Source organism: Rosa chinensis, chromosome 1 (genome assembly GCF_002994745.2).
Source record: "Rosa chinensis cultivar Old Blush chromosome 1, RchiOBHm-V2, whole genome shotgun sequence".
NCBI classification, from domain to species: Eukaryota; Viridiplantae; Streptophyta; class Magnoliopsida; order Rosales; family Rosaceae; genus Rosa; species Rosa chinensis.
In genome coordinates this window covers 52,622,811-52,683,758 of record NC_037088.1, presented here as the reverse complement: position 1 = coordinate 52,683,758, position 60,948 = coordinate 52,622,811, and the positions used below count along the sequence as shown (strand labels likewise).

General features: G+C 37.8%; 3 protein-coding genes across 3 annotated transcripts; 1 reads left to right on the top strand and 2 right to left on the bottom strand.

Annotated features, from left to right (window-relative positions):
* Window positions 1–13,296: 13,296 nt before the first annotated feature.
* On the bottom strand, window positions 13,297–17,620 carry LOC112182112 (rho GTPase-activating protein 5). Its single transcript, XM_024320553.2, has 5 exons — window positions 16,763–17,620; window positions 15,429–15,549; window positions 15,208–15,327; window positions 14,649–14,879; window positions 13,297–14,077 (listed from the first exon to the last, which is right to left on the bottom strand). Exons 1-5 carry the CDS (start codon window positions 17,239–17,241, stop codon window positions 13,577–13,579), a joined length of 1,452 nt encoding a protein of 483 aa, XP_024176321.1. The 5' UTR covers window positions 17,242–17,620; the 3' UTR covers window positions 13,297–13,576.
* Window positions 17,621–27,547: 9,927 nt separating this feature from the next.
* Window positions 27,548–33,083, top strand: LOC112182111 (CDPK-related kinase 3). Its single transcript, XM_024320552.2, has 11 exons — window positions 27,548–28,375; window positions 29,452–29,582; window positions 29,812–29,853; window positions 29,936–30,044; window positions 30,144–30,222; window positions 30,888–31,184; window positions 31,587–31,696; window positions 31,844–31,951; window positions 32,099–32,161; window positions 32,368–32,535; window positions 32,645–33,083. Exons 1-11 carry the CDS (start codon window positions 27,788–27,790, stop codon window positions 32,780–32,782), a joined length of 1,833 nt encoding a protein of 610 aa, XP_024176320.1. The 5' UTR covers window positions 27,548–27,787; the 3' UTR covers window positions 32,783–33,083.
* Window positions 33,084–46,897: 13,814 nt separating this feature from the next.
* On the bottom strand, window positions 46,898–47,829 carry LOC112194766 (auxin-responsive protein SAUR32). Its single transcript, XM_024334995.2, has one exon. It carries the CDS (start codon window positions 47,492–47,494, stop codon window positions 47,150–47,152), a length of 345 nt encoding a protein of 114 aa, XP_024190763.1. The 5' UTR covers window positions 47,495–47,829; the 3' UTR covers window positions 46,898–47,149.
* Window positions 47,830–60,948: the final 13,119 nt, after the last annotated feature.

The window sequence follows — 60,948 nt, the reverse complement described above, 5'->3', positions numbered from 1 at the left end:
TTCCTTTTCCGGAAAACCATTTCATTTCCTCTCTCTTCTCTCTCGGCCGCTACCTTCAGTATCGAAATAATCCGACTGACCCGACCCGGACCCGGTCGATCCGACCCGACTTTTCCGGCGAACTGCGGCGGTCTCCGACGACGAAACTTTCCATATAGGATCGTCTCCTCCGTCTGGTCTGTGATGCCCCGGAAATTCGTAATTATTTTCCGAGGAATTTCCGGAATCTAATTTATGGTTGTTGGACGGTTTCATGGCTCGTGGACGGAGCGGAAGTGTTTCGGACGAATTAATTATTTGAAAAGTATGACTTTAGGGGGGGTTCAAGGTTGACTTTTTATTCATTGGGATTCTCCGAAAACTTCCTTCACTAAAGTTGTAGAGCGCGTCGATACGAGTTCGTGGATATGTGGAACGCGAGAATCGGAGTTCGTATGAGAAAGTTATGGCCATTGGAAGGAATTTCCATTTTGGTATAAATAGAAGTTTCCCGAAGGAGAAACTTACTATTTTCATAAGTTTCCTTTTCTGGAAAACTATTTCCTTTCTCTCTCTTCTCTCTCGTTCGCACCTTCAGTATCGAAATTATCAGGCTGACCCGACCTGAACCCGGACGATCCGACCCGACTTTTTCCGGCGAACTGCGGCAGTCTCCGGCGACGAAACTTTCCAGATCAGTTCGTCTCCTCCGTCTAGTCGTCCCTGTGGTGTCCTTTAGCACCGATTCTCGGTGGTGGCGGCGGTAGAAGGCGGTGCAGGTTGGCGTTTTCGGACCCGGTCGGAAATCCTTGTTCCGACGTCGGCGAGGCTTCAAGTCTTCTTGATTGAGCTCAGAGCAGCCTCGTTGATCGATCCTTGGTGGTTGTTTGGATCGATTCACATGAAACTTCGATCAACTCGGATTGGATTACTGTTCACGGCTTGTGAGGTAGTTTTCGATCCCTTAAGCTTGTTTTATGACTTCGAGCTAGTTATGAGAATTCACAAGCATGCTTAGATGAAGAACTTTGATGTTGGGAGTTTTGTGAAATATTGAGTTTTGGCCGGCGGCGGTGCGCCACCGTCTATGGCGGCGTTCCAGCAGTGTTCCGGCCACTTAAGGAACTGTTTTTGGTATTATATATGTTCTACTCGTTGATACGAGCGTTTCGATATATAATATGCAAATTTTGGAGTTCGTATGGAATTGTTATGATATTTGCAGTTTCATACCGATCGATTATTCTGTCCGTGAGGATTTGAGCGTCCGATCGACTTGTGGTTTGGTCACATCGATCGTAGATGTATTCCGGAGACTTTGGGAGGTCTCGGATGTGGTTTTGCCTCGATTGGCGCCACTTTGGGGATTTTAGTTCAAAATAAGGGTTTCGAACTTTAATCAAATGTGAATCGTTACTGATTTGAGATCATTGGTGATTAGGTGCTTCTAAAGGTGGATTGGATGAGTTGTTGGTGATAGTGTTAGTTCGGTTCTGTATAGAAGACGCAGCGAGAATCTGAGGTGAGTAATCTCACGAAGTTCATTCACGAACGGGCTTACCTTTATCTTTTGAGAGTTATTTAGTTAACTGCAAACTATAGTTAGTATTAGTAGGCATTCCTGAGCGGATGACTACGTATATATATATTTACGTGAAATATATGTGTTTTGGTGGCTTGTGGATTTTGAAACAATATGCATGAAATGTTGCTTTTTATTGTTTTGGGTTGTGGCTTTTGGAAACAAATGATTGTGGAAATGTTATTTCGATTTGTTTGAAAAGCGTTGAGATTTGTGTATTTGAGGAACATTTTAGTTCGCGGGTGGTTTATTTAAATATGGGTTTTTACCGGGAGTAATTGATAGGGATCAATTACGGGGAATCTTTCATTTTAGATTCGTGTAACATTTTGGGTCCACTGTGACTCCTTTAATGTTTTGGTATTTATACCGCGGGTCCAAAGACTTACGAGTTGAGGATCGTGGATGGGAAAATCGGGACTTCACGCCTTTGGCCGGGTTAGTGAATACGATCAGTTAGAGCTCTAGTCTGTCCGCCGTGCTTGTTTATTCATTTAAACGTGTGAGTTTATCTCGTGATTTGAGTGAGTTTATCTCGTGCTTTGTTTCTTGATTGAAACGCGTTTGTTTATTCATTTAAACGTGTGAGTTTATCTCGTGATTTGAGTGAGTTTATCTCGTGCTTTGTTTATTGATTTAAAAGTGATTTGAGTGAGTTTATCTCGTGCTTTGTTTATTGATTTAAACGTGATTCGTGTGAGTTATTCTCGTGATTGGTGTGAGTTGTGTGTGGTTTGAGTTACTCATACGGGATTGCAAAAGCTTACCGGGTTTGTTGTGTGGCAACCCGATACACCATTCAAACGGTGTAGGGGTTAATCCTGCAGGTCAGGATAATCGGGGCTGAAGTTGGGGTTGCATACTTGCAGCTAAATGGTAGGAAGCAAATTTTGTGACTTTACCGTTATTTGGACTTCCGTTGTAGTGAGCTCTGAGGAGCATTTACGTTTTATCTTGTTGTTGACAATTTAATTCGTAAGCTTGTGTAATATATAACTCTATGGAGCGAGTGTATATTAACTTTGAAGGTTCAGGGCATCAATATGTGTGTAAGTTAATGGGAAAAAGATTTCAGGTATTTTGTATTGATGACTGAACGTTCACGCATGTATAATTATGGGATTATATATATATCGATTTTCATGTGTGTAAAATCAGGGGCGTGACATGGTCGTCCCTCTGGTGTCCTCTAGCGCCGATTCTCCTCCACGGCGGCGCTGCAAGGCAGTTCAGTTTGTGGATTTCGAACCCTGTCGGAATTCCTTGTTCCGACGTCAGCAAGGCTTCAAGTCTTCTTGGTTGAACTCAGAGCGGCCTCGTCGATCAATCCTTGGTGGTTGTTTGGATCGATTCACGTGAAACTTCGATCAACTCGGATTGGATTACTGTTCACGACTTGTGAGGTAGTTTTCGACCCCTTATGCTTGTTTTCTGACTTCGAGCTAGTTATGAGAATTCACAAGCATGCTTAGATGAAGAACTTTGATGTTGGGAGTTTTGTGAAATAATGTGTTTTTGGCCGGCGGCGGTGCACCACCGTCTGTGGTGGCATTCCGGCGGTGTTCCGGCCACTTAAGGAACTATTTTTGGTATTATATATGTTCTACTCATTGATACGAGAGTTTCGATATATAATATGCAAATTTTGGAGTTCGTATGGAATTGTTATGATTTTTGCAGTTTCATACCGATCGATTTATTCAATCCTTGAGGATTTGAGCGTCCGATTGACATGTGGTTTGGTCACATCGATCGTGGACGTATTCCGGGGACTTTGGGAGGTCTCGGATGTGGTTTCGCCTCATTTGGTGCCACTTTGGGGATTTTAGTTCAAAACAGGGGTTTCGAACTTAAATCAAATGTGAATCATTACTAAGTTGGAACCGTATGTGATTAGGTACTTGACGAAGTATTTGGACGAGTTGTTGGTGATAGTTTTGGTTCGGTTCTGTATTGAAGACGCAGTAGGAGTTCGAGGTGAGTAATCTCACGAAGTTCATTCACGAACGGGAATACCCTTATCGTTTTGAGAGTTAATTAGTTAACTGCAAACTATAGATGGTATTAGTGGCATTTCTGAGTAGATGACTATGTGTGTGTATATATATATTATGGGATGTATATATATACATACGTATTCATGTATTAGTAGATATATATTTACATGAAATATATATGTTTTGGTGGTTTGTGGATTTGTGAAACAATATGCATGAAATGATGCTTTTTATTGTTTTGGGTTGTGGCTTTTGGAAAACAATTGGTGGGAAATGGTATTTCTATTGTTTTGAAAAGTGTTTGAGGATTTGAGAGTCACAGGTTGTGATTTCTCCTTTTGATTCGATTTAACGTTTTGACCTGACGACCGGTGGTCTGAGGATTTGAGAGTCACAGGTTGTGATTTCTCCTTTTGATTCGATTTAACGTTTTGATCTAACGACCGGTGGTCTGAGGATTTGAGAGTCACAGGTTGTGATTTCTCCTTTTGATTCGATTTAACAATTTGATCTGACGACCGGTGGTCTGAGGATTTGAGAGTCACAGGTTGTGATTTCTCCTTTTGATTCGATTTAACGTTTTGATCTGACGACCGGTGGTCTGAGGATTTGAGAGTCACAGGTTGTGATTTCTCCTTTTGATTCGATTTAACGTTTTGATCTGACTACCGGTGGTCTGAGGATTTGAGAGTCACAGGTTATGATTTCTCCTTTTGATTCGATTTAACGTTTTGATCTGAGGGTCAGGTTGGCCTAAGGATCCGGGGTTGCAGGTTGCATCCTCATGGCAATATTATATCGTAAGATTGAACCTTGGCCGGGTGACAGGTTACGATTCAGTTAGAGCTCTAGTCTGTCTGCCATCGTACTTCAGGGATCTAAGTAGGTTACTTAAGACTCCTGGGTACATATTTTGTCCAGGTTGGACCTATTTGCTGTTTTGTCCAGGTTGGACCTAATTATTGCTTTATCCAGGTTGGATCGATTTATCATATTCTACTTATTAGGTTAACAATAGGTATGATTTATTTGTGTTGATGCTTTGTCCAGGTTGGACCTATTTGTCGTTTTGTCCAGGTTGGACCTAATTATTGTTTTATCCAGGTTGGATCGATTTATAATATTTGAATTGTTAGGTTAACGATTTATATGATTTTGTCACGGTGTGACTTTCGTTGTTTCTTTTGGGAAAAGAGTATTGTTTTTGGAAGCATGGTATGTTTTCTTTATTCGCGAGTTGAAAGGTTTTCCTCGTTTCTGGCGTGAGTTGTGCATGCGTGTTTTGAGTTACTCATACGGGCTTGCAAAAGCTTACCGGGTTTGTTGTGTGGCAACCCGGTGCACAATTCCAACGGTGTAGGGGTTAATCCTGTAGGTTAGGATAATCGAGGTTGAGGCAGCGAGTTAGCAACTTTACGGTAGGAAGCCATCTTTGTGACTTTACCTTTGATAAGGACTTCCGTTGTATAGTTACTCTGAGCAGCCTTTACGTTTTATTTTGTTGTTGACAATTTAATTCGTAAGCTTGTGTAATATATAACTCTATAGAGCGAGTGTATATTAACTTTGAGGGTTCAGGGCATCAATATCTGTGTAAGTTAAAGGAAAAAAAAATATTTCAGGTATTTTGTATTGATGACTGAACGTTCACGCATATATAATTATGGGATTATATATATCGATTTTCATGTGTGTAAAATCAGGGGCGTGACAGGGGTGGGGTTAAAAAAAATTATAAATTTTTTTCCCTCTTTTGTGTCCTTATTGGTAATTTGACATGAGTTGACAAAGTCAACTATAACTTTTTTCCGTCCAAATTCTAATTTTGGAAGTATGAATAGAAGCTCCATTTTTTTTATTCCCCCTTATCCATAAATACTCTAATAAGGTCTTCCTTAATACCCAATTAAGTTTTTTTTTTTTTTTTTAAGACTATTTTACACTCACCCCTTTGTTACATAGAAAGATAGAGAAGCAATAGGAGACTTCGCCCGAGTCCCATCACCTGCAGCCGAACTCGGGTCACCAGCAGCCTAATTCCGGCTAACGATTGTCGGATTTCGGTCACCGGCCGTCGCCCACCGGACTTCTCTAAAACCTCATCGGAGGTCCCTAAAGAGGTCGTTGAATATCTCATAGGTCGCCGGAAAGATTTATTGCCCCCAAATAGATCTTTATTGCCTCTCAATAAACTTCTAGTGTCCCCCAATAGAGGGGCAATAAATCTCTATTGCACCCCGATAGACCTTTATTAGAGGGCAATAAAAGTTTGTGAAACCTCGCCGGAAGTCCCTAAAAAGGTTGTCGGAGATCTCATAAGGGACGAAAGAGGTTTATTCCCCTCCCAATAAATCTTTGTTGCCCCCCAATAGACATTTCGGTAGCCTGAATGAGAACTAATCTCCCTAAAATAAGACAAATAAAACTTTGATTAAGAAAAAAAAATGAGGAAATTACATCAATTCAAAACATTTATTGTCTCCCAATAGACGTCTATTACCCCCAATAAACCTTTAATAGACCTCTATTGCCCCCTGATAAAACCTTTTTTTTTCTTTTTTCTTTCCTTCCTTCTGCCCCCATTTTACAGGAAAAAAAACAAAACAAAACAAAACAAAAAACAAAAGAAATTGATGTTCCTTCTTCTTGAGGGAACCTCAATGGAGCAGGCGATAGACTACTCCGTAATTCAAGCTTTGTGTTTGCTGTGGATGACAAAGGCGCCAAAGATAAAGATCCAATCATCAATCCAGTTTTCTCCTGATTCACGTGCAATCGAGGCTGCAAATGGAGATGTAAGGTCCTCATCAATCCTAGCAAAAAACTATCAGATCGGCTTTCTCCTCCCTGGTTGAGCAGTCGAGGTCGTAATCGGACTTGAAGGCCGAGTTGTTGAGGTCGACGGTGACGGGAACTGAGCAGTCGAGGTCGGAATCCGAATCGAAGATGCAATTAATGGTGATGGCAGTTGAGGTCGACAGCGGTAAGAGAGAGAGTTGGTGACGACACCGTGGTGGGCGGCCTAACTCTAGTAGTAGGCGGAGTTGGCGCTAGGGATTTGCAAGCCCGAGAGAGAGAGAGAGAGAGAGAGAGAGAGAGAGAGAGAGAGAGAGAGAGAGAGAGAGAGAGAGAGAGAGAGAGAGAGAGAGAGAGAGAGAGAGAGAGAGGCATGATAATAGTTATTTAATTAGGTTGAGGGCAGAATAGTCATTTCTCTTTAAATTAGGGTAGTGGGAATAAAAATCTGATGCTGAGGTAAAAGTGGGATAATTTTGACTCATTTTGGTGCTTTGAGTCAAGCACCCATTATATTTTCCTTTGTGATTCCTAATAGCAAAACCAAAACAAAACTTGATGTTTCAACTGCACCGTCAAAACTTGCTCAACAATTTTACTGTTCGTTGCATTCCACACAATCATGTTGCTCCTAAACTTTAGCTTCCTAGAACCGGTTTTGCTCACATAAACAGATTATTAGGATTGACGGCTAGGGTTTTTTGTCTCTCACAAGGGATATTATACCAGACATATAGCTAAGGGAGTAGGCACATTAGGGCCAGAAGGGTCAAATGACCCTTCTCAGTTTTTGGAATTAGTCGCTGATTGGTTGAAATTTTAGATGTTTCTATGTAAAATATTATATTTTAACTAACAGCTAAAAAAATTTACTTTAATAGTTTTGGCCTATCACCAAGTAGTACCCACGTGCAAGTTGGACTTGCAAGACTTCAACATTCTTTTAAATTTTCTACTATATTTTATTAATTGATCAATTATTCAATGATTACCTCATATTTATTTAGTTTTTTTTTTTTTTTAATTTCCTTTCGCCTAGTCATATTTCTATGCTGTTAACTACATTTCCCAAAGAATTCATCTTTTGTCTTTCTCAATTTTCTCTCCTACGAACGGCAAGACTTGAAATCAACTAGAGAGTAAGATTTGTTACCTTGTTAATAAATCACTTCAATTAAAGAAATTTCTTTAATTCATTACAAAGTTTAAATTTTTTTAGAGATTAGTTAATTTAATTTATGCTACCATGAAGATCATAAATAGTGATTTCCGAAACCAAATGGAAGATATGTGGATGAGTGGCAATATCATTACATACATTGGGAAAGATATATTTGCTTGTATTGATGATGAAACCACCATGTATAGAGTTCAAAATAATTAAGAGCAATCATCACAACAATTATAATTGGTTTGAAGATATATGTTATGTTTGGGTATATTAGTTTATGATTTTCTTTTATCAAAATAATAATATATAAACTAGTATATTTAAATTATTTTTTTAACAATAAACATATGCGATTTTATGTTATTTGATAAAATTATATTTTTGTTTAATATAATCATTATGATTTGAAAAATGACCCTCCTAATTCATATTTCTGGCTACGCCACTGCATATAGCACTACTGTCACTCTCTAATTCTCTTTCTCTCCTTATCGATGAAAGCACCGTTTACCGAAGAAACTCTTATGAAAACACACTACTACTAAATGCTGCTCTTGATCGTTCCAATTATTGAGGATCAATCGATCATCAAAATACTGGCTGTAGCTATTCAATGCGTTATAAGTATAATGCTTAATTAGATGGAAGTTAAGTGCCTGGTAAAGGAGACCCCATGTGTGCGAAACTTTACATACCACGTACTAGAAGAAACAAGAAAAACGTCATCCCTTTCAATATCAATGTCCTACAGCTCTGATGACCTGTGTTTTTATTCAGAAACCTGCCATACATTAATTATAGTTTGTCCCAACCGAAGGGAAAAAGAAATTTGTTGCTCACGCTGGAGCGGATTTAGGATTCGAAAATAGAGTGGGCTACATATTAAATTATTTTTTTTAGGCGAAGCCCAAATTTTTTTTTTCATTTCAACTATGTACAAATAATGTCAGAAGTATCATGTTGTATAGTTGTCAATGGAGGCCGGGAGGAAAGAGTATTTGGCAGAAAACAAGCTCACCCCATGCTATATACGGATCCGCCAATTGTTAGGTACATAATGATATAGACTTATCGTCCATCGCCTGCATCCTTACTATGTTAATGCTAACGATCGGGAGCAAATTGGTGTTTTAATTATGTGCACATTTCATATATTGGATCCATTGAATCTGTTCGTAAGTTTTGAATCTATGACTTACCTCGCATGGAAATAATTTGGAAGGAAGTATGAGATGAGTGTGTGTGTGTGTGTGTGTGTGTGTGTGTCTTGTGTAGGCTACTATGGGCTGAAATGTAACCAAAACTTATACTTGAGGGTTTTTTCTCTTGACCAGCCCATTGACCGCATACGCCCCCTACCATGCATGTTTCCGTAAATTTAGCATCTTTGGAGGGATTCAAATTTGCTCACCACTTTTATTTTGTGGTGATATCACTACCCTATTAAAACTTGTCACATCATATAAAATTAATTGAATATTTAAAATATAATTTTTTAATAAAACATCATGATTAACTATAATTGTGTTTTATAACACATGACAGTTTTGTATTGAGTGGTGGTATCACCACCAATATACTTTGCTGAGCAAATTTGAATCCATCTAGAGTTCAACCCCGTCTTTGCCGGCTGATTTGGGTGGTCAAGCGATCTGATTTGACGGGGCTTTCTCCACGGCAGCAAGTACTTATTTCGGAAGAAGGAGATGTGGTTTTGCTATATAGAATACTCATATTGTTAATGCTTTGGATGGTGCCTTAGAGACCCTCAAATCTCGGTTAATTGATATGGCAGCATTTGTGATCTTTTGACATGAAACCTACGGTTTTCTTAATGCGCGTGTTTTGTTCTATTTCTATATTAGGGATTACAAAAGGATATATGCAAACCATTTTAAATGAGACATTTGAAATCAAACTAACACGCAGAGCCGGCCCCACCTCAGACAGTCTCTACCAATTTTTTTATCAAATTTTACATATATACATTATATATGTATATATTTTTGTTTCGCCCCCATTGTTCAAAGTGGTTGTGCTTAGTAGGCTAGATCTGAATCTGGCATGAGATAGCGGCTATGAGAATAGAGGGACAAAAACTAGGGTCTTGGAAACGCACAGAAGCGGTTGTTGCCTGTCCGGCGGCACCCCAGCATCGACCATAGGTCCAGGCCTCATCGATGAGTGGCGGGTGTTGCGGGACGGGATTGTGGGGGCTTGGGGTTCCAGTTTTTGGTATCCGGTTCGACCTTCTTGGTCGTGTATGATTCTTCATCCCTCTCAGGCGGCGGTGTAGGCGAACAGGATGGATGGACGAAACCGGGAGACAAGGCAAGGCGAGTTTCTCACTGATTCTCGGTATGGGCTCATCGAGATCTGGCTTTATGCCTGGATCTGGCCTACAAAAGTTGAGGTTGGTGTGGCTTGCTGGGTGGATGGAGTTTTTCCTGCGGTGCAAGTTCAACGGGACTGATTTGTGGGGGTGGTCTGCAAGCGAGTCATCTGAAGAGGAGGAAGATGATTGCGGCGGCTGGTCTATGTCTTTGTTTAAAGTAATTTTCTTGGTTAGGATTTCGATTAGGGCTTTGGTTAGGTTTTTCTGGTTTTTAGCATGTCCCTACTCTGTTGAGCTAGGGTCGGGTCAAATTGAGGTGCCATGGATGTGGTGTTTTTCCTAGGGACGAATTGATTTAATGTTGGTTTTGTCTTATGGTCAATATGCTGACGAGTGATCCTTGCACGTGGTCTGGCATCTTTGGGACACGGTGTGGAAGAGGGCGTTGGTTGTTTTAGCGGTTGTCTATGAGATGGTATCGATATTCTCGGGATTCTCGGTAGCCCGAGTCGTTGGGCGGTATTGGTGGTTAGGGGTTGGGCCCTTTCGGCTCATGGAAGTCATTTATGGTGACGGACCCGTAACTGGTTTAGGTTTTAGGGAGGAGAGTGGGGAATTCTTGACCACCACCGGTCATTCCCGTATTATATAATTTCGTTTCTTTTAATAAAGGATCTTATTCTCAAAAAAAAAAGTGGTTGTGCTTGTGTAGCGAAAACCTGGTTTTGCTACTGTTTGCAGCACCAAGGTTTGAAAGACAGTGACCTCTTTCTTTTCTTTTTTTTGTCTTTTTTCCTTAATTAGTTTCTTTGTAATTAAACATTTTTTGTTCCTTTTTCTTTTTTTCAACTTCTATGGAAAGAGATTTTTGGAATTGAATACTAATGTATATGCCCTTTGTTTTTCATTGGTTTCTTTTGTAATTAAACATCTTTTTTTCTTTTTTATTTAAAATAGATCCCTTCACAAGAAAAGGAAGAATATGATTATATGACTTTTGTATGTGAGACCACATTTTAATTATTCACCTCAGGCCTTCAAAACGTCAGGACCGGCCCTGCTAACACGATTACAAGAGTGGATTCAGGTCCATGTTATACTCAAATCAACTTGAAGTGGTGAGGTCGTAAATTTTGATTAATTTTAATATGGTGCCCTCAGGTTCTATTAGTTAATACTCAAGTTCTGTTACTAAAATTATCTATACATTACGATGATTAGGACCTCATAATTAATTAAGTTAACACACGAGTTTTTTACCATAATCATGCCTTCGATTTTCCAATATTAAAATTGATTTAAAATGGTTTGTGTGACTAGTGACTTAGTGAGGACGGTAGGGACATCTTCGTACCCAATTGGTAACCTATGAAAATTATTATATATAAGGTGGCAAACACGTGTACGATGCTAGTAATAACAATTAGTTACAAAAGCCATTATCAGATTGACTGATTCTAAGAGGGACAAGGATGTTGTTATAAAACTGTAAAATAAACTAATTAGCAGTGTCTTAAGGCAAAGATTTTGGTTAAAGATCCAAAGTCAAAACTTTGTTTATTGTGGAAAAGCTTTGCCAATTAGTCATTACTTACGTCATTTCCTATAGTCCCCTGTGTGAGAGAGCCTATGGTAAGGGCATCTCCAACCATTGAGCTATCAATCAAAATGGTTTTGGCTTTTTGGGTGAGCCATCTCCAACCATGCTCAATGTCGAGCCATTTTGACTCATGAGCCAAAAGTCGAGTCAAAATGACTTAACTTTGTAGAATGAAAGCCATTTCTGTGAGAGGAGAGAAATGGTGGGCCCCAGCTGCATGTGCTGCAATTGCAGCTGAAGAAGTTGACGCGCTAGAGGGAGAAGACAGAAGGGACTCGCAGATAAAGACAAAATAACGGCACACCGGTGGTTGACGCGCGAGACACGCGCTGGAGATGCAACTGACACATGGGGCCCGCCTGTGCCGAACGGGCGGAAGTCTTCCAACGGTAAGAAATCGAACGGCCCATATTCAAGTTCATTAATTCTATTTAAAATGAAAGGCCCAGATTAATTCTTTCTAAACATAAAAAAGTAAATATACATATACTGAATTTCTAATCTAACGGTGTAAAAAATGTCATGGATTAAAATCAACCGTAAATAATAAAGTAATTGTGTTTTAATTCATATTGTAGTTAAATAATTGTCTAAAATGATTAAATTATTAAATGAGTTTGGCTTTTGACTAAAGATGGTTGGAGATGCAATAAGAATGAATAGTGATGACTTTAGGGAAGTCAAATTTTGTAAATGGCTTTGGCTTTTGACTCCATTGTTGGAGATCCCTAATTAAGCTGTTAAACTATATATAGGAAGTCAACCCATGTTTGAGAAAGTTAAATGAAGTTTAATACGTACGGTTCGGTTCAGTATCATCTGATTTTCATAAGAATGAAGTGTAAATCAACCCCACAAACACACTTTCGTGGCATGTTTACTTACTTGGAATGACAATTGAAATAAGTAAATGATTTCCGGTGTATAAGTTTTCTTATTGTTTACTAACTTATATAGGTGTTGGAATGAGTGTGGGACATTATCAGGAATCAATTCCTGGATAACCCGGAGTTTGATACCCAGGGGGGATATAGGTTTAGGAATCAAAGTCTACGGAATGTATTTTTTTTTTTTTTTATCCAAAATAGCCCTATGTATTTTCAATAACCCAAAATTACCTATAACCCTAGAAATATATACTCTCTCATGAACATTTATTTTTATATCCCTATTTTAATAACCGAATTAGTTTTAATTCCGAATCATGAACATTAGTAAACAACATCAATTGTAAAAGGTTGTATTCCTATTCTGATTCCATATGGTAGCATAACATCTTAATGGAAATGAAATATTCTCATACTGATTCATTCCTTCTCTCATTCCAGTTGTTTCCAATTCATAGCAATTTTTTTCTTCTTCCATTTCAATTCAATCTTAGTTAGGATTCCGTTAGTTTGATGCAAGTAAGGGCAGTTTGTTGGTTAATTGGTGTCAAAAGCCACCCATGTTCCCACACCGTACGTTATTACTAAATTGTGAACATACAAATGATAATGTAGTTACGTTTGTACACTACTCCAGAGTTTTTAAGAAAAAATTATTGAATTCATATAAGAAAAAAAAAAAGTAAACAAATAAATTTTCTTTTTTCAGTGCAGATTTCGATTAACAACTCCTCATTGAACGTTTAAGAAAGAAATATAGGCCTTGATGCAAGTACAAAAAGTGTAGAAGCCTAGCAGGCGTTGGCTTAGAGAGCTGTGAGCCTAGCAGGCATCAGGTTTCAGATATTTTGGGCTCCAACTTTGAATAAGGCTGATTGTAAGGCTTGGGCCAATTGGCCCATTAGTACAACTAATTGTCTAATTCATTTGCTATTATTTGCAAAAGGAAAAAAGAAAATACCCTTTTGCATCACAATCTGCAAGAGCACCAACCTTTCACTTCAATCAAAATCTCCATCACTGTTATTAAACCACACAGAGTTATGAATTAAATGGTGCAAGGCTGTCCTTGAAAGAGTCCCACTATTTAACTAGACCCCTCTAGTTAGTTCCTTCCAAACATTTTATCTGACTAGAGAATCAACCAAAACCCTGATATCTATACTAACATGTTTTACACAAACCACAAACATATGAACAAATGCAAATACTTCCCAGCTTTCTCATTTCTATGCCCAAGCTTCTCCATCTCCTCCCCTAGTATTTACAATCCCAACATTTGCAGTCTTCTTAGCCGGCTTACTCAACTGAAAGACCGGGTGGCTGCACAGCTTCCGCACTCCTTTCCTCAAACTTAACCAGTCTCCAGCTTCATATCCACCTGATCTACAAACAGTTTCCGAACACTCAAGTTCATGCTTGCTAGATGGGCTACTATTGGAATCGGATTCGATTTCCTCTTCCTCATCACTCATTACAGGAGAGCACCAAAGTTTCTCGTCAATGCAGGCTTCAGGGATGTCCATAGTGGTTGTCCTCAATAAGTTCTCCTGAACATGTCCCGTAATGGAATAAGGAAGATCATAGTTGTGGTTGGGAGATTTTGATGAGCTCTGCGAAGCCTCAGCAGCAGCTGATTCCTCTCTTTCGCGCAGGATCTTTAAGATTAGTGTCTTGAGGAAATTCATAACTTGCACTGCATGCAGCAGTGCTGTTAAAGGATCTGCCATCTGCATCAATAACTCTTTTTTAGCACTTAATAAGAAAAAAACTTGCTTGTTACCACCTGTTGTAAAACTGTATTACAGTGCATTCTGGCTAGTAAACTTCCCAACTTAATAGCAACGGATAATTGTATTATACAAGCATAGCAAAGCCTTTTTACCCATATTAGCTACCAAGAAAAAACCATTTTTGAAGATGTGGAACCTCTACTCATCCTTTAATGGGTGGTCCAAGTGAACCCCAAGACTCCAAGGCCTACACTTGACCTAGGCATCAGGTTAGTGACAAGGTATTATTATGGAGTTCAACCAGGGAGTTCGATCTAAATTGTGTTATCTCGAGTACCGACTCCTGACCAACTTGACCCACCTCAGAGGCGCAAGGAACAACCGAACAACATTAACTGTATTTATCTAAGAACTCTAGGACAGTATATATGGTCAGCAACAGATCTATTTTTGGCGCATGCCTATACCATCAGATTGACCAATTCTCAGCATGCATGAAGTTTCAAAGAAGATATTGCCACAAGTAAAACAGCTACAAAAGACCACGCCTAAACCAAAAGCAACAAACCTCTGTCATGTTTGGAGCAAAAACCATGGCAATGTTGCGAGCATTCATCTTATTGTGTTGTTCATTCTGCGCAACATCTGCCATCAAATTGAGGGCCCAATCTAGCAGTGATGCTTCCGTTGCAGGAAGTGACTTTACAAGTCCTGTGCAGTCATCTTCTGTGTTGCAGCGCATCACCTGTTCTGGTGTAAGAGAATCAAGTATCCGTGTCGGAAGCTCTCTAAACCATGCCTGCAGGTGTAAAAAGGAAAGAGGGGAGAGCAGCCATTAAGGATAGAAAAGAAAAATATCGAGAACAAAACAAAGAAATGAAAGGAGAATGAACCCAAAAGGATATGGAAGAAGAGTTTTGATGCAAAAAAAATGATGGGTTTAATTCAAAAAAGTTTGTAGAGGATATTGACATTTCAGAATTTTTAAATGCTTTAGGAGATAACTTAAGTCCACAACAATTTATCAAAACCAAACACCCTAAAGGAGGAACCAATGCCCACATGCTTCAAAAGGTATACAAAAACATGACGGAGGGGTTTCTCTTCTCAATGTCAAATATGTTTACCTTTATTAAACCTGCTAAGCAATGAACATCAATTCCATGTGGCACTACACCACTATTCAACTGGTTCCGAACACGCTCTTCTTGGCTATTTTCAGCATTTATTCTGAATATTCCTTCTGCCTTTAGGGGTGACAAGAATGAAAGAGAACTTCATATTTCATTAGGAGGGCCAAGAAGCATACAAGTAAAAAATAGGTAGTAAATCAGAACGAGCAACTCACTTTAAGGCCTCCTCCTGAGTACAATCGCTTTTGCATCATAAGAAGTATTGTTGGCACACTGTTTCCTCTATCATCATAAGAACACTGCATCGACTTAGCAGAGACCCCAAACACACTAGCACTAGATAACAAAAAAACCGGTGGCACACTATCAGTTGTTAGTCGGGGGGGGGGGACACAAGTGCTGATATTAGGTTTGAAAAGAATGAAGTAAGACATATTCAAATGGATAAATCGGAAAGTTCCATCTAGAAAAATCCATGTAAATCATCAACCAAATCTACATTAAGATATTAGTTAAGAAATTTTGCAGGAAAATTTGCTGAACTAAGAAACAGTTATTCACATGGATCAGTAGATCTGGTGTTTGTGCTACCCTATGCAAATCCATTTGCACAATAAGATAGATTTAAAGTTGAACAATATTTGCCACTGCAAAATGAACAAGGCAAATGTTTTGCATCGATGATTAGAATTTAGAACCACCACAACTGAAATCCTTCATTGTAAAAAGGTTTTTTTTTTTTTTTTTCTAGGAAAGAAGAACAGCCACTCTATTTTACTATCCCTCTTCTACCCAGTAAAAATAGATTTGAAGCAGAATAAAGCAAAAGCTACAGTAAGCAGCAAAGCTTATTAGGACTATATACATAGAAGTCTATGCTAGAATTGCATCATCTCTCTGCTTCCCATAGACCTCAATTCATTATATTTCATCCTCTAAATTTCCTCCCCAATTGTGAACTGCAAAAATAACAGCAATCTATACTATACAGCCAATTTTCATGGAGTAAATAAGAACTCTGTTCTTGGAGATAAGGGTTACTTATACTTGAAGGAATTTGTCCCCAAAAACCTAAAAGTGTTCTGATGGTTCTTATTAGCATAAACAAGAGAATTGACAACCTTGTTCACCCCATTTCTCTGGTTAACAAAAAGAGCCCTTTAAACCCAATAACTTTTTCTTTGTTTTTTCTGGACCATCAAATACCAACCCTACCTTGTGTACCCAGAATCAAAAAGACAAATTTTTACAAGCCAGGAAAGCCCCCGTACTTAAAAATCACAAATTTCAGCAACACAAGCCAAAGGAACACAGAAATTGATGGCCTAGAACTGTACAGAAGAAAACATAGGATACCATCCGCCAATGAAAAAGTACACAAATCATCATTCAAAGTCAAAAAACATGCACACAGTAACTCCAATTTTGTACTTCAATTTTGCAAACTTCCAAAAGGCCCAATATTTTCCCACCCACCAAAAACCCAACCTCAAATTCAGAAACAAACAAAAAAAAAAAAACCAAAATTGCAGAGAGAGAACCAACTCACCTAGCACTAGGTGCCTTCCTGGGAACCTCAGGCTCAAGCTCAGTAGGCAAACCCAGAAACCCATTAAACCTATCAAAGGTCACATGCGAAACATGCCTCACCTCGGTAGGTGAACTTATATCAAAGGAGGACGCCACGTCGTCCGTCTCCACACTGCAAGTAATCAGAGACTTCCTCAGAGCAGCCACCAGAATATCCATGATCGCAAACTGGTTGTTCTGCCGCACACTACTGTTAAAGTCTCGACCTTTACGAGCCCCATTGGCTCTGCTCATCGGACTGAGAAATGGGGTCGACACCTCACACGATTCTTCTTCTTCTTCGTCTTCTTCGTCAAATTCAGACCCTTTTTCGTCTTCCTCGTCTTCTTCTCTCTCTGTTTCGTCTTCATGGTTATGGCAGAACTGGGTCGGAGGAGCGACGGTGAACTCGGTGAGTCCGACGAGTCCGCAAGATTTGGATCGGAAGAGACGAGCCATTTTTGCTAATGGGGAATGCCAACAAAAAAAATGAGGGAGACGGAATATAAAAATGGGAAAAGGAGGGTTGCTATTTAGAGAGAAGGTGAGGTGGGTTTGGTAAAGAGGGTTGCTTTAGAGAGACGGTGTAAATGATTATAAGGTTGAGCGTGGTGAAGATGAAGGGGATGAAGAAGCTTCACTTTTTTCATTTGTTTTCTCAGAGAGATGACAAGTAGACAGGCAGGGATGAGAGTTAGTGAGTGTGTATGTCTTGGAAGTTACTCAAGTGAGAAGTTAAAATCAGATTAAGAATGATGGAGATGATTGAAAAAAGAAAAATCCAAGAGGGCCCTGGCTCTAGGTGAAGGCTCTCCCCCTTTGAAGAATCCCCACTGCTTTTTGGTGAATACAAACAATGGAGAATGCTAGGTCTTTTCAATGATTCAATTCTCATTATCTCTCACATTTGTTGGGTCTATGTAATCCGACCAAATCAGGCACATAGAGTACTCTCTCGAAAATTAAAAACTTGTGTTTTGGAGTTATGGTCATTATCACTATAATCTTTTCTATTCATTGAGACTCTTTTAATTTATTTCGTATTTATCTCATGCTTTTTTTTTCTTTTTTCATTTAGACATTTAGTTAAGACATGGTATTGATAGGCTAGCTATGAGGATGAGAATGGAGCTATATATTGAATGAAATTGCAGTTTTAATGGGTGGTATTTCAGCTGTGCAAATTCAGCATGCACCACGAACTTGTAATACAGTAGCACACATGCTAGCTGCTTAGCTTTCGAAGCAAATTAGCTTGAGGTTTGTTTTCATGATCAACCTCCCGAATGTATACATGATGTAATACATGCAATATGATTGCAATCATACTATTTAACTATCAATGAAATTCAATATCTCTTTATTCAGAAAATAAATAGGGTAACTATGAGGTGTAAACTAGGGAAATACATGCTAATCACCATGACAAAATCTCTTCTCTGTCACCAGGAGATTTTGAGTTCGAGTCAAATACTTACAATATTCTCCAAAAATACAATGAAACACGTGTATCTCCATAAAATGAAAGAAAAATACCTGATACCGACCAAAAAAAAAAAATCAAACTAAAGAAAGAGATTAGAAGACAGTGACCCAGTCACTACATGTTGTATAAATAGAGTTCAATGACACACATGATAAAAATTTCTGCCTATGTATTTCCATAAAATAAAATTAAAAATAAAATAAAAACTTAATATAGACAAAATTGTTTTCTATTTTATCTATTATTTTAGACTAAAGAAAGAGATTAACAATCACTGTCTTATTTTGTATAAATAGACTTCAATACAACAGTATTCTACCAAAGAAAACAGTATATAATAGTATAGTATCAATTCCATGTGCAAGGAATTCTTTTAACTTGGATTTGAGTGAGTTCAACTCTAAGGGTCAAATTGGGATTACATTTTAAAAAGTGCTTTTAAATTAATAAAAAAATTTAAGAAAGTGTTTTCAGTGAGTTTTTTTATTGGAGATTCCATATATACAAGATGGATGTCTCAGGTGAGTTTTTTTTTTTTTTTTTGACAAAGAGTAAGCAACTAACATTAAATTGAAGAAAGGTTATGAACCTAGAAACTAGGTTGGAACAACAAACAAACAGGAACAAGAAAGAACAAAGCAACATAAAGCAAACTCAGACTACAACATAAACACAGAAACAGAGACAAAAATAACAAGAACTCAAACCAGGCGAGCCCAATCCATCCTCAAGTGAGTTTTAAAACACTTAAAATTAACTTTGAGAAGAGTAAATACTTTTAAGTGCTTCCCCTTACAAAATAATCTTACCAAATATAAAAAGCACTTCAAACAGGAATTGTTATTTGGAAATTTGATTTATTTGGGTAAAAATCATAAATAGTACCTGAACTATACCTCAATCTTATTTATGGTACCTGAATTTTATTTTTTGTCACAACCAGTACCTAAACTATTCGGGTTCTTTTGTAATGGTACCTAGAGCCACCTTCGGGCACTATTCCAACTAAAAATGGCATGTGAAACGATCATAGTGATGATCTTTGGTGATTTCAAGGGTTGCGATCATAGTGATCATCTTTTTGGTACTAGACTTGCCTTAAACTTTTTTTTTTTGCAAGAATAGTGACCGAAGTGGCTTTAGGTACTATTTAAAATGAAATCGAAAAGTTTGGGTACTGGTTGTGATCAAAATTGAAGTTTAGGTACTATCGATAAAATATAGGATAAATTCAGGTACCATTTATAATAATAACCCTTTTTTTTTTTTTAACAATTATTTGGAAATTTGATACAGTTCCTTTCACGGGGTATGTTTGAGATTAGGAATTCGTATACTTTTGGAACCTTTTGGTAACAGTGAGGACAAGGAAGAAAGAAAAAGCTTAGAAAACGAAGCAGAGTGTGGATTTATGCAGCATCTGAAATGGGACATAGTCGATCTGGCTGTTTTTGTTTTTTGCATGCCATCTCCCACGGACCGCACAATCGAGTCACATGGCCACATGCCCGCATATGTCATGTCCCTTCCTTGTTCCACTTTCGTCATTTAATTTGACCGTTTCATACCCACCTCCACCTCCACCTCCTCCTCCACCACACCACCACCCTATGCCAGATGCAGCAATATGTCCTTAGATCCAACGGTGGCCTCTTATTCTATGGTCCCCCGAACTTGTGTTATAAGCTTCACATGTGTTGCCCTTTACGACTCGTCACAACCCGACCTTAACAGGCAAATCAGAAGACACGAGGGAAGAACACCTTCTCTAAATTGAACACTTGGTACTTCACAAGTCACAATGGAACAACATTATGTTCATGTATAGAAAAGGTTAATCTTTCTACTTAATTACCTTATATTATATCCATTTCAAGGTAAATAGAGTTCGATTATTTCTAGATATATATATATATATATATATATATGGAGTTTATGTATATTTTGCATTTTTTGAGATTTTTACGTCGTCTTCAGTGATTAATTTAGTTGTTAGTTGAGATTTATTTATTTATTATTATATGTATAATAAAAGGATAATATAGTGTCTAAAATGATGTGATTTAGATAGATCAGGATTCTATTTTCCAGGTTTCATATAACTGGAACATGCATGTTGTAGAATGTTAACAACTATATTATCTTCTATATACAGTAGGAGTTTCTAATCATAGGGATATTGATAAAAAAAAAATTATAATATAATTCCAATATATACATGTATAAATCTTTGACATTCTGGTGTCATTGTGTTTACTTATTGGCGCCGATGTATGTAGTTGCTTCAACAAGTAATTAAAAGGGTGTCGTCACATCAGTGTTTAGTTTTGAAACTCTCGATCAACACTCGTTTCCCACTTTCGCTGGTAGAGTAGTAGTAGTAGTCATTGTTAATTTGTTATTAGCCCATGAATCACAACATATGTAAGTTGAAACTATATTGACTATATAAGTAGAAACCCTAGGAAACTATAGGTCTAATTTTTTGCCCTAATTATCCCCTAGTTTGCCCTAACTAATTATACCCTCCCTCCATGCAGATAGACTCTTTTAGCCAGGTTCAATTCCTTAGAACAGTACTGCCCAGTCTGGCCTTTAAATTAAATGATCTTGTGCTATTTCTAGGTAGCTAGTCATTTACTACATAGATGATAATTACAGCTCCAGCACCCTACTGGTCCGAACATGCATGTCATATATATACATATCAAAGTGCATATACCTGTGATTGAATAATAATCACGATCGATAAATACTAGCTAGCTAACTGCCCCAACAACTCGTTATACAAAAGAACGAATCATATGCTTCCATGCTTCCGGTCTATTAGGTCATGCATGCGCGCACTGCCACGTTTAATTTTATGGAAAAAGGGAAACTTCAATTCTAGAAAAGGAGGCGAACCATATTCTATTTTTTTATCTGAGTTTCCTTTGAAGCCACTCCAGGAATCTGAAGGATGAAGCATCATACTCTTACAGTCCTTTTGTAATAGAAAGGTGTGGTCGATGAAGCACGATATTAGGTAAAAGCCTTATGTAATGGCTCAACTGAACCACCACCACCCTCCTTAACTAATCGCTCAGCTTCAACCTCAAGATATTGCAGATTTCGAACCAAGTCAACTTAGTTAATTATGGATTATGGGTTTGTTAATTACGTTTCTGCTATGGTAATATACAACTAATGGAGATCGAAAGGAACCAAAATAATTAGGTTGCTGCTGCTTTGTCATAATCGATCTTGCATGGATAGAGATTGGAGACATCTGTCATGTTTTTCTTATATCATGATAGAATAATTTTTTATCTACGGTGTGTGTATCGATATATCGATTAAATTACCTTTATACAAATGTAGACTAACTCTATACAATAATTGGCCATCAATTGATTTCAAGTTAATCTACGAATATATGAAACTAATCTCCTATTAGAGAGAACTTATCTATTACTGATGTATCGATATGTTAACGTATTGTAAATTTTTTTCAATAAACTATGATTAATAATTCTATTATATATCAGTCATGCATTTTTAATAAAGGCCCGAGCACTGCAAGAGGATAGGAATTAGATAATTGATAGAAGCCCAACAAGTCCGGTTCAAGATTTGGAATCTAGACCAATATCGATCATGCATGTCAGGCCCGACAAGTGTTTCTAAATTTTCGACCTAGCTAAAATACCACACGAAGTGTGTATATCAAGGGGTAGGTGTGTAAAATTAATGATCTATTGCCAAACATCTCGGATGATTGAATCAATCATTGTTGCTATAGAAAAAATGAACTTGATCCATAATTCAAAGTGACTGTTTACTAATATGTAGGTGGCAAATTAAAGAACATTTGTAGATCTTCAAAATCCTAAATATCCTACTTAGGGCTCCTTAGCTAATCGATCTCCAACTTAAACCTCACTACTCTCGCTAAAAGCAAGGATCATGCCTCCTCTCATTGTTTATGCAGAAGTCCACACCAGCTTGACAGCTTCCAATCTATAACACGAAAAGAAAAACATGATCGAGTATAGGTAAAGGGGTACATATTATATTTTTGGATTTAACCGCACAACTTAAAAATTAATTGACAGTGGACAGAGAAATCCAACTTTTATAAGTATTCATACGTGCAAAACTATATATTTCTAATGTAGGACAACACTCCACATTTCCACTTCTAGACAAAGGCTCATTCGAATTGGTTTAGGATTCGTTAGTGGAGGCATGGTTCCTTCTTTCTTGTTGTGCCGTCTTGAACAGCATTTAGCGATTTGGTATGGTCATAAGCTTGATAAAGAGATGCAAGCGTCAATTGCCCTTGAGATGTATGTTGCATCAAATTCTGCATCTAGTTCTTATATTATAATCAGGAGAGACTCGTCTCCCTCCTGCTATCTTTATTGTGTGAGCAAAATTTATTACCATTTGTATTCCTATTTGTGATATATCTCTGCACTATCGATTTACATGAGCAAAACTTAATTTACTAGAAAAAAATAATAAGAGGATCAAAACTTAATTTGAAAACACTATATATACAGGTTCCGATGAAACGGTCTAATGGTCTACACAAAGTGTTTAGGCTTAATCGGCATCAATTATGTCCAAAAATAGATCAAATATCAATTTGATCGACTTTGAACTTCGACCATGCATCTTTCAGAACACTGTTTGCATTTACTAGCCGGGAATCGATCAAAAGCCAGCTTGCTAATTTACGTCACAACTAACGAAGTGGTGTTAGCTCAGTGGTTAGAGCACCCACTGCCTAAGATTCATGTCATGGTTTCGAGTCACTATGGGGATATGAGTGAAATCATTTAATCCTCTTTTATAAAAAAAAATAAAAAATGAAAAAAATATTAAAAAAAGTCACAACCAAGTATCATGATCTTTTCAATCATTATATGTCTTTGCAAATAAAATAACCATCAGTGCAGAGAATAATTTTCATTATCATGGTCCATATTTCATCGATTCGCATGCATGGTAACAACTCTCACCTTCTCTCATTTATTGTTATAAATACACTAGTCTCTCTGTTGAGATGTTTTAAAGTTGGGAGTCGATGAGGTTGACAGGATTGGCAAGGCCCGAGTTTGAGTGCAATCCACACCCAAGTTCAAGCTCTAACAATCTCAAAAGTCTTTATTGATAGGTAATCGATCGGGTTAACACTTGTGCAACAACTATTGGAAACACAGTGGAGCCATGGGTCTACTAGTACGCTGACAAGTGACAAGCATGAGGAAACAATATCGGTCCAGAGTAGGGCCATCGGCGGATATGTATATATATGCGGGTTTTTAAAGGTAGTAAATGTTAAGACAACTGAAGTCAACTTCATTCTTATTAATCTGCCTACGGTCAGTATTGCTATTGGAAATTGGGCTCTTACATCACGAGCCTTGGTAGTGGTTCAACGGGGTGTTCGTTGGGGAATAGACTCTCCTTCCCTAACCGAAACTTTCTTTGACAAAAAAAAAAAGTGGGGAAGAACCATCGTGGTTGAGAGTTTACGGCTTTACGAGAATCTCTTTGTTTATATCCATTAAAATAACCAGCGACTAAACAATCTCCATTTCGTTAATTTTTTTGTATAGGCAATTTTTACAAAGTAATTTAGAAATAAACGATTTTGACCATAGTGCCGCTCTAGGTAATAAAAAGAATTTGGACTAGCGAATCCAAAACCATTTGCAACAATTGTATTATCCTTAGCAACTACTATTACGTAAGGCCATAACTTGACAACAACTAACAGAGCAAACTTTCACTATGGCAAATAATACAACCAAATAACCAACAAAGAAAGAAATATAAAAGAAGTAATTAAAGAACATGGACAACAACCACTCTACTAGTAAACCAAGAACAAAGATAATATCATAGAACATCAATGGTCGTCGCTGGGGAATCATCAAGAATGTACCCCAACTTTTTGTCTCTTTGCTACCTTGTTAGCAAGGATCACATCAGGGTGATCTTCCGAATTAGCAATAATTTATTCCCCAAATGCGTTCAAAGTAACTTGAGAAATTAGGGTGATCTTCTGGCAAGTTTTATTCACCTCCTTACTTAAAAATAGCTAGTATTGTTAAAGATACTCTAACTCAATAATTACGTATAAAACTACCACATTTGATCAAATTCGGAATGGAGAAAGAGTGTGAAAAAGAGTAACTAATCAACTGCCTAATTAACTGCTTAATTATCTCCTTTTACTGCATAGATTATCTGTGCACCAAGTTTCCACTCAGTTACAAGTACTACTTAAAGCGAAGTGAATCAACTCAACTGCACAGTACACACATTATCGACAATCACATATTCAAATTAAACAGCAATAAGCGTGGCCAGTTGTCTAACATTATATCGATATTAGCTCAACTTAACTACCCGTTTGTATTCAGTTTTAACTCAAAAGGCCTTGGTATAATTGGGTGTGAGTCACCCACTTATATTATCTTTTATTATTCTTCTAATGTGAGATATTTCCTACCTAACAATAACAAGAATTTGAACGATTGTATCCAAACCCATTTGCAACAATTCTATTGTCCTTAACAACAAAGGCCATAACTTGACAACAACTAACAGAGCAAACTTTCCTTATGGCAAAATGCAAATAATACAACCAAATAACCAACAAAGCTGCAATATAAAAGAAGTAATTAAAGGACATGGACAACAACTACTCTACTAATAAACCAAGAACAAAGATGATATCATAGAACATCAACGGTCGTCGTTCAGGAATCATCAAGAATGTAGCCCATCTTTTTGGCTCTTTGCTTCCTTGTTAAGCAAGGATCACATTTTGGTGATCTTCCGATTTAGCAATGATTTATTCCCCAAATGCATCCAAAGTAAAGTGCTGCCATTCTGATCTCAGGATGGCCGGAATTGTAGCAAATGCAAAGGGAAGTCTTAAAAGTTGCCTTATGCCTGTACATTTGCCGATGAAAAACGGCTTCACAATAATACACTAGTTGACTTCAATATTTAACTTGAGACGTCATTTTAGTAACTTTTACTAAAATCAACTTAATTGAGTATTTTGATACTTTTTTGACTTCGTTTGGTTACACCACATTTCCAATTATGGAAACCATAATATAGTAAACAAAAACAAATCAAGAATATAATTCTTTGTCTATCTTTAAAAATATCGATGTAATTAGAGCATCTTTAGCAATGCTAGCTATTTTTTAGTTAAATTTTAACTAAAGTAGCTAAAAGTCATTTTGACTAGCCATTTTAAAAATATGTCTGCATCAGTGCTCTCTATTCTAGCTAGTTTTGAATTTATATTATTTTTTAAATGAAGATTAAATAGTTTAAATATATTTATATGTTATATAAAATAACTCATTATGAATGTTTTAAATTAGGATTATTATCACAAATAGTACCTGAACTATACCTCAATCTTATCGATGGTACCTGAACTTCAATTTTGATCACAACCAGTACCCAAACTTTTCGATTTCATTTTAAATGGTACCTAGAGCCACCTCCGGTCAATATTCCGACTAAAAACGGCATGTGAGGCGATCATAGTGATGATTTTTGATGATTTCAAGGGTTGCGATCATATATAGTGATGATTTTTTGGTAATAGACTTGCCTTGAATTTGATTTTTTTTTTTTTTTTTAGATTTGGCTTTTTTGGCCGAAATAGTGACTGAATGTGGCCTTAGGTACCATTTAAAATGAAGTCGAAAAGTTCGGGTACTGGTTGTGATCAAAATTGAAGTTCAGGTACCATCGATAAAATAGAGGATAAATTCAGGTACTATTTGTGATAATAACCCTTTAAATTATAGAGAGCCTTATCTCGCTCTCTATATTTAGGAGCGATATAGCTAAAAGTTATAATAGAAAGTCATTTAGGAGTCTGGTGCAGCAACTAAAATATATAAAAAGCTAAACACAGGGACGGACTTATAGTCAGGTTTGCGAGGGTCCAGACCCCCTTGGTTTCCTAAACAATCTAACTAAGCTTCCTTGTTTACCTTAATTATAGCTTATTCCTTGCTCAAATTCATTAATCGACCCCCCATAGGTTAACAAAAACGCATTTGTTTCCAAATCTAATAAAGAATTATCTATCAATTCTTTCCTTTTGTGTTACATTATGTTAATTATATCAAATTTGAAATGTTTATTTCCTTTCTTTTTCCTATTTGTATTCCTTAATAAGCATAATAGAATTGATATTTCGTTTTTCATATACCATGCATATTTTGTATTCTCTCTTAAAAGAAAAAACAAGTTTATTGTCGAACAAAAAAAATTTAATTTGGACCCCCCCCCCCCCCCCCCAATCTTAGAATGCGGTTCCTCCCCTAGCTAAACATGCTCTCCAAAATAGCTAAGGAGCAAAAATAGAGAGTATGCTAAAGATGCTCTAAAGCGTTTTTATATTAGCAAACAAAATAAGACTGCCGACCTGCCGTTTTGGAGCATAGATTCCCACTCATGAAAGCCTCCATATTTAGTCAATAATTTCGTATAAAGCTACCACATCTGATCAAAATTCCAAGCGGGGAAAAAGTGTGTAAATGAGTAACTCATTAACTGCCTAATTAGTTGCGTAATTATCTCCTTTTACTGCTTAAAGTTTCTGTCGCACTGTAGTTCCCACACAGTAAATATTACCCGACTACTTAAATTGAAGTAAATCAACTCAACTACACAGTATCGACGGTCAGAAATTCACCATTACAGCATCTACATCTCTACCGCGCTCCATCGGATCCAATCCAAACCTATTTCCAAAGGTTCGGACCAAGCTGTTCATGTTCGTCAGCTCTGACTCACTCAAATTCCCTCTCTCTCTCTCTCACTTCCTATCCCATCATTCGCACTCAACCAAAACCTTAACCTCCCAACCCCTCCACACCCGCCACGTGTCCCATCAGGGGTAATTTAGTCCACCTACTCCTCACTGTCACCGTTGACCAGTCAAACTCCAGCACGTCCCTCGCACACCATACCCATAAAATAATACTTCATTCTTTCCCGAAATAACCTTTTCCCCAATTTAAAATTACAAAAAAGGCAACAAAAGTAGCAAAAGACAAAACCAAAAGTACCAGTGACAACACTCACCTGCTTTCGCCCACGCCCAACGCGCCAACTTAGTCCTGATCCCGACCGTAAATTTCGGGAGCGGTGAAATCTGACGGTGGAGAATACGTCAATGTTTTAAGGAGCGGAGCAGGGGATTGCGGCTCCTGTCACATAGAAGCAGAGAGCTGGGTTTTTACTCTTAATTCTCTGTGAGTCTCAGTCTCTCTCTTTCTTCTCCTCCTGACTCAAATTCTCTTGGTTTATCGTTTTCTCGCCGTAGATCTCAAAATTGGTTTTCTCTCATTTTTGTCTTGTTCTCGCCGGTAAGAGTGTCGGGATTCGCTACGGGCCGTCAGATGTGCGGACTTTGACCCCGGGGGGGCCGCGCGTGATCCGATACCACACTGCCGCCGTTCTTCTTCTTCTTCTTCGACGCCGATGGGGCAGTGCTACGGCAAGACTATTCCGACGACGGCGGATAAGGACCCGACGGAGACCGGGACGACTGTCACCACCGGCGCGACGACCGTCACGACAATCACGACCTCCGTCCAGCACCCGACGCCGTCGCAGGAGGAGGAGCAGCAGAACGGCGCCGGGAGCGTGAAGAGCACGCCGGCGCGGACGTCGATCCCTCAGCCGAGCCCCTGGCCGAGTCCCTACCCGCACGGCGTGTCTGCCAGCCCGCTGCCGGGGGGAGTGTCGCCTTCGCCGGCGAGGTCGTCGACGCCGGGGAGGTTTTTTCGGAGGAGGTTCGCGCCGCCGTCGCCGGCGAAGCACATAAAGGCGTCGCTGGCGAAGCGGTTCGGGCAGAAGCCGAAGGAGAGCCCGATTCCGGAGGAGCAGGGAGTTGAGCAGGAGCAGTCGCTGGATAAGAGCTTTGGGTATGGTAAGAATTTTGGAGCCAAGTATGAGCTTGGGAAAGAGGTCGGGCGGGGGCATTTTGGTCATACTTGCTCCGGTAGAGGCAAGAAAGGCGATCTCAAGGACAAGCCTTTGGCCGTTAAGATCATCTCCAAAGCCAAGGTACAATTCAATTCAATTATATGCCATTTAATTGTTTTCTATTTTTGAACGTTTTGATTCTGGAATGTATTTATGTTTCGGTAGAAAATGTGGTACAGTGAACATTGAAGGGAACAATTCTATAGACTGTATGCAATTATTGTCATATCGGAGCTATAGTGCGAAATGTGAAGCGTTTCTGAATAAAGGATGCCTGTCCGGGGTTTAAGTTCTGCTGGTGTCGAGTGTAATTTCATAGGAAACAGAAAAGATGGCAATGCCTGTGGATATGCAGTGTAACAAACAGTTGCACAGTGTTATGTCTAGTCATTGCTTTCTTTTGTTGTTAAAAAAGAAAACACATCGATGGAAATTGTTCTAATGTGACGAAATTTGTGAACTGGATACTTGATAGTCATAATTAATTAAGAGAAAAGGATTTGGTCTAGTTGGCGGTTACTCACAATGATGTCAGATATGAAGCGAAAGTGCTTAGAATCTAATGTTGCAGTCCAACTGCGGCCATGTTGCTATATGTCTGTCAATCTTAGCTGTACGCGTCCGTTTCTCGTGATTGCATTAATGCATAGTGATCACCAGTATGTTATGATTTGCGTTATCATTGTGGGGATACGTGGCAATTTTGTAGAAGATTGCTCATCTCCATGAATTTAATTCATTTCTCTCGTGTTACATGAGTAAAGCATTGTTCAAGTTTCTGAAGTTACTAGCAAAAAGCTATGCAAAGGTATCTTTGGTTTTTCTGGTGTCGTATGTCCTAGGTCACAAGTGAGGTGTCGTACTACAACTGGGGTTGTTTTAGGATACAAATACAATCTATTGTCAGAAGTCGTAATTTATAGCTGGAAATGAATCTGGTCTATAATCTGATTGCGAGTGCATTTGGCAACTGTGATAACACCGTTGCACAGGTGATTTGAATGGTTCTCGTGCTTCCTCGTGTTTTTTTTTTTTTTTTCCCTTTTTTCCTCTTAGGCCTCGATTTTCTTCCATTATAGTGGTATCTGATTTGGTAAACATCGATTTATTCTTTTACATTGTATAGTATATATGTCTCATCCAAATTCATTTGGCAGATGACAACGGCCATATCGATTGAAGATGTTCGCCGAGAGGTGAAGATATTGAAAGCTCTATCTGGGCATAAGCATCTTGTAAAATTTTATGATGCATGTGAAGACGCCAATAATGTTTACATTATCATGGAGTATGTATACCTTATTTTCTATTCATCCTTTTTATTTGGAGGAACAAGCATTTGTTATTATGGACATTTCTGAACGTCCACTCATATTTCCTTTAAATGTCATTTATTTTGCATGAAATTAGTCAACGAAAGATTGTTCTTGCATACATGTTTACTGGTTGAGGCGTCAAGTGCCATAAGAGTCCTGCTGTTTTGATTTTATATCTGTGGATTTGTGTTTTCTTTTCAGACTATGTGAAGGTGGGGAACTTCTTGACAGAATTTTATCCAGGTACTCTCTTTGGCAGTTTTCAAGTATCATTCATTTGATTAGAAGATTGTTTTGTATGTTGAAGAAGTCACATTAAATGCAGAGGTGGAAAGTATGCAGAAGAAGATGCAAAATTTATAGTTGTGCAAATTCTAAGTGTTGTTGCATTTTGTCATCTTCAAGGCGTCGTGCACCGTGACTTAAAGCCAGAGGTTTCGATATTCAACCTTAATATTTCTTAATTATGACTTGGTATCACTTTTTTATCCCTCCAATGCATTGCTAATTATATTCTCTTTCTTGCTCAACAGAACTTCCTTTTCGCTTCTAGAGATGAAGATGCTGATATGAAGCTTATTGATTTTGGTCTTTCTGACTTTATCAGACCAGGTACCTATTGAACTCCATTCTGTAAGAATTATAAAAATGTTTGAAGGTACCAGCTGGTTTATTAACTTATGGTCCTTTTCCAAGGAACAACATCCTGATTGCCCCAAAAATGATGGTTCTATTGAATGAAACATATTACCATGTATACTTGGCACTCTTGGTCCACATTTATAACCTTAATGATGTCTTGCAGTCAAGGTTAATTTGATTGAACCTTGAAGATAAAATTCTCCTTTGGATTTGTACTGGCTCAAAAGAAACTGTCAGATTTGACTTCATTTTTTTGTCTGTCCTTTGGATTTATGAGAAATTTGTCGGAGTGTTTTCAGATTAATCACCTTAAGACTATTTATCTGGTAAATCTACAGATGATATATGTAATTCTATACAACAGATATAATCTAATGATTCCAAGTTAATTCCCTTTTGCTTCTTCTTGACAAAATAAGCATTTGATCTGATTATAAATTTTTAAGATGAACTGAGTTGTTCTTTTACACCAGAAGATGCCATACTATAATGAGGATAGTAGTGATTGCACATGTAGAGTTTTCCATATGACTGATTTTTATGTTCAAGTTATAATGCCTGCGCTTTCGATTGAACTTTCTCATTACTTTCTAGATATATGAGAACTAATTTATGGATTTTGCATATATTTGCAGATGAAAGACTTAATGATATTGTTGGGAGTGCATATTATGTTGCACCTGAAGTCCTTCATAGATCTTATAGCCTTGAGGGAGATATATGGAGCATTGGTGTTATCACCTATATCCTGCTTTGCGGAAGCCGGCCTTTCTGGGCACGAACAGAATCGGGAATTTTCCGTGCGGTGCTAAGAGCTGATCCTAGTTTTGATGATCCACCCTGGCCTTCTATGTCGCACGAGGCCAAGGACTTTGTAAAACGGCTTTTGAACAAGGACTACAGAAAGAGAATGACTGCTGTCCAGGCGTTATGTAAGCAAATTTCTTTTATCATTGCTGTCTAAAGTACCTGGATGTTATCTTTGCCTTAATCTTCCCTTCCCACATTCTATGTAAATCTATATTCTGGAATAGGTGGGGGTATTTCCATGCTGGAGCTATTTGGTGGCTCTGCATGTTTGAACTGAATGTCCATCGAACTGTGTCATATGCTGCAGTAACTGTATTGAGCATTTTTTTTAAAGTTGTGGTGCTAGAAGCCTCTCATACTCCCGACAAATATATTCATGTTAGTTTTGAAATCAATTTTCCCAGAGAAACTATAATGTTGAATCCCATTTTCTGAAACACAAGAAGATTTACTAGGTGAAAGATAATGGTAATTGACCTTTTCTATTTATTATCCTAAGCTAATAATCACTCTTACTATTGCAGCTCACCCATGGTTGCGAGATGATAGTCGTCCTCTCCCTTTAGATATATTGATCTATAAATTAGTCAAATCATATCTGCATGCTACACCTTTCAAACGTGCAGCACTTAAGGTATTGTTGTCGTCATTTCTGAATTTGACATTCGACTTTAAGCATATATATATATATTGTATACATCAAAAGCATCAATTAAGGATTGAGAATTCCTTTGTTGTGGATATCAAACTTATGGTTCTATTTTTCACGTCATAAATGTAGTCTCTTTCAAAAGCCTTGACGGAGGATGAGCTGATATATCTTAGAGCCCAATTCATGCTTTTGGGACCAGATAAAGATCGACGTATCTCACTTCATAATTTCAAAACAGTTAGTGACTGCTCTTAGTTCTTTTAATTTGAGATTCCAGGGTAGACACTGAAGAGGACTTTTCTTTTTTCCTTATCTTTTTTATTTGTTACTTCCACACTATGCAACTATGCAAGTCATTTATGGTTAGGAAATTAAATTCTGCAGGCTCTTCAGAGAAATTCAACTGAAGCTATGATGGAGTCAAGGGTTGTTGATATTCTAAATGCAGTAAGGCTTATTTCAATACTACTGTAGATATATAGTTCTAAAGTTCTGTCACTTTTGCGGCATGTGCTAGAGCAAGCTAACAGTATGCTTGATTAAATATTTCAACCCCTTTGCAATTGGTTAAACTGTGATTTGGTCCTCTTTGTTCTCTTACATTTTAAAATTTAGTATAATCAGCTTTTGATGAAAACACTATATGATTGCAGATGGAACCACTTGCATATAGGAAAATGGACTTTGAAGAATTTTGTGCTGCTGCAATTAGCACGCATCAATTGGAGGCCCTCGAAGGATGGGAGCAGATAGCATCTACTGCTTTTGAGCACTTCGAACGCGATGGCAACCGAGTCATATCGATTGAAGAACTGGCCAGAGTATGTTCAATTATGGCCTGTTTTCTTTCATTTCCATTCAAGTCCTGCATTTTATCTTATACAGCTTGCATTCCTAACTTTATTTCGATGGCATTACCTCTCGCTGCAGGAATTAAATCTGGGCACTTCTGCCTATTCAATCCTCAGAGATTGGATCAGAAACACAGATGGAAAACTTAGTTTCATGGGATATACAAAATTTTTGCATGGTGTGACGATCCGTAGCTCCAACACCAGGCACCATTAGTTTTATTCTTTTTCTTTTTCTATTTAATTTTAGCGTTTGACATATAGGTTTTTTTTTATAAGATTCATGGGTTTAAATCTTTCAGATGATTTGTGGGAATTTTAATTTTTTTTTCTTTGGGGGTGGGGTAAAGAAAAATGTGTATAAATGAACATTTTAGTCGAGCGGGAGCCAGTCTTAAGTTGAAGTATTTCTCCTAGCTCATTCCCCGTTTTTGCAGATGATATAAATTGGGTTGAGCTTATTGACCATTTATCAATTAAAGAAAAAGAAAACCAAATGAAGGGAGTTTCGATCTGCAGCTTGCCTGTGATGACCAAGTCCACACTGTGAATATGACTTGAATTCTTAAGTACATGGAAATGGTGAAGCAACATGAACAGGAACATAGACCACAGAATTGCTTGCAAGTGTCGTATGCCCAATTTATTTTTTGTTAGTTGACCAGTTGACCTCAGTATTCCAATGGCTGTCTGGAGTTGAAAGAAGGGTTGCTTTGCAATTCTGGAATTGCCAAATTGTATCGCACGCAAGCAAGAGTCGAAGGTTTGTTATTATGGTCGGTGATAGGCTACTCTACCAAATCATAGCTTCCCAGAGAGTTAATATGTAATTGCTGTCTAATCAGAGACTGCCCCTGGTGGCTGGGTATGTATATATTACGGTCAACTGCCCATTAGTAGGTAGATGTGTCCATGGATTAGATTGCCAAGATTCCAAGGCAGCATCTCATTACTTTGTCAATTGACGCTCGTAAAAGGAACAGACTAGCAATAACATCCATCTCCCAACACCAACAGAATTATCTGAAACAGTTTGTATCCATATTTGCATGTCCTTGATATGAACTAATTAAAAAAAAATGAGAACTGTAGAAGTTGGAGTTGACAACTTAGCGGTGAGAGAAATAGGAGCAATCTAAATTATGAAGGGGTTGTAGGAGAGCAATAAAAGCGTCGTACTGGTAGAGTAATTTCTTAACTAGTCTTCTTTATCTTCTCCAAAATACCCTTGTTCTAAAAATCTGAACCAAACTCACAATTTGTTCAAAAAACGTATTAAATCCTCCGCCTTCTAATTCTACATCATTAATCGCATCAAGTATTAGTTCTAAAACAGTAGTCACTGATCGAGTAGCGCTGCAGACTCGCTTCAAAAACTTCATCCTTCCCTTCTCGCTATCAAAGGCATTTGAACATTTGTTAAAAACTTGTTTTGATTCTAATGAATTGTTGTAGTTCAATGTTTTGCTGAAAATTTGCAATCTGGGTAAGTATCAAAATATGATAAGGAGGTCTATATGATACAGTCGAACTAGATTTTTTTATATTTCTTATGTACACCGATATCAAAGTACACATGCTTGAAAGATAGAAGGTTTTATTGTTGATAACGAATAAATCCCCACCTCTGCAGTTTTAAGTTCATGAGTGATGATTCTCTTTTGCATTATTATTATCCTTGTTGACTTGTTTATCAGTACCCGTATGATTTATTGATATTAGAACACGTCAAGTGTAGTGTTATGTTTGGTTCGAACACAAAAAGGAGATAAAAAACAGACCATGAACTTAGGGTTTGGTTTAAACTTGAAGAAGAAAAAATGAAGAGTTTGGAAAACCAATTTTTCTTTTTCTTTTATATGTCCTTATGGCAATATCAAACGAGTTGACAAATGCTGATTTTGGAGGTATAATAGAAGCAATACTCCTTCTTTTATGGAGACTTTATTTATGAAATGTAATCGGCAGAAGTGTGTAGCGGATGATTCGTTTGCAAAGGTATGTCCATTTCTCTTGTAAGAGGCTTTTGGCCGATGCATATTTCCTCAATAAAGGTATATCTCCTTTTATTTTACTTTTTTTTTTATGGGAGATTGATGCTGACGTCTGTTGAAAGATTTTTAGATGCACTATGAGCTTAGTATTCATAAAGCATGAATTTTACAATATATCTGAACTTGTGGAACGCTGAAATATTGAATGAAATATCTGTTAGAGATCTCGGCATTTCGTCAATTGGCGATTAATTTTCTTGCTTTTCGACCTTGAAAAATCCTAAAAAAAATATATCTGCTAGAGATCTCGACATTTAGTCAATTGGAACACATTAGAAAAAGGGCAATGATATAGGGCCTCAATGAGGCCTAAGATTTGTGGCCTCAACCCTACGTGTCAAGCCATGTCACATATACACCTCACTAATTTGTCAAATCATGTCATGTCATTCTTGAATAAAAAGACTATCTTATCCTTTCAAAATCTAATGGCTCTAAATTATTTTAGCTTTCTTTTAGAAAAGATACATTATTTTATTTTTTCTTTTTCTTTTTTAATTATATATATATATATATAATTCGTCTAAAAAATTATATGTATATATTTTTGTGAATATATATATATATATTTATCTATAATTCGTCAATATATATATATATATATATATGTTGTTGAATATATAACGGCTCTAAATTATTTTGACTTTCTTCTAAAAAAAAATTGTTTGGTTTTTTTTCCTTTCTTTTTTTTTTTTCATTATTTTGGATTTTTTTTCATTATACATATTCAAAAAAAATTATGGGTGTATATATATAATTCGTTAAAAAAAGTTATATATATATATATATAATTTGTCCAAAAAATTTATATATTTTCGATGGAGAATGAATGTGGTGTATGTATATATATATATATATATTAATATCGTAATTATAATCCATGAAATCTGGTAAATTAAAGTAACATTTAAATCTTTTAATAAATAAAATTAATGGAAGATTAGTTACCTTACATTAACAAGTTAATTTGAAAAGTCAAAAATTAAATTGGATTCACAAAAATGGCAAGAAAATGTATTTAAATCGTAATTTTAACTCATAAAATCTAGTGATTGAAAACCTAGATATCTAAATTGATTGGGAAGTTGATATCTGAAAAGAAATTGCTTAATATGGAATACAATATATTGCACATGAGGAAATTAATTTTTGAAAGTATACTTGTTTTGTTGATCCCAAATTTTTCAATAGACAATAATGATTTTTAAATGTGAATGATAGCTTCTATTTTAGTGTAAATATGTCATTAGAAAAAAGTTCCCAGTGAACTCTACTTGTTCATTATTAGCTACTTAGTACTTTTTTGTTCATATAAGACATGTTAGTACTTAGCTGACTTTCAATTTCAATGTGAATGATATATGGCTTCAATTTTAGTGTGAATATGTTATTAGGGAAAGATTCCCCGTTGAACTTTACTATTGGCTACTTAGTACTTACTTGTTCGTGCAAGACACACTAGCTTATTTTAAGTTTCAATGGATGATGGCTTCTATTTTAGTGTGAATATGCCATTCGGGAAAGGTCTCTTCAATTACCAGATTTCATAGGTTTTAATTACGATTTCAATACATTTTCTTTCCATTTTTGTGGATCCAATTTAATTTTTGACTTTTCTAATTAACTAGTTAGTGTAAGGTAAACTAATCTTCCATTAATTTTATTAAATTCATTTATTAAAAGAGTTGAATATTACTTCAATTTACCAAATTTGATGGGTTATAATTAAGATATTGTTCAAGGAAAACCTAATTTGTGTTTGGCCCAAACTCTAGGTTACTTGACCTAGTGGTAATATGATTTAATTAGGAGGATCTAGAATCCTAATCAATGTAGAATTATTTTCCTTGTATGATTGAGATTCTATGTATTGTAATCCTCTATATAAAGAGGCCCCTATTATCAATGAGAATACACAGCGATTATCTCTCAATTTCTGATTCCCTAAAACACGTTATCAGCACGAAACCCTAACCCTGAAAACCCTAATTTCGTAACCTTCAAAATCCTGCAACCACCGTCCCACATATCGAAGCCCTATTCCCAAGGAGCCCAGAACCGGCGGTGGAACCACCGGAACCTGCCGGAAAACCCCTGAACCGGCAGTCGGAAAAATCGGACCTGCCCCTGCCTTGTGCCTGCCCCTGCGAGCCCTGCCGAGCAGCTGCCGAGTCTTGTGCCTGCATCTGCCGAGACGTACCGATACCTGCCGAGACGAGTGCCTGCCCCTGTCGACATCTGCCGACAACCCCGCACACACCTGCTGACATCTGCCGAGCCCCTGCGCAGCAACTGCCGACAGGCCCTGCACATCCTCCGCACAGCCCCTGCAGCAGCCCTGCACAAACCCTGCAGCAGCCCCGCAAGCCTCCACAACTGCCCTGCACCAACCTGCATAGCTCCGGCCACCACCTCCGGCCACTTTTCAGCGCCACCCTCGACGACTTTTTTCCGGCCATCTTCAACGACTTTTCCGGTCAAGATTTCCGGCTATTTTTCAAGGTAAACTTTTCTAAAAGTTCCCGTTTTTGAAGTTTTTCAAATTTCTTCTTCTTTTCTCGGGGACTTCCAACATCCCTTCTTCTACCCCCCTTTCTTCTTCATAGGGGAGACCAATAGCCGAACTGTGGGGGTTCGTGCTCACTCCAAGCTTAGAGCTTGTAGAGTCCTCCAAACTTAGAGTTTGTTGAGAAGAAAACGATCGACCACATACATCGTCGTTTCGATCTAATCCAAAACCCCTCTTGGAATCTGATTTTCTTGGAAGCTACTATGCTCAAAAAATCCCTAATTTCTAGATCCCACAAATATGCTTTTAATCCCTCTTGGACGCAGTTTAGATCTCTTGGGATCAAGTGCCTTATAAAAGGCTAAACATCCCCATACTCTTAAGTATGACAAATCTGGTTTCCTACCTTTCCAGATTTCATAGGGTGAAACACGTGTTTTTCTAGATGTAATTCTATTGTGAATATAGCATGCAGTAAATAATGCTTCGCCCCATAAGTATAAAGGAACTTTGGCATTTATCATCATAGAATTGATCATTTCAGTAAGTGTCCTATTTTTTCTTTCGGCTAATCCATTTTGTTGTGGAGTGTATGGTGCTGTTTTCTGATGTACAATCCCATGCTCTTCACAGAAAAAATTAAATTCATTTGAAAAATATTCACCCCCTCTATCACTACAAAGACATTTAATTTTCTTACCTATTTGATTTTCTACTTGAAGCTTGGTACGCACGTCCTGACTTGGCTCTTGGATCGTACTCAGGATCCCATAAGCCTTAAGATGCTGGCGCACATCACGGACCCACTTGTGGTATCCTGCGCCTGTTGCCTCTAGTGGAGCGAACCTCAACTTGTTCAGGTTACTCATCCTGAAAAAACAACAAGAAAATAGGGTTAGTTTCGGAGCGAAGAAGGCTACCACGAAAAACTATATAATTTCTGAGCGTAGTCGCTTGCTTTTGAAGCAAATAGAGCTACGAGAGAGGCGAATGAAGCTAAAGCCATCATTCTCATGACAAGGCATATGAATGACGCGCTCCAAAATGAGTACCTCAATGAGGAAGACCCAAGAAGACTATGGGTAGAACTCGAGCAGCGTTTTGGCAACGTCCGTGACTCCCTGCTTCCAGACTTAGAAGTGAGATGGCATAGTCTCCACTTCTGTGATTTCAAGTCTGTACTTGACTACAATTCAGAAGCACTTCGTATCAAATCTATGATGGAATTCTGTGGATAGAACATCTCTGATACAATGTTGATCGAGAAGACTCTCTCCACCTTCCCCGTCTCTGCATTGATGATAGCCAAAAACTATCGGATTGATGTCAATGCTAGACGCATCACAAGATTTCATGAGCTAATTGGTGCCATGAACGTAGCTGAAAAGCACGACAATATACTTGTGAATAACTATAACTCTAGACCCGTGGGAACCAAGTCAAATCCGGAGTCTAATTATAGTCGCACCCCCAAGGGAGGACGCAAGGAGTGAAACCCTAAGAGTAGGGATAATTCTGGACGTTCTGGTGCATATTCTCGCCCTAAAGAGGATGGAAATCGCCAAGATAGGCGTGCACGGAACCGTGGAGGTAAACGTGTGAAGAGAGAGAGAGGCCAAGCCTCCGGTTATGGTGGTAACGCCACCAAAGGAAATAACCGTCTACAAAACGCCCCCAGAGCGCCTCGATCAAGGGAACTTGACCATAATGATGCTTGTCTCAGATGTGGATCAAGTGGACAATGGGCAAAGAAATGTACTGCATCCCATAATGTTGCAAAAGCATACAAGATGTATCGTGAAGCAAGAAGGCAAATTACATGGAGCAAGAAGATCAAGATGGAGATCTCGATCTAAGGGTGGAAGACTACAAAGATCAAGACCCAGAAACTGGCGATTTTTGATTAAGTCTTTTTATTTTCCAAGAGATGTAGGCAATTGCCATATTACTTTTGTAGTCGATGCCAATGATATTAGTCTTTCTTCAAAGTAGGCATACTCGATGTAAAAGTGATGTCTAGAAATGTTTTGAGATAAGTGGTACTTAAGCGAGCTTTGCTCCACCGACATCTCTCTACTTACCTGGTCACATTTACATTGGAATTACCGAAAGAAGTTAGACGACTACCATTGTTTTGCATTAACTAATTTATTGGATTAGATTTTCTTTGGTTAAGAGAAACGATGATGTAATTCCGTTTGGCTTATTAATAAAAGTTGAGTTCTTTTCTTTATGACTCCTTTTTTTAATTACGAGCTTTTTTCTTTTAGGAATGGATGAACTTCAATGTCTTGCGGATAGTGCGACTACGCACACCATTCTGCAACAAAGGCAATTATTCATAGAGATGTTGCCTACATATTCATCTGTGACTACGATGGCTGGGCCATCAAGTTTAGTTCAAGGACATGGAATGGCCCAATTCCTTTTACCTAATGGCACCTTGATAAAAGTCACTGAAGCTCTCTACGCTCCTAAGGCAAATCGAACCTTATTGAGCTTTAAAGATATTAGAGCCAACGGATTCCATGCTGAAACGCATAGTGAGAACGGAATAGAATTCCTTTGCATTACCTCTAATGATTGCGGAAGAAAGCGCATCTTAGAGAAGCTTATGTGTCAATCTAGTGGACTTTATGTCACTACAATTCGACCTATTGAATCCAATAATATCATAAGAGAAGATCTCTTGGATTCAGACACATATTGGCTTTGGCATGACCGACTAGGACATCCTAGTCGTGATATGATGCTCCGTATACTAAAGACTTCACACGGACATCCATTCTTCAGAGTGAGAAGAAGCAAGAATCGAAAATTGATTCCAGGACTTAGCAAGACCGCAACAATTGCAGCATCTGGAGCTGCAGCCGTCTTGGGGCCCCATAAGGCCGCCCACGTCCCATGTGATGACGCCATTAATGGCGCTAACCATGACCATGACGCCATGGTTATTCCTCCTAGTGGCCATGACGCCACACACACCAATTTCCATGGCTCTAACGCCAAAATGGGAGATGTAGTCACACACTTTGCTTCTAATAGCGCTACGGATGCTCAGGCCCAACCAAAATCCTCATTGGTTGTTAAGGGCCCTCGCTCTTTCTGCAAAGCCTGTTCCTTTGGGAAATTAGGACCGAGACCGTCCTACGCAAAGGATCCCAAAATACTCATTCCGTTCTTACAGAGAATCCAAGGGGATATATGTGGATCAATTCAACCATCATGCGGACCTTTTAAATACTTTATGGTATTGGTTGATGCGTCGACATGCTGGTCACATGTCGCGCTATTGTCCACTCGAAATGCCGCTTATGCTAAACTTCTCGCCCAGATTATTCGTCCACGGGCTCACTACCCTGACCATCCTATTAAATCAATTCGACTTGATAATGCTGGAGAGTTTACATCGAAAACATTCGATGACTATTGTATGTCACTGAGGATTGATGTAGAGCATCCAGTTCCCCATGTTCATACCCAAAATGGTCTCGCAGAAGCCGCTATCAAACGACTACAGATGATAGCACGGACATTGGTTATGCGCACCAATGTCCCTGTTTCTGCTTGGGGATATGCAATATTGCATGCAGCAACGCTAATTTGTCTACGACCCACTGCCACCCAATCTTACTCTGCGTTATAGCTAGTGACTGGGTACAAGCTTGATATCTCGCACTTACGCATTTTTGGGTTTGCCATTTATGTGCCTATTACGCCACCACAGCGTACTAAGATGGGTCCCCAACGACGAATGGGCATTTATGTTGGATATGAATCTCCAACGATCGTCCGCTACCTTGAACCCTTGACAGGCGATCTCTTTACCGCTAGATTTGCGGATTGTCACTTTGATGAGACAGTCTTCCCATCATTAGGGGGAGATAAGAACACATATGTTCAACAGGAACGACAGGAATTGTCGTGGTCTGTCCCCACTATGTCTTATCTCGATCCCCGTACCGCACAGTCCGAACTTGAAGTGCGAAGAATAATCGAGCTCCAGAACGTAGCAGACACTCTGCCTGATGCGTTTTCTGATGTTACCAAAGTGACGAGATCACACATACCTGCTGCAAACGTGCCTGCAAGGATCGATGTCCCAAATACTGGACATCACGCCACTCCTGTAACATCAGGGGATGGCGCCATTGCCCAACATGGCAATGATGTGGCATCTATGGCCGCAGGTCCCGCAAGGAAGCGCGGTAGACCAATTGGTTCAAAGGATACTCGCCCTAGAAAGAGAGCGAATGAGGCACAAACAAATCCTTTGATCATCGATACTCAAAATCCGTCCTATGAGAATATTCCGGATTATGGTTATGTCCATGAGACATCATTGGGGGACGCCTCAATGTCAGAACCTATCCCTGAGAACGTAGATATCTCTATTAATTACACTAGTGTACATAGGACGTGGGAAAGAAACTCCATCATCATTGATGATGTATTCGCGTATTCAGTGGCGCGTGAGATTATTGAGACCGATGACATCGAACCACGCTCCGTTGATGAATGCCAACATAGAGCCGATTGGCCAAAGTGGAAAGATGCGATCCAGGCAGAACTTGATTCTCTAGCGAAAAGAAAGGTATTCGGACCAGTTGTGCCAATATCGCACAACACCAAACCAGTTGGTCACAAATGGGTATTCGTTAGAAAGCGTAATGAGAAAAATGAGATTGTAAGGTACAAAGCTCGCCTTGTGGCGCAAGGTTTCTCACAATCCCCTGGAGTCGACTACGAGGAGACCTATTCTCCCGTAATGGACGTCATAACGTTCCGCTTCCTTATCAGTTTGGTAGTTTCCGAAAAACTGAACATGCAGCTTATGGATGTGGTTACTGCGTATCTATATGGGGATCTAGATACAGAGATATACATGAAGATTCCAGATGGAATTCAGTTGCCCAAATCAAGTGTCTCTAGACCACGGAGCGCGTTTGCGATTAGATTGAAACGCTCACTTTATGGATTGAAACAATCCGGACGGATGTGGTATAATCGTCTAAGTGACTACTTGATTGGGAAGGGATATGTCAACAATGAACTATGCCCATGTGTGTTCATAAAAAGGACAAGTTCCGGATTTGCAATAGTAGTGATTTATGTTGATGACATGAACATAATTGGCACCCTTAAAGAGTTAAGGGAAACCGCTGAACACTTGAAATCTGAGTTTGAGATGAAAGATCTTGGGAAAACACCGTTTTGCCTCGGTTTAGAACTCGAGCACCGTAGAGATGGTATCCTGATTTATCAGTCAGCTTATACCCAAAAGATGCTTAGGCGTTTCAACACTGATAAGATTAAGCCTTCAAGCTCCCCAATGGTCATCCGTAGTCTTGATCCAAAGAAGGATCCATTCCGTCCAAAAGATGACGATGAAGATGTGCTAGAGGCAGAAGTGCCCTACCTAAGTGCAATAGGTGCATTATTGTACTTAACACAATGCACAAGACCGGATATCTCATTCGCTGTGAACTTGCTAGCTAGATATAGCTCTGCGCCTACACGACGTCATTGGACTGGTGTTAAAGATATCTTTCGATACCTAAGTGGTACGATCGATATGGGCTTGTTCTATCCCTATAGAGAGGTGATGGATTCGGACCCATCAAGTGCCAGGGACGCTACACATGGTGGACTGCGTTCCCTCTCCCCAACCCAAAACGATATAAGTGTTTTGGAAGGTTTTGCTGATGCTGGGTACCTCTCCGACCCACACAAAGGTCGCTCCCAAACTGGTTATGTTTTTACCATGGGAAAGACCGCGATATCTTGGAGGTCTACAAAGCAGACCTTAGTCGCTACCTCTTCGAATTATGCAGAGATTATTGCTCTTCACGAAGCAGTTCGTGAATGTATATGGCTTCGATCCATAGTTACGCATGTTCAAAGCAATTGTGGTTTGAAGTCTACCACAGATGAGCCAACGAGCATTTATGAGGATAATGTTGCTTGCATTGAACAAATGAAGCAAGGCTACATCAAAGGCGACAACACCAAGCATATATCGCCCAAATTCTTCTACAATCAGCAACAACAGAAGTTCCTCAAGATCAAAGTGAACCAGGTTCGATCTGAGGACAATGCGGCAGACTTGTTTACTTAGTCATTGCCCAAATCCACGTTCGCGAAACATGTGGCAAGAATTGGCTTACGGAAATTATCTGAACTCCCATGATCGTAGTCATCAGGGGGAGACGCAGACATCAGAGGGAGATGTCTACATGTTCGTCTCGAATCATGAAGGGTGTGTTGTGCTCTTTTTCCCATTCGACCGAGATTATTTTTGTCCCACTGGGTTTTTGTTACTCGGCAAGGTTTTTAACGAGGCAACGAGAGAAGTACCGCGTTCGGGCATCACAAGGGGGAGTGTTCAAGGAAAACCTAATTTATGTTTAGCCCAAACTCTAGGTTACTTGACCTAGTGGTAATAGGATTTAATTAGGAGGATCTAGAATCCTAATCAATGTAGAATTACTTTCCTTGTATGATTGAGATTCTATGTATTGTAATCCTCTATATAAAGAGGCCCCTATTATCAATGAGAATACATAGCGATTATCTCTCAATTTCTGATTCCCTAAAACAGATATTAATATGTTTTCTTTCCATTTTTGTGGAATCAATTTTAAATTTGACTTTTTTTTAATCAATTTTTTTTTTAATTTTGTGGGTTAGAATTATGACATTAATATATATATATTTATACACACAAACACATATTTGTATATAATTTTTTTTTGACGAATTATATATATATATATATATAATTATATATATAACGAAAAAAAGAAAAAGAGAAAAAAAACCAAAATAATATATTTTATTTTTAGATGAAAACCAAAATAATTTAGAGCCATTAGATTTTGGAAGGATAAGATAGTCTTTTTACTCAAGAATTACATGGCATAATTTGGCAAATAGGTGATGTGTGTAGGTGACATGACATGACACCTAGGATTGAGGCCACAAATCATTTTCCTTTGGCAAATAGGTGATGTGTGTAGGTGACATGACATGACATGACACCTAGGATTGAGGCCACAAATCATTTTCCTTATAAAAATTATGTTTTACTAATGGTGAAATCATGTTTCTTTGAATAGAGTTGGTGCTTCGTGCTTTACATGGTTTGGCATGTTAGGAGGTGTCATGGGGCCACCTGTGCAATACAATGACAATGCTGAAACATGTTAAATTTTGTTAACACTATTTTCTTGAAAGTATTATATACCATAAGCTTACAATTCAAAGAGCATGATTTTAGAACATGTTCCAATTGATGGAATACCTAAACCCAAAACAAATTTTTATTTATGAATTTTAATTTTTATTACGATTTTTTTTTACTTTGTAAAATTGTAATTAAAATTGAGTCGTGATTTTTAAGTTCTCAATTTTTAGAAGTCCTTAAAAATCATTGTGTGAGGGTGGAAAAAAATTTGGCAAGAAAATAAAAACATACGATTTGGCCAAAAATCATGTGGTATAGTCCATAATTTTTTGTTGAGATCATGGTTTTGGCAAATTCTTTTTTTCTTCCATTTTTTTTTTTTTGTAGAAAATTATGGAGTCCTATTTCTCATAAACTGTAAAATTGTTGAGAAATGGAATGGATGTCTATATATGTGGCCCACCTAAATGCCTTGCATGATAAATGGAGTTCATATCAGATTTTTTTTTTTTAAGTCAAAGCTAATGGATAACTTTACTCATAACAATATTCTATCATGAGATATATTCGGCATTAATGAGTAGCGTATTTCACTTTTTATTGCTTGACATATAATTGATATTATAAATTTACTGATCATTTAATATTTAGTGGTGTCTTTTATAAAATATATATATATATATATATTTTTTTTTTTTTTCATCCTCCCCCATATATTTAGTGGTGTACTGATGTATTTGACATCTTGTTGGATGTGTTTATGAATTTAATGAGGGATTCATGCACTGTTTTGTATCAATCTGATTGGATGGGATCAACATATTGGTTTCAACAAGGACCTAATCTAATACAGAAAACTGATTAATACTTCATCTAGGTTATCTTGAACTGTCATATATACGACTTCTATTCTTTGCATTTGAAAATGTTGTAGTTTATAATAGTTCCTCCGCATGCTTGCATATCTTTGTATACGTATAACAGTTTTTTTTCACTATTGCAAGTTTTCAAATTTAGAATGAAGGGTGACCCCATCTGTCTCCTTAGATACAAAAGCATGAGTCTGGCAACTAACCCTAGCGAGTTGTATATAAATGCAAATAGAGAAAGAAAACTAGCAAGACAGATACAGAGCTGGACAGTATTATACCAAAAAATGTGATCTACTGACAAATTTGCATAACTTTGTTTGTTTTGTTTTTTTGTTTTTTTGACAGATCATAATTGAAAAGTAGGGCATAGGGATACTTAATCCTTATGTCTGTAATCTGTATTATTGATTTGTTGGTATTGAACAAAACTTCATAGAGATTTCTAAACCAACCCAGTGGTCCTCGCAAACCTCCAAAACTAATTGTTAGGAAGCATACAAACCCTGAATTTAATATCAAATTACTTTGGAATTATATAATAAACAGGGAACTGTGATGTAAATTGGAAATGGTAATTAGAATATCTAGTATCAGCTTGGTTGTCATTGTCGTTCTAAAGTTTAAACTGAACTACCTGATTATAAAAGGAAGCAAGAAGGCGAGCAGGTTGAAAGGTTTAATTTATTTCTTCTCTTTTCAGCCATCTTGAACTTACTAATTGCCAAACTTCTAATCCTCAAACCAAATAAGGTAGGAGCTAGTAAATTGGCATCCTTATCCTCTCGGCTAACGTTTGCAATAGAAAGAAAGTTCCAAGAGATATGCTAATCCCTATATGGACTCTACCCATTTATTTCGTTGATTTTAGTGACAGTTTGACAACTCAAGGTGAAAAATATAAATTTGAAAAACTCCTGGAATGGTGCTGCATGGTACTCGTTTAAAACGACAGCGAAGACTAATATCTGAAACAGATTCTTAATTGATAATAAATAGGCTTCTGAGAAAAGTCGAAACGGCTTTCTGTTTGGGGTCCTTGGATTGAACCACACAGGGTCTACCATACATGCAGCTCGATCCCAACTGAAACCTCTTACCTCTCCAAACGTGGATGTCATGCATCCACCGGACTCTTTCTTCTCTAGTGTGTTCCCTGTAGTTAGTGTTCCTCTATCACCTACCCCAATTCCTTTAATGCGATCCAAACGGCAACAGTAACCAATTAAACAAGAAGAAAAATCTGAAAAAGAAACTGGCAGAGTGATATACACTCACAATACCAAAGCGAGAGTTTGTGATCAGCGATTTCAGTCTGTGAAGCACACAGCACAGTTTAGCTAGAATGGTCCACCCTCTGTACGTCTAGCTAGTTATGGTCCAGGGAACTCTCTTACTCATTAATTTGAAACCTCAACTAGTATTAGCCGAACAATAATTTTGATATATTAAGTTATTTCACAAAAGCATTTAATCCACATATATAGTACTAATTTGTTGAGAGATATTTCGATTTAGATAGCAATTTTAATGGCTTAAAGCAACCGCTTAATTTGGCCCTACAATCGTGTGGCCATGTCTATTCTTTCCCTCTCAATTTGTTGTAGGAGTGATATCCTTCTTATCACTCCAAAGAATATTGTAGAATAAAGAGGAAGAGAAAAGCGAGAAAGGAAAAGAATACAATAGAATGGAAAAGAAAAGCTCTCGAGTCTTGAGTGAGTAAAACTCTCTTTTTCATTATGATTCCTAACAAATAACAAAATGACTACAATTACAAGCCACATTCACACTTTAAAAAACTTTTCATCATCATCATCATTCATCATCACTACCTCACCCTTGCCATCATCTTCCAACTAACAACCAAAACAAAAAAAGACTCCAATTTACACTACTGGAATTGGGTCTCAAGCCTAATCTAGCACAAGATACTATCTTTGATTGCACCGATTCTCGATGATCATCAAACCCTAAAGCACCCTCCTACGTGGTGATGATGGTGGTGGCTGTGGACTGACCGCTCCCTATCAATCATGCCCTGAACATACCGGAACTCCTCCACATGGCAAGGGATGCTGATGGTGCCCTTCTGATCAAACCCGTACTCCTCCTCGGCTTCCTTCAAGAGCTGAATGAAGAGTGGGTGATTGAAGTAAATCACAGGCACCACGAACCTCTGCTGCTCTTCTCCCTGGCCCACCTTGATTGCCAGACACCCCTTTGGAACGTCTCGGCCATTCACCTGCTTGTTCTTGTGGTTGTTGTGATGATGAAGATGAGGGAGGTGTAGATGGAAATTTGTACCCATATCTCAAAAAAACCAACAACTCAGAAAAAAGAAAGGAGGAAAAGAAGGCGAGGAGGAAGATCACACGGACAAACCGTATTGCACTGGCTAGATGAGATGGAGGAATCTTAGAGGAAAACACAGGAGAAGGGCCATGGATCTGAGGCAGCGATGGCTTGCTTGAATAGGGTTAGGGAAGAGTAACTGAGAGACCGTGGTACGTTGGTCATCTTCGGTAGGACTTCTTCAAGTGCAAAGCGCATACCAACCAGAAAGAGAGTTTGGATATATAGACTATAGAGGAGAGGAAAGAGGTAGTGCCCTGGAGTATGAGTTAAGTGGGCCGGACCGTGTTTTTCTATGGTATGTGTATATAGGGTTTCGTAATTTTGACTCAAAGAGATCTCTTCTTTCTCTTTTTGTAACAATATATGAGATAAGAAAGTGTGTGATTTGTTTGGTAAGATATGTGACATTGTTTCTAGCCCTTGATACAAAGTAGTTTAGTTTGGTTGATCTTTGACTTAAAGGGCTTTTGGATGATCGAGGGTACCAAAATTTGTATTATCGAGGTTCAGTTTTTAGCCATATTAACAGAACACACGTTCTACGTATCTATACTATTATTAAGAGAAGCAAGCTCTCTCTCCAAAACTTAAATTTTTTACCAATTTAACCTTTATATATAAAAGAAACTGTGAGATATAATTAATCAATAAGGATAATATGAAAAATTATAAAATAGAAGAAAAAAATTTTAAAAGCAGAAAATGTGGTAGTTGTATGGAGAGTTTTTCCACTACCTTTAATTTCTCTCCACACAAATAGTGAGTGGGCCCTGCTAGTTGTTAATTAATGGTGTCGTTAGTTGATTTAAAGAAAAAATTACTTAAAATATTTGTTTATGTCATGTGATAGTGTTGAGTGATAAATTCACGTTTAATACGGAGAATTTTGATGAAATCCAAAACAACGTCGTTTTGGATACAAAAGATATACAAGAGTGGGAATTGGCCTCCTTCCAAGACACGTGGTTGGAGTTGGGGTTTTGAAGCACAACAAGCATAACCGACAGTGAGGTGTCGTGTACAGGATGGCAAATTCTGGGGACACCCAATGGCAGCCCTAGAACATGTCCATGTTGACGTCTTATGTGAAGAGACACAGTCACGCTCACAACAGCCTCGCATATACATGAAAGAAATGTACTTGCAACAAAATTGTAGAGAGTCGAATCTATGAAAAACAGTGGCAAATGACAAAAGGGGCGCTTCTCTTTCGGCTCAACATAGCTTTCTAGTAGGTCCCCAACAAGAAGATTTTTCTGGCTTAGAATTAGATGAGTATTTTCTGTGCTAATGCTGGATTTCACTATCCATATGTGAAAGTGTACGTCTTGTGTGTGCTGTATAGCATAATTGGGTCTCACTATTGTCTATTTGCATTAGGAAAGATCTTAAATTGGGTTGTATATACGGAAGATTTTTTTTTTCCCTTCCGAAAAGGGTTTAAGTCCATACCAATTGAACCTAAATTTAGGTTTTGCCAACAAAAACGATACATGCACTAGGAATCTGAAATATTCTGAGATACGTACATACATATATGGTACGTAGTGTCCGACAAATAATTTAGGAAACAATGCAAATATATGCTAGTTAAATATGTTATATATGCTAGTGTCAAAATTGAAACCCTAGCGGACTTTGAGTTCCAATCTTGATCCGGTGCAAACTATGACTCATATTCGTCTCAACCAACTCCTTTTGTGTTCAGTTCTGAATAGTAGTCTTAACCAATTTTGTTAAATTTAGAGATAGAGAATGTAACTTTTAATTCACACAATATAATTTTGCAAAAATATATTATAACAGAAAGGTGAGTATATAGGAGAAAAAAATTTATATAGTTGCATTGACCTAGTAAATGGTCAATATGCATCATCTATAAAACACTTGATTACTTTGAGAAAACTAGTTGGTCTTCATTGGTTTGCACCTAGAGAATTCTGACCACACAAACACTAGTGAGCTGTATCCACAATTACTTGGTTCAATTTGAGAGAACATGAAGCATTTTTGGATCTCTAACGATCAAGGTTCGTCAAAAAATTTCATTTAATCATATGTATATATATGGAAAATAATTAACTATTCTTTTGGTGTGTGTGTCTATATATATATATATATATATATGATTGTGCTTTGGTAAAAAAATGTAGGCAAGAACACAGAATCTTAATATGGTCGGTTAATTGGAAGATGCAAAGTCAAGGAATTAAGTGGGGGATGGAAAATCATCCAAAGTGGGGGAGTGAGCCAGAGCGTTGCTTTTATCAGGAAAGCAAAAGAGAAAAGAGACATTTTATTCTTTATTCTATGGTTGGATGGTTGCTTTATTTGTGCCTTTGAATATTTTTCCTCAAACATAATTTCCTTTGACCTTGGCAGATCAAGGTCAATGGCACTTAGGTAGCATAATTTGCACTTAAGATTGTATATGAATCAGGCATATATGGATTTCCACCAGGTACAACTAGTACTAGCTTAGCTAGCTAGCTGCTGGGAATAAAGTTGGTCTCTCTGAAAGGCATAACTAGCTGCATTCCAATGATGTCCATGATGATCATGAGTCAACTCTGGAAAACAAATTTGGGCACATTAACAGCGTGTTAGGGTTTGGTGCTATTTTCAAAGATATAATTGGGAAGAGAGAGAGGAACTTTGGCCGCGGAAGAACTCTACTGGTGAAGCTATGTACTATTTCCATCGTGCTTCAAATTTTGAACCATGGTGAAAAGGAAAATAATATTTGTCAAAGGGAGAGGAGTGTGGAACACATACGCTAACTAGTAGACCGAGTCCAATATATACAACTGAATGCATACGTACTGTATATACTATCACCTAGTGGCGAGGAAGGAGTGAAGAAGTAGCTGGGATGGATTTGTGTTATCCTGAATTAAAACTCATCCAACAAGAACTATACATGCTCAACAATGAAGTTCTAGCTAGCAAACGATAAATGTACAGATTCTTCTTTCAGTGAGAGCGTCTTTTTGCTATTAATTAAAGACCTTGTTATCTCGAATAATTGACTATATAACTCAATCATCGGAACGTTCATTGTTTGGTTTTCTTTTAAGAACTATCCTTATAAATAAAAAGAAACTCATCCAAATTAAAAATTATTTGAGTGTTTTTTCGTTGTGTAGTTTACAAACATATATAATTCGGCAAACTATAAAGCTGAAACAATAATATGGTACATAAATGGCTAAATAATTTTCAATTTGATTTTTGTTTTTGTCAAAATGATAGTTTTTTAAGCTTACACGTCCAGATGATGAGGTTCACTTTTTATTAAAAAAGAAATAAGATATCCTCTGTAAAAGGTATAATCCGAGCATTCAACTTCGTGTTTTATTCGAGCTAATCTGGGTTTAATTAATATCCCAGCATAATACGTATGTGAACGTTGAGAAAAACAAACTAACAAACAAGATCGAGGATAAGAGAAAATGAATATTATGATCCATGACACGTTGGAATATTAATTGTTGGAGTAAGAGGTACACTTCTGTCAGTTCTGTGTTTAATTTCCTCATCCGAATCTGTTTGAAATGATGCATTATATTCTATATGAATTTAACAGTTTACAACATCATAAGAGAGGTTTATTTAGAAAACCTTATTGTATACAAACCAAAGGAAAGGAGGTGTGTAGAAAGTAAGAGAGTTTTTTTTTGGTAGTGAAACAGATATTCCCAAGCAGCCCAAGAAACCCAAATCCTAATCAAAGCTTCTTCTTCAGATCCAGCTTGCTTCCGCCATGTAAGATGCGTCACTGAAGCTCTAACGGAAGTCACGAGTGTGGATAGATAACCAAGGGTGGCCTGAAGAGATGAGGATACGATTAGAGCCTCCATACATTCTCTAGTTAACCGATTACGAGAAGATCTCGCATAAAAGAGTAACAACAACAAAACCAAAATTGATCACAGCGAAGATACTTGAGATCTAAAGAGGTGGTTGCAAACAACTATGAAATCTTCCATGACAGGGCAAGGTAGACAAGAAGAATGAGCTTTCTTCATGGTTTGAAGATTTTGAGGAACAAAGAAAGAAAAAAGTTTGAGAATCACCATGAGAACATATATGAGAGTATACCTTAGAAATTCAAATGTTCTTAGTTTTGATCTATGAGAGGACCAAAATCAGATGCAAAAGTAGACAAAAAATAAAGGTAAAATTAAATCACCACTAGAGATGAAGAATCACCACAAAAATGAAGGATCACCACATGGGTGAGGAATATCAAAGAAGAAAAGGTTGCTATTGAGATTAGAGAGAAGCATATGTTTCTCTCTTTAGCAGGTTGGAAGCTCTCATTCACAGTGAAGTGATTAAGAGAGGTCAGATGAGAAGATGTGGAGGTCTCAACAGAGAAACTCTTTCCCATTTAGCATGAGTGGAGCCTAATTACCAAAGAAGAACAGCCTCATTAAACAAAGAAAAGTTTTGAACTTGATTGCATAATCATAGAGAAACGATGTCCTAACAAGAACTGGACATCAATGTGGAAGCATATATGGGTCCATTGGGCTTACAGTATATATAAGGCTTAAAGATGCAATTAGAAAAAGGGCTCTTCACTAGCAGCCCAAAATTTTTTCGATTGAGCTAGTAGCCCAAAAGTTAAGTCCAACTTATTAGATATAGCTCTGGCGGAAGGAACATTTCTTCAAGGCCTTTCTTCAAACTGATTCACAATTTGAATATTAAATTAACAAAGAAGCTGATCACATTGCCATTCAAAGTTTTAAGTCAAATCTCAGCTACAAGCTCTCCATCAGAACCAACCAAATTAAGTTGCCTTGGATCCTCAATGTACTAGCTTAGCTAGGAGCCAAGGGCCTAGCTAGCTATAGCTATAGATGATTACACAGTTTTGTTAGCCTACCAATGAGTATGGAGAGCTATTTACAGCTTCCCATGCCCTAGGACCAATAGCCCAAAATTCCAATGCATCTATCTCATCTAATTAATAGGAACAATTATCCCAAACCCTGATTCAAAAGCTAGGCTTTAGTTAATTTAATCAGGGAGTCTTCACTCTCCAGTGATCCAGTCTTGGTCAAGTGGAACAATCACACCACAATTATACACTCATTGAAAGTTGTGGCCATGCATAAAGCTAAAGCTCTCACCCAATTAATCGACCTCTGTCTCCTCCCTTTGTCACTCTTGTGAGGAAAATCATGGGCAAAAAGAAAGCAATAAAGCTTTTTCTGCTTTATAAGCTCCAGAGGTCAAAAAGATCCAATTTCCCAAAAGGAGCTTTTAGTCTTTACAGCAATCTGTAATACAGTAATCTCATACTGGAAATAAATTTACAACGACCATCAAGAAGAGTAAAAAAAAAAAAAAAAAGATAGTGAAAGAAAAGCATAAAAACCAACATTTATGTAATTCAAACAAGAAAGTGGATTTCATAAAACTCAAAATGCACTCATTACTAGTACAAGGACAGGGGAATAGTTGCTAGCATTTGAGATTGCTTCCTCAATTCCAAACTCGCTGCTTTTACATAGATGGACCTTTTCCAGAAACAGGTAATGTAATAGGAAAAGTAAAAAAAAATCTTGAAATAGTGACTTTAGGAGACCACTTGTTTGATCAATCATCATTCCCAAGCATCTGAATATTAATGTGTGTCTGTAAGATTGTTAGAGTAAGCTAGTAAGTAAACCGGAAAGAAAAAACAACCCCTTTTTCTAGGCCTTATTATATATTATCAACCTTGTACGTTTTCAAGACCTCTGTATTCATTTGAGAAGTTGTCCTGTATCCCTAATGCAGAAGCAAAGCTAGGATACAAATGACATAGTAGAATGATTAAGAAACAACTAAACCATCAACTAGTGACCCTAACTTGTTGAAGCATGCATCTTGGTTTTCCTGCACAATGCTCCATTTGTTGACTAGCTCAACTTTGGTTTTCGGTTATGGTTATAAGTTTTTTAAGCTAACACAAACACAAACTATAATTCAAATGGACATAGATCCAGGAGAGCAAAAGAGGAGAAATGCATTTAGTACCCAAGATGAACAAGACAGGGTTTTGAATTAACACCCTATTGATAAGACAATAATGAAAAGATAAGCATCTAGGTCTCCACACACTCATTTCCCCAAAGTTACATTTGTCTTTTGCTTGAATCACATTTTGAAAGAAATGCAAGTACTTCAAGGCATAAAGAGATGTGTAAGGCATTACTGAACAAGCTAGCAAAAGCCGAACATATAAATGTAGTGACATCTGCAAACTAGTTGAGTAGAATAGTTCTATATATTCTTTATGATATACTTCGCATATATATTATCATTCAGAATCAGATACGAGATTAAGGATGATGCAGTAGCTATATGTATATACAATTAAACAACGAAAAATAGCATTTCAAACAGTGTCAGAAAGGCTGCCACTTCCTTGCTTGCTCATCTAAGCAAAGGCTTATTAATGATGCAATTATTCAGCACATTTATTTTAGATATTAACAGAGCCTCAATCTAGACTACGAAACCCTAAGAGAGAGAGGTAGCTAGCTAGCAGAACGTGAAAGAGAGGAAAGAACATTTACCAAAGTTAAAGGAGGAGGCCATGGCAGACCAGATCAGATCTGAGGAAAAGGAAAGAAAAAAGAAAAAAAGAAAAACAATTGCAGAACAGACAGATCATATCAGATAGCGGAAATTTTGCTTAACTGACAAAAACCGCATCATCCTCATCATAATTTGATCATCATCATGAGCACGAATGAAAAAGTCGGCAAATGATGAAATCCTTTTTATAGTCAAATACTCCATCATTACTCCAGTCTGCACATAACTAACATCCTTAATTGCCCTAAAAACGAAAACCCATAATTTAGAAGAATCCCGAAAATAGAAAAAAGCAACCCTTTGGAGTTCAGTACCTGGAGAAGTCTACGCCATGGAGGAAAAAGCTAAGCTCTGTGGACTGTGGAAGCTGTAAAATTGGGGGGAATGAAGCCTGGTCCGACGACACTAACTCCACCAAAAAGTCATGATCAATATATACAGATATAAAGATTGATCTATAGGATTACAGATCTTTCAAGGAAAAGGGTCCTCGAGCCAGACAACATTCCCCTCAAAAAAGCAAAAGCTCCACATCCATGGACTCGCCTTGTAGTTTTTACAAGCAAAGCTAGAGTCTGTCTAGTTCTGTGTTTTGTTTCTTCTCTCTCTCTCTCTCTCTCTCTCTCTCTCTCTCTCTCTCTCTCTCTTTCCCCCAAGAGACTCGCCTATCTTCAAGGGGGTTAGAGAGAGAAAGAGAAAGAGATTGAAGGAGAAGGTGAAGATGATGAATGAGAGAATGAAATGGGTGAATGGGTATGGGGGGGTTGTTATAAAGGGACTTTATAATACGAAAGAGTAGTAAAGGCTTGGATATACAAGACAAAAAACCATTGGTGCAGGCTCTACCCTACCCACCCTCCCCGAAATGACCACGACTCCCCTCCATGCACTGTTAGTTCTAATCAAACTTTAATCCCAATCAAATTTGATCAAAATCATACGGACCGTAGGATTAGGGTAAAGGATGATGATGACGCTCACCTCGTACAATAATACTGAGCTAGGAAGCATTGAGCTTAAGAAGTAAGAAGTAATCAGTAAGAAGCAGTATCGCTTACATGGTGGTGATGGTGATCAAAACCATAATGGTACTATTCTAGGGTTTGGTGTAGCCTACAGACCAAGGAGCCCAATTTGAACCGTAAGATACTATGATTGTACAATCATGTAAAAAATAATAATAATAATTGAAGAAAGGGAATCTGAAAAACCAAGAGAGGGCTATGAACCGAGTCAGAGAGGAGTGGTTGACAGATTGAGCTGCCCGATAGTAGAAACCCCCATTCAATATTTTTTGTCACTTTCTTAACTTAACGTTTTGGGTAATTACGTAAATTTGTACTTGTCAAAGTAAAAAAAATTAAATTAGGAAAAAAAATAAGAGAGAGAGAGAGAGGACCCTCGGCTGGCGTGTCACTTTTGAGGTCAGGGGGGCGAGGAATTCGAGGCGAGGACCGACAGATGGGTCCATTTTCACTTTGCCTTTTTAACCTTTTCAATTGAGGATTTTTACCTTGCTCTATTCCCGAGCACCCAATTCCTCGGCGACTTTTCTGGGGGTGAAATCTTTTCCCCCTAGGTCAAACGTTCGCCGTTTTTCACTTTTCACCTCCATTATTTTTGTCAAAGTAGTATGTTTAGGGTTTTGGTGCAAATGGAGTTTAGAAGCCATGAATATGACTGGTGATAATGATTTCAGCTCCTTTTAGGCCTATGTTAAATTGACATTACTTTAATTGCCTCTCCTCGTAGCCTTTGCCCCATTTCTTATAAAAGAGATTAGTTAGAAATAGAAAAATTCTAATATGCATCAAGGTCCACATGTACCATGAGTTAATTCTCGATACTGTTCATGAATGTTCACATGCACAATGAGTTAATTCCCGATACTGCTTATCATAAATAGTATCGGGAATTAACTCATTGTGCATGTGGATTTTGGTCCACCTAAGACTCTTCGTAAGTTTTTATTGGTTGATCGACTTGTTATATAGCACCGGTCTATTATGCACAGTAACAAAATGAAACTATTTTAGAGAGAACATGATTGAGAGACGAAAAGCATCAGGCTGGCAACTTATTGAACGGAGGTTAGACTGTCGAGAAATGAAATAGTATCTTGTTTGATGTGAAATTACTAAGGTACTGGCCGGCTCTTACTCATTACATCTACCAATCAAATAGCAGGTTGAAATGTGTAATATTGATTTCGTCTTGATTGGATTTTCACATTTATTGCTGATAAATATACATACATCATTGTATTGATGAGAAGGAATCGGGTAGCTAGGTTAATTTATGAACCATGTTCTGTCTTACATGAAGCTGCAGAAGAGAACAACGACCTTTAACTTACAGCCAATTAATCACACACTGTGGAATGTTTGAATTTTAAGGCGAGAAAGAAACAAAGAAGATAATTTGGGGTTTTGCAGCAGAATCTGGACTTGCTAACCACTCAATTATCTTATGATTAGACGTAGTAGCAGTTACTAATAACTAGTCCTGCAACTTGGTGTTTGTTCAAGGGTGCAAGCTAGCTAGCTCAATTAAGCAAATGCCCTACCTATGGATTGTTCAAGAAATGCTCTCTAATAATTGTTATTTAATAATGTAATGTAATTGCAGGACATCTAATTGACAGAGATAGGTTAGCTTTAGTAGTACTAATAATATGCAGCTTTGTTGGAGTAAAGGTTTTTCCACTTATACACACGTCTTCTTCAAGCCATATATACTGGCTTTTCATTATAATCAGGGGTTGGAAAAAGTTTTCTCAATCATATATACGAGTTATAACCCAATTTAAAGAACAATCAAAGACAACTAATGGGAAAAACTCTAGCTAGCTACCTACCAAATGCATTAGTTATATATAGGTCTATGCATCTTTTTCCCAAATCCCTGCCTATGAGTTCTTTGCACAGATTTCAAACACCAAATGTGATTGCAAACAAGATTTAAACGATGATAATTGATGAGTTGTAGAGCATGTATTTGTGTACAATTCACAACAACAATTTTTTTAAATTTAATATAAAATGACATTAATATCTCTAACGCGCGCATATGCGCTTAACTTTAATATTTTCCCTGTACACAATTAAGGGAAGACAAATTAATGGCAAGTAAAAGCATTTTTCTACTTACATCATTGATTCACTCTTCACATTAATGAAAATCTCTTCAACCGAATCTAATAACAAAGCAAGCCCTTACTCTTAACATTTTTATGCTAACTTGGTACCATTTTTTCTAGTTATGAAATGCTCTTATATTCCTTATGCCTTTCATTCTATTGATAAAAAGAGGTATTACTAATATGAGTCTCTGACTCCACTCCTATTCCAATTTCAGCCATTACACACGCATTCAAATTTCAAAACATAGGACGACTGATTAATAATTATTGGCACGGTCATTGAGTAATTAGGAACGGGTTGATGATTCATGATGTAAAATATATAAGGCAGTGGAGTTGATTAGTGAAATATTCTTGAATTGGAATGATTTGGGGAGCTGCTTAGCTTATAACGTATTCTCTTGTTTTATCTAAATGCGGGAGTGCCCGGAAGTTGTGCTGCCATGCCTACCTAAACTGTGCACACCTCCCTCCACACCGAACTTATAATATCGATCAGATCCACCAAGCAAACCCTAGGTCTCTCTCTCTCTCTCTCTCTCTCTCTCTCTCTCTCTCTCTCTCTGTTTGTGGTGTGTGTTTTGTAGTACATCAGAGTGACAAACGGAGAGGACGACACTGGCTCCAGATTTCAACGCTCTTACATAACACAGCAGGCCTTGAAAATTGTGTGTGTGTGTATATAAATTAAACCCTAACATACATACATATATATCATAACGATGAATTTATTATTCAAAACGAAAAGCAGCAGGGAAGATAGAAACAACACGTAAATGTCAAATCCCCCCCTACTGCATCTCCAACCCAGGTTGTCGACATTTCAATTTTCATCACAGTGTATTTATAAGTATAAGATATATATTCTCAAAAAAAAAATAAGTATATGATATAATTTCCAAAAAGTACACCACCCCACCTGGACCTGGGTTCTCAGTTCTCACTGTTCTCTTCACTATCTTCCATATGCTTTGGTCACGTGCTGTGTCTGTGAACTGTGAGACTACTACTGTGTCTGTGTGACTGAGTTGTGAAGGCGAGGAAAAGGAAGGAGGAGTAGTTGAAAAGGAGGGAGAGGGCGGGGAAAAGGTTGAGAAAGCTTTTTTGCGCAAAGCTTTTTGGGAGCGCTTAAGTCAATTTGGTGTCTGGATCGAGAAAGCAAAGCAAAGACTGGATGTAATATTACAGAGATGATATGATGTCGAAATGATTTGATATGATACACGTACTTTGTACTAGTAAATACTAATCAGTCAGTGTAGTTAATTAGTTTGTTCAGTGTTAAGTGAAAGGATCACAGTTATTTTTTCTCTTTGGTCAAAGTAATGGCAGACTTGGAACAAGTACTGCTTTTCACCATGAGGAAAACAGACCTAATTTCCTGTGTGCTAGCTAGCTATCTAGCTGCATTGCAGGGTTTAGGGCTACATATGAAAAGAGATGAAGGAACCGACCATTTCGGCGCTTGCCCCATCCATTGAGTTTAGACACATAGTTAACAAACGAAAATTTAGCATGTTCAAGTCAATGCCCGTCACGGAGCTATGCTAATCTCCTCCTTTTCTTTTTTGGGTTTGGAAAAAACTTCAATCCTAGAAACTACTTAGGTGTCCCTAAGTATGCACCACATGATAAAGTAATCTGAATTTCACATCCAAAATCAATTGACAATTAATGGAGTGACCCAAACCCTTATAAACCCATAGACAATGTTTCATTTTTCCCATGTGGGATGTATATATATTCTCAACACCAATTCTTGAGAAACTACTTAGGTGTCCCTAAAGTATGCACCACATGATAAAATAATATGGGGTTCATATCCAAAACCAATTGGCAATGGATGGAGTGGCCCAAACCCTTATAAACCATAAACAATGTCTCATTTTTCCCATGTGGGATGTATATATATTCACAACACGCCGCCGCACGTGTGGCGAATTTTCAAGCCATACACGTAGACAACTTAGGTGACGTGGAGCTCGTGTGGCCTTAGGCATGCACACGTGGGTAACCTAGCTTTGATACTTTGATAAAGTAATCTGGGATTCACATCCAAAACCAATTGGCAATGGATGAAGGGGCCCAAACTCTTATAAACCCATAAGCAAGATCTCATTTTTCCCATGTGAGATGTATATATATTCTCAACACCACACACGGGGGCAACTATACCCCAGGTTTTGCCTCACCATCACTATCAGTGACAATTGAACACAAGACCTCTCTTCAGTCTCTTGCAGTAGATCTCCACAGGCTTACCCAAAAGAGCTGCTTGATCGCTTATCATCCCGACACTTTATTGAGGAATATTGACAATTGCAGCTTGTGCATTTGGTTCTACAACTCATGTATACCTTAGTTTCTTTCAGCCTCATTCTTTTACATAATAGTCGACTTTCCAAATATATGATAGCACAGATATTTGGGAACAATATCTACGGTTAAAAGCTAAAAATCCTTTCCAAAAAATGATCGTAGGCCTAGCCCTTGTTTGTCTAAATGTCTAATTGAGAAGATATAAATTATTGTCAGGCCCTTAGGTCCTAACATCACCAGTAGGCCCACTATCACAAAGGTGGATTTCCTCCAACATTCAATCATTTATAATGAGGCCCACCCCCAACATTCATCGTCCATCACTAGCACCCAATCTGCCACCGGGAAAACTGATAACACAAGGTCTACCGTCACCAAAATCAGCGATCAACGTCGCGTCGAAGAAAACCACCGATGCCAATAGGAAAAGGGATAACCCATCCTCCTAGTCATAGATCCGCCGCCGCCGCACCCTTGCACGAGTAGGAGAGTATAAACACCTCTTTTTTCTATTTTGAAACATTAAAGGTACTATTTTTTTTTTTATGCATCAAAAGTTATAAATGGTAATGACACTACTATTTTAACTTTTAGAAATTCATAAAAGGACAAAATATTGTTTACTCCCTATATTTATAGTGTTTCGACGTTTCAGTCCCTGACGTTTCAATTTCACCTAAAAACTCTCTAAACTCTTCAATTTCACCCAATTGGTCATTGCCTTAAAAAACTCTGTTATCTTGTTGACGTGGCAGTCCTTCTACAGTAAAATGACTATTTTACCCTCACTGACAAAAAAAATTTTCTCTTTTTTTTACTTTCTTTTTTCTGTTTTTTTAACTCTCTTTTCTCTATTTTTTAATTTGTTATTTTTTCCTACTTTTTTTTTTTAACTCTCTTTTCTCTATTTTTTAATTTGTTCTCTTTTTTTTAAACTCTCTTTTCTCTTTTTTTTGTTTGTTCTCTTTTTTTTTTTAACTCTCTTTTCTCTATTTTTTTAATTTGTCCTCTTTTTTTTTTGCTACTCTTTTTTATTTATTTGTTCTCTCTCTCTCTCTCTCTCTCTCACTTTTTTTAATATATTTCTTTCTCTTTTCTTTTTATCTCTCTTCCTCTTCCTCCTTTCTTCTCTTCGGCCATCTCTTCCCCCTCTCTGATCACAGATCTAGTTTCTGGACGCCAGAATGGTCGGGTTCTAATCCCTTTAGATTCCGGCCGCTTCGTGATATTGGAGCTATATCAGAAGTTTTCTCTCGACGTCAATAACATTTCCATGGTGTTGGTTTGCGGAGATGATGAGCCAAGAGAGAATCCAAGAGGATAAGATGTTTGAGTTTTCCTGCGCAAGG

Excerpts from the sequence above, each read along its gene's own strand:
- LOC112194766 (XM_024334995.2), bottom strand. The coding sequence starts at position 47,494 with ATGGGTACAAATTTCCATCTACACCTCCCTCATCTTCATCATCACAAC.
- LOC112182112 (XM_024320553.2), bottom strand. The coding sequence starts at position 17,241 with ATGGCTCGTCTCTTCCGATCCAAATCTTGCGGACTCGTCGGACTCACC. Across the intron at positions 15,328-15,428 it reads ACTCAGGAGGAGGCCTTAAA|GCAGAAGGAATATTCAGAAT; the intron begins GTGAGTTGCTCG and ends TCACCCCTAAAG. Across the intron at positions 14,078-14,648 it reads TTGCTCCAAACATGACAGAG|ATGGCAGATCCTTTAACAGC; the intron begins GTTTGTTGCTTT and ends TTATTGATGCAG.
- LOC112182111 (XM_024320552.2), top strand. The coding sequence starts at position 27,788 with ATGGGGCAGTGCTACGGCAAGACTATTCCGACGACGGCGGATAAGGAC. Across the intron at positions 29,854-29,935 it reads CTTGACAGAATTTTATCCAG|AGGTGGAAAGTATGCAGAAG; the intron begins GTACTCTCTTTG and ends CATTAAATGCAG. Across the intron at positions 31,185-31,586 it reads GACTGCTGTCCAGGCGTTAT|CTCACCCATGGTTGCGAGAT; the intron begins GTAAGCAAATTT and ends TTACTATTGCAG.